At 44.2% G+C, this 72,089-nt stretch overlaps 1 protein-coding gene across 1 annotated transcript; it reads right to left on the reverse strand.

Annotated features, from left to right (window-relative positions):
• Positions 1-19,139: 19,139 nt before the first annotated feature.
• On the reverse strand, positions 19,140-47,826 carry LOC132456602 (uncharacterized). Its single transcript, XM_060051014.1, has 8 exons — positions 47,816-47,826; positions 46,802-46,911; positions 46,041-46,120; positions 21,108-21,158; positions 20,864-20,908; positions 20,711-20,775; positions 20,374-20,485; positions 19,140-19,412 (listed from the first exon to the last, which is right to left on the reverse strand). The coding sequence occupies exons 1-8, from the start codon at positions 47,824-47,826 to the stop codon at positions 19,140-19,142; spliced, it is 747 nt and encodes a 248-aa protein (XP_059906997.1).
• Positions 47,827-72,089: the final 24,263 nt, after the last annotated feature.

Here is a 72,089-nt window from a genome sequence, read left to right on the forward strand (position 1 = left end):
GTCTGGGGGTGGTACACCGAGGTTCGGAGCTGTTTCACCTGGAGGAGGCCAGGCAGTTTTTTTATCACCCGGGACATAAAACAGGACCCCTGGTTGGTTAGGACTTCTCTGGCTATCCCTACCCGACTGAATAGCAGCATAAGCTCCTTAGCTACAGCCTTGGTGGTGGCGGCGTGGAGGTGCAGGGCTTCAGGGTAGCTGGTGGCGTAGTCTACCAAGACTAAAATATATCTATGACCCCGGCTGGTCTTCGGGAGAGGCCCGACAATGTCCAGTGCTATCCGGTCGAACCAGGGCCGGCTCTGACCAATTTGGTGTCCTAGGCAAGATTTTTGCGGAGGAAAGGGAAACTAGGGGGCTCTTTTATTTTGCATGTTATGTTATGTCGTCTAATATTTATTTCGACATAACTACTGGAATTAAGAAATATAAAGTTAAAGTTAGATGAATACAGTATAAAAAAAACAAACAAAAGAACAACAACATATTTTCCCCTTCTCTACCACTCGATATAGCAAACCCCCTTTGGTGCTAGAGTGAGGGTGTGGCAAGCAACTCACCGACTCCATTGCTTGGCCATCATGCGCGAGGACGTGGCTCCAGGCGTGCTTCAGGATGTCGTCCTGTAGTTGGGCGCTGGCGAACTGTCCGGGTCAATCCGTTCCTCCCCCCCAGTCGTGAAGAAATCCGAAAACTCGGTGAGCGGCGAGCTCTCGGATTCTCCCTGTGGGCCGGTCTGCTCAGTGGCCGTCAGGGTATCCGGAGTGTCCAGGGGTGGCCCCGTAGATTCGGCACAGCGGGGTCCTCCCGTTGAGTGGGCTGGGGTACCCGGTGGGGTGGGTCCATCCCCCCCAGTCCCGTCTTCCTCCGCTGACGATTCCGCTGGGGTTGAGGGGGCCAGCCGAGCCCCATAAGCAGGTCTGCCGGTTCGTCTGTGCTGTCGTGGCGGGTCCCACAGTGGTCGGTAACCCGGTTCGAGGTTCCAGAGTCTAGGGAATATGGGGCAGTCTCTCCCGATCAATAGGGGCACGGAGAGGTGGGGCACGATCCCGGCCCGTGCCGTAAACATCCCTCGGGGGTTAGACTATGGCCATAGTATGCCAATATCGCCTGTTTCAATGCCGGGTACTGACTGGCACAATCCGACGCCAGGCCCTGGCTTGCCAGCTGTGCGGGTCCGGTGAGGAAGGGGGACAGGATGTGGGTCCACAGGTCCTCCAGCCAGCTCTCCCGACGTGCTGTCCTCTCAAAGACCTCCAAGTAGGCCTCAACTTCGTCGTCCGGACCGAGTTTGGTGAGGCGGCTGGTCGGCGCGGAGGTCGGGGATTCTCGAACGGCCTGTTGGGTGAGGCGTAGTACCGCCTCCCGGAGAAGGACGAGGCTCTCGGTGTCGTCCCTCTGGGTGGCGGCTGCCAGGGCTTAGTCCCGTTGCTGACGCTGGCCGGCGGCCGTGGCCGCGGCTCCATCCGGGTTCTGCATTGGCGGGTGGTTTGGGTAACCTGAGTAGTCCGTATCGTGGTCAGGTTGCCTGCATTCTCCACCATATGTGGCGACCCGGCCCCAAGAATGTCTCTATCACTCAGGAAATCACCACACGCCAAGGTCCGTTCAAAGCTCAAAAAGGCGTTTATTCATTGGACAACGGAAAAACGCGTGGGTCTGTGCCCAACGCGGGGAAAACGAAAATTATACTAATGACTCTGTGAGCCACGGTAAAGTCCAGGGGATTGTCTCTCCGGCTGGGCCGGTCTCGTCCCTGGAGAGGGAGGTCGCTCCCGTCGGAAGCGCTGTTCCAGCGATGCGTTCTTTGTCGGCGTACATCGTCCAGGTGTGCGGGTTACCTCGGGACTGCTGGGAAAGGTCCACTAAATCCACTCGTCTACCCGTCCGTATCGGGTCCTGGTGGTTCCCTGCTCCGCTCGGGCTCCCAGTTCTCTCCCCTACGAGAACATGAAACATCCTTTTAAAGGGTACCTCGTCTTCCTCGCCCTCCGCCGCAGGTGTTCCCCATTGCGCCGATGAGTGTGACGCACTGGACACTCTTTGGCTCAGACTGGGGGATGTCGGCGGTATACGCCATCCACCACCACTCCCTCGGGCCGCCTTGCCCGAGGGTTTGGGACCGGGTTGCCACAACACACACACACACACACACACACACACACACACACACACACACACACACACAGACACAGTCATCCCCCCACAAACACACAAACTCCAAGCCTGAGTGCAAACAGGCTCGGTGAGTGTGGCGCACCACATCAGATTAGCCCGTTTGTCTGAGAGCCATTGATTGTTGTTTTTTCCTCTTAAGCCATCTGCTCGTTTTTTTTTCTTTCGTATGTGCCCCCTCCCTCTGTTTCCATGACAACCCCTTGTCGATACAAGTGAGACTCTTATTTCAGGAGCCAATCTGTTCGTTATGCTTCATGGTGTTTGCGGCGAAAATCCATCACTGCTGCTCTGGTTTCCTCTGGTTTCCTCCCAGTCAGGACACAACTAGTGTCTTCATTATATTATAATGGGTCCCAACACCACCACATCCCACCACCTCACCTCCACCCGCACCACCACCACCACCACCAACACTACCACCAGCAGCACCACCACAACACCCACCTCCACCACCACCACCCTCACCAACACCACCTCCATCACCACCACCACCACCATCACCACCAACAACTCAACCACCACCACCCCCATCACCAACACCACCATCACCACCACCAACGCCAACACCACCACCTCAACCACCACAAACATCACCACCACCAGCGCCAGCCGAACCACCACCAACACCACCACCAACGCCCCCACCACCACCTCAACCACCACAAACATCACCACCACCAGCCCCAGCCGAACCACCACCAACACCACCACCACCACCATTCCCACCTCCACCTCCACCTGGACCACCACCAACACTACCACCAGCAGCACCACCACAACACGACCTCCACCACCACCAAAACCCCCATCACCACCAGCACCACCACCACCACCTCCATCACCACCACCACCATCACCACCACCAACTCAACCACCACCACCCCCATCCCCAACACCACCAACACCAACATCACCTCCACCACCACAAACATCACCACCACCAGCGCCAGCCGAACCACCACCAGCACCACCAGCAGCACTACCCCCACCACCACCACAACCAACACCAGCACCACCCCCACCCCCAGCCCCACCACCACCACCACCACTCCACCAGCACCAGTACCAGCACCACGATCAGCAGGACCACCACCAGCACCACCTCCACCACAACACCAACAATCACCACATCCACATCCACCTCCACCAACACCATCACTACCACTACTCCCCATCACCACCTACCACCACCACCACCACTAAATCACTAAATACTGGGACGGTAGGATGGAGGCTGCTTCATGTAATGGCTACAGAATCACTTCATCAGATCAGACAAACACGCTCTGTTAGACATGAAACCTGTTTGAAGTTTACGGTCGAATGCCCCGTGTCTTAGACATACACTCTTAGACTATCCTCAGAATAGAAGTAACTAGCTTAAAAGAGATAACTAACTTTGGGTAGCATAATTTAACATCTTTTCTAGTATTAGCTAACACATAAAATGATTCTAAACTTAGACATCCATGTTTGTAAGCTCACGCATAAAAGCTACCATTAGCTTTCATACAAATACTGTGTGTAGATACATGCTACTGTTAGCTCACACAATAACACTGCTGTTTGAATCAACCTCATTAAAGGAGATCGATGAGGAGTCTCCCAGCGTGCGAGCGCGGGACGCTGTGCGGTCGTGTCCATGCACATCCCATCCTACCCATCACCGTGGAGACTGCTCTGTACCTATGCCAACAACTACTTGGTCATTATATGTTGGCGCCATCGCAGACCACACTATTAATAGCTCTGTAGTTAGAGTGCATGGATCTTTTATTAATAATTCTGCTTCTCGGGACCGACTCTTATCTACGGGTTGAGATTAATGGGACATTGTTGTGTTTGCCTTGTTCACAATACGTATATTAACAGATGGTCTCGCTCATTCTCTCTCTTTCTCCCTCTCTCTCTCTCTCTCTCTCTCTCTCTCTCTCTCTCACACACACGCTTTGATCCTTTAAGAATACATTTGCGGAAGAGTATTCGTCTTAATAAAATCCATACAATATCTATAATCTTCAATCTGTAATATTCAACATAATCTCTCATTAGCCTACATGATTTACCTGGACACCTCCGCAAACGTGTGTGTGTGTGTGTGTGTGTGCAACCCAGTCGCCAAGAAAAAACGTCAGTGGTGTACGTTTCCATGAACACTGGATACGTAGCATTTCAACGTAAAAAATAGCGTGTTATACCTACAATATCCACGTGTGCCGCTGTGGAGGCGGGTTTCGGGGTTTGGGTTTCACGGCTTTCGCGGCAAATTGTGGACACGATTGTTTAGGGGGGGGGGGGGGGGGACTGTTGATGACCGGGGAGGGGGGGGGGGGAGAGACACGTTTGTTGAGGGACGACGACGACACACGATTGTAGGGGGGGGGGACACGTTAGTTGAAGGGGGGGGGGGGGGGGGGGGACACGTTTGTTGAGGGGGGGGGGGGAGACACGTTTGTAGGGGGGGGGGGGGCACGCTCGACAACGAGAGTTGGTTTTTATTGAACGCTCGACAACGAGAGTTGGTTTTTATTGAACGAGACTTCAACACGACATTCATACCCAACTACACAAAACCAAGGAACAACGGACCATCTCCTTCAGAAACATCAAACTTATCAACACCACAGACCTCTCCACCATGATCAGCTCCTACCCCAACCCTCCCCCAGCTTCCTCCCTGACTGACCTGGTGTCTCACTACAATAACTGCCTCTCCTCCTCCCTCACCACCCTGGCCCCCCTGAAAACCCGTTCAGTCTCATTCACCCACACTGCTCCCTGGTTCACTCCTCATCTGCGCCAGCTCAAAGCCACTGGTCGTCGACTGGAGCGACTCTACAAAAAGACTCAACTCACTGTACACCGCCAAATGTATTCGGACCACCTCCATCACTACAAGAATGCCCTCACTACTGCCAAAACCTCATACTACTCCAACCTCATCAACACTGGTACAGGCAACAGCAGAGTCCTCTTCTCAACAGTCAGCCACTTACTTCAGCCTCCTAAATCTCTCCCTCCAGACTTTTCCACCACCCAATGCACTGCGTTCCTTGACTTCTTCAGCTCTAAAATCAACACCATTCACCAACAACTGGCCTCATCTCGCACCCCCTCTGATGACCCACCCTGGATGATCACCTCTGGCCACCCTCTCATCAGCTCCCTCTCTGACTTCACCCTAGTAACAGAACAGACCGTTTCAGAACTCATCCGCAAAGCCAAAACCACCACCTGTCAGCTCGATCCTCTTCCCACCTCCCTTGTCAAAGCATGTCTTCCGTCCATCTCCCCCATGATCACCAACATAATTAACTCCTCCCTCACTACTGGTACTGTACCCCCCACTCTCAAGCTGGCAGCCATCACTCCCATCCTGAAAAAACCTGGTGCTGACCCAACTGACCTTAACCATTACCGGCCCATCTCCAATCTCCCTTTCATCTCCAAAACACTTGAAAGGGTGGTTGCCGCACAACTACAGTCCCACCTCGACACTAACAATCTCCACGAACCGTTCCAATCTGGCTTCCGTCCAAAACACAGCACTGAAACAGCCCTAGTCAAAATCACCAACGACCTCCTCCTTGCAGCCATTCTCATCCTCCTCGATCTCAGCGCAGCAGTCGACACCATCTCCCACCCTCTGCTCCTGGACCGCCTAGCTGGTATTGGGATCACTGGTGCTGCACTCTCCTGGTTTACATCCTACCTCACCGGCCGTCAACAATTTGTTCAACTAAGCAACCACAAGTCCGGGTGTTCAGGTGTCTCACTGGGTGTCCCCCAGGGGTCAGTCTTGGGTCCACTCCTCTTCACCACTTACCTCCTCCCGCTGGGCACACTCCTCCGTCACCATGGGGTCCATTTTCACTGCTACGCTGACGACACACAGGTCTACATCTCCACCAAACCCACCGCTGCCATCCCCCCCACTTCCCTCATCACGTGCCTGGAAGAGATCCGGAGCTGGTTGAGCAGGAACTTCCTGAAACTCAATGGAAACAAGACCGAGGCCCTGCTCATCGGATCCAAATCCACCCTCACTAAATCACAACACACCCCAGCTCCACTCATAATTATCGATGGATTCCCAGTACCCTTCTCCTCCAAAGTCAAGAGCCTCGGCGTCATCCTGGACAACACCCTCTCATTCGCACCCCATATTCACAACATCACCCGGACTGCATTCTTCCACCTCCGCAACATCGCCAGACTCCGCCCATCACTGACCCAATCCAGCACTGAAATCCTAGTTCACTCATTTGTCACATCACGCATAGACTACTGCAACGCCCTCCTCACCGGACTCCCCACCAAACTCATCAACAGACTGCAGATCATTCAGAACTCAGCCGCCCGGATCATCACCCGCACCAAATCATCTGACCACATCACCCCTGTCCGCACCCCTGGCTCCCAGTACACTACCGCATCCAATACAAAACCCTACTCCTCACCTACAAAGCTCTCCACAACCTAGCCCCCAGTTATCTCTGCGACCTCCTCCAAGAATACACTTCCTCCCGCTCCCTCCGCTCAACCTCTGCTGGACTACTATGTATCCCCACATCACGAATCACTTCAATGGGTGCCCGGTCATTCAGCTGTTCAGCACCCAGGCTCTGGAACTCCCTCCCCCCACACATAAAACAGTCAGACACCATTACAACCTTCAAGTCACAACTCAAAACTCACCTGTTCAAACTCGCACACAACGTCTAACTGATCACTGTTTTGATTGTTTTTTTTGTTTTGTCCTGTTGTTGTTTTATTTATTTCTTATTGCTTATGTTTATTTATTTATTTATTTATCTTTTTCCACAATGTCTTGTTTTTTAAAAAATTGTATGATGACTATATGCTCTGTAAGGTGACCTTGGGTGTTTTGAAAGGCGCCTCTAAATTAAATGTATTATTATTATTATTAACACGGAACAGCTGCGCGAAACGATGGTCACGTCACTCTCGGTGACGGTGTCGACAATAATGAACACACGAACAATGTTAATAGAACAACACACAACCACATAACATCCCGAACCCATTAACCCCACTTAATCCTAACAACAAAACAAGTTAACAAAAGCCCCATTTGTCAACTGAGAACCCCAATTCCCAGAATCCCCCGCGGCTCCGGAACACGGCGTAGCTTATATTAATCTTTATTATCTGAATGGGAAATGCAATATTTTAGGACAGATACACCATTAAACGCGTTTCTAATGACATTTCTAGCGAGAAATGTACATTTTCCTTACATAATCTTCAGTCAGTGAATGTGTATGATCTTTATTAATCTTTATTATCTGAATGGGAAATGCAATATTTTAGGACCGATTCACCGTTAAACGTGTTTCTAATAACATTTCTAGCGAGAAATATACTTTTTAATTGCATAATCTTCAGTCAGTGATTGTGTCTGATCTTTAGTTTTATAGTTATTAGGAGTTGATCGGCTCGCTCGCATGTTTCAACGACGTCAGGTTGCTTTCGCTAAACTAGCAGCTCACGTGCTTCCTGCGTTTGTGTTATTAAACTGTTACTTTATGTAACTTTTAATGATATCATCTTGTTAGAAACACGTATATCTGAGAGCCAACCCAGTCGCCAAAATCATACCTACGTTGACAGTGTACGTTTCGTGAACACTGGATTACGTCGCATTTCAACATAAAATAGCGTGTTATACACACACACACACGCACGCACATGCACAGACACACACACACACACACACACACACAAGCACACACAAGCACACACATGCACGCACGCACAGACACACAGACACAGACACAGACACACACACACACACACACACACACACACACACACACACACACACACACACACACACACGCACACACGCACACGGTGCATTTCGCTGCTAAAACCACAACAAAAAAATATTCCCTCAAATATTATTACTTTCAAAACGTTGGCCAAAATGGCCAATAATATCATTTTTTTTTGGGATGCTTCTAGGACATTTTGGGTGGATTTTGAACGGTATGTGGGGGGCACGTTTTTTGCAGGACCTGGCAACCCTGCGCTGTTGCCCGAGATCTGGATCCACCCCGGCGTGGTGCCGTCTCCTTTTGACCTTTTGACCCCAGACTTCTGGGGGAATAGCTGAATCAATTCATTAGTCAATCAGAAGCATGTAAATATCTTTCCGGTGGCGTAAGAGGACAAACAAGGTATCCTTCAACATCTACGCTTCCAGGCGATTGCAACGGTGCCACACATGAGCATATTCGAACATGTTTAATGGTAGTAATTAGCTGTCGAAATTGGAGGCCTTAATCAATACTGAGCAGCTATTGATTTGCTTCCCGATAAAGATTTGTCACAAATGACATGTTATTTAGCATCTACACGTTGAGCTGAGTCCAATGACACCAAGAACGACACTCTAGCTAATGGTAACATGTATTTTACATGGTACACCTAGGTCTAGGACATGATCTCGGTGTAGCAAGAGGCCGAGCTTGATCTCATTGGACTCAGCTTAACGTGTAGATGCTAATTAACATGTAATTTGTCAAAAATCTCCATCGGGAAGCAAATCTATAGCAGGTCATTATTGATAAAGGCCTCCAAAATCGACAGCTAATTACTACCCCGAAACATATTCAAATATGATCATGTGTGGCACTGTTGCAATCGTCTCGAAACGTAGATGTCAAAGGACACCTTGTTTGCTCTGCTGCACCACCGGGAAGATATTTTCATACTTCTAATGGATTGATTCATATTTTAAGGTTCTCGGAGTGAGACTTTAAGTGGCTGCAGCAGAAGTGTTGAGACGAAAGATGATATCAAGATATTTATAGAATATTCCCATTCACATTATGATTCTTCGTCGTAACATCCGACCAAACATCCTTTACATTCACAGAGCGAAGATTATGAAAGTCCAGGCTCAGCAAGTGCTCCATCTCGTTGCACCTGCACCCAGCGGCTCGCTTGCAAGATTTTGGCCTGAAGTTCTTCCCAGACCTATACCCTAACAGTCCAATATGCATATCTGAGAATCAGGCCTCTCTTCAATAATGACAAAATGTAATGAGAGAAATACAGATTCACTTTTTGTTATCTCATAAGCGGCGTGGTGCCGGCTCCTTTTGACCTTTTGACCCCAGACTTCAAAGACGTGGCCACAGGCCAGCGGTGTCTACACACATTAAGCCACAAATGTACACCTCCATCCCGCAAAAAATGGGGCCTAGAAACTAACCTCTGTCTTATGTACATTGACTGTACTGTTGGAGGTCACGCCCCTTTTCCAGCCTTTTCGAGATAGCTAGGGATGCTAAAATGTTGACACACATTTCCCGGGGCCCCGAGAACGACATATGCAAGATTTGTAGTTCTAGCCCATAGAGAAAAAAAGTTTTCCCAAATGGACTGTCATTTGGACAAAGCCCCTTCAGAAGTGTTGCCTGCGAGACCTAATGGTTCAGAATGTGGTGGAAAAAAAGTTTTTGAGATAGGAAGGTCCTACCGCCCTGAAATTTGAATACCATATTCTAGGGCCTAACAGGGACCCCCGCACCGAAACTTGGCCCGGTCGGACCCCGAGGGCAGGAAGGGGGGGCCTGCCCTTGGGGTCTGACCGCGCCAAGTTTCGGTGCGGAGGTCCCAGTTAGGCCCTAGAATAAGGTGTTAAAATTTCAGGGCGGTAGGACCTTCCTATCTCAAAAACTGTTTTTCCACCACATTCTGAACCATTAGGTCTTGCAGGCTACACTTCTGAGGGGCTTTGTCCAAATGACACTCCATTTGGGAAAACTTTTTATCTCTAAGGGTTAGAACTCCAAATCTCGGATATGTCGTACACGGGGCCCCGGGAAATGTGTGTAAACATTTTAGCATCCCTAGCTATCTTGAAAAGGTCGGCAAAGGGGCGTGACCTCCAACAGTACAGTAAATGTACATAAGACAGAGGTTAGTTTCTAGTCCCCATTTTTTGTGGGATGGAGGTGTACATTTGTGGCTAAAGGTGTGTAGACACAGCTGGCCTGTGGCCAAGTTTTTGAAGTCGGGGGTCAAAAGGTCAAAAGGAGCCGGCACCACGCCGCTTATGAGATAACAAAAAGTTAATGTGTATTTCTCTCATAACTTTTTGTCATTATTAAAGAGAGGCCTGATTCTCAGATATGCATGTTGGATGGCTAGGGTGTTGGTCTGGGAAGAACTTCAGGCCAAAATCTTGCAAGCGAGCCGCTGGGTGCAGGTGCAACGAGATGGAGCACTTGCTGAGCCTGGACTTTCATAATCTTCGCTCTGTGAATGTAAAGGATGTTTGGTCGGATGTTACGACGAAGAATCATAATGTGAATGGGAATATTCTATAAATCTCTTGATATCATCTTTCGTCTCAACACTTCTGCTGCAGCCACTTAAAGTCTCACTCCGAGAACCTTAAAATATGAATCAATCCATTAGAAGTATGAAAATATCTTCCCGGTGGTGCAACAGAGCAAACAAGGTGTCCTTTGACATCAACGTTTCGAGACGATTGCAACAGTGCCACACATGATCATATTTGAATATGTTTCGGGGTAGTAATTAGCTGTCGATTTTGGAGGCCTTTATCAATAATGACCAGCTATAGATTTGCTTCCCGATGGAGATTTTTGACAAATTACATGTTAATTAGCATCTACACGTTAAGCTGAGTCCAATGAGATCAAGCTCGGCCTCTTGCTACACCGAGATCATGTCCTAGACCTAGGTGTACCATGTAAAATACATGTTACCATTAGCTAGAGTGTCGTTCTTGGTGTCATTGGACTCAGCTCAACGTGTAGATGCTAAATAACATGTCATTTGTGACAAATCTTTATCGGGAAGCAAATCAATAGCTGCTCAGTATTGATTAAGGCCTCCAATTTCGACAGCTAATTACTACCATTAAACATGTTCGAATATGCTCATGTGTGGCACCGTTGCAATCGCCTGGAAGCGTAGATGTTGAAGGACACCTTGTTCGTCCTCTTACGCCACCGGAAAGATATTTACATGCTTCTGATTGACTAATGAATTGATTCAGCTATTCCCCCAGAAGTCTGGGGTCAAAAGGTCAAAAGGAGACGGCACCACGCCGGGGTGGATCCAGATCTCGGGCAACAGCGCAGGGTTGCCAGGTCCTGCAAAAAACGTGCCCCCCACATACCGTTCAAAATCCACCCAAAATGTCCTAGAAGCATCCCAAAAAAAAATGATATTATTGGCCATTTTGGCCAACGTTTTGAAAGTAATAATATTTGAGGGAATATTTTTTTGTTGTTGTTTTAGCAGCGAAATGCACCGTGTGCGTGTGTGCGTGTGTGTGTGTGTGTGTGTGTGTGTGTGTGTGTGTGTGTGTGTGTGTGTGTGTGTGTGTGTGTGTCTGTGTCTGTGTCTGTGTCTGTGTGTCTGTGCGTGCGTGTGTGTGCTTGTGTGTGTGTGTCTGTGCATGTGCGTGCGTGTGTGTGTGTGTGTATAACACGCTATTTTATGTTGAAATGCGACGTAATCCAGAGTTCACGAAACGTACACTGTCAACGTAGGTATGATTTTGGCGACTGGGTTGGCTCTCAGATATACGTGTTTCTAACAAGATGATATCATTAAAAGTTACATAAAGTAACAGTTTAATAACACAAACGCAGGAAGCACGTGAGCTGCTAGTTTAGCGAAAGCAACCTGACGTCGTTGAAACATGCGAGCGAGCCGATCAACTCCTAATAACTATAAAACTAAAGATCAGACACAATCACTGACTGAAGATTATGCAATTAAAAAGTATATTTCTCGCTAGAAATGTTATTAGAAACACGTTTAACGGTGAATCGGTCCTAAAATATTGCATTTCCCATTCAGATAATAAAGATTAATAAAGATCATACACATTCACTGACTGAAGATTATGTAAGGAAAATGTACATTTCTCGCTAGAAATGTCATTAGAAACGCGTTTAATGGTGTATCTGTCCTAAAATATTGCATTTCCCATTCAGATAATAAAGATTAATATAAGCTACGCCGTGTTCCGGAGCCGCGGGGGATTCTGGGAATTGGGGTTCTCAGTTGACAAATGGGGCAAATGGGTTCGGGATGTTATGTGGTTGTGTGTTGTTCTATTAACATTGTTCGTGTGTTCATTATTGTCGACACCGTCACCGAGAGTGACGTGACCATCGTTTCGCGCAGCTGTTCCGTGTTGAAGTCTCGTTCAATAAAAACCAACTCTCGTTGTCGAGCGTTCAATAAAAACCAACTCTCGTTGTCGAGCGTGCCCCCCCCCCCTACAAACGTGTCTCCCCCCCCCCTCAACAAACGTGTCCGTCCCCCCCCCCCCCCCCCCTTCAACTAACGTGTCCCCCCCCCCTACAATCGTGTGTCGTCGTCCCCCCTCAACAAACGTGTCTCTCCCCCCCCCCCCCTCCCCGGTCATCAACAGTCTCCCCCCCCCCCCCTAAACAATCGTGTCCACAATTTGCCGCGAAAGCCGTGAAACCCAAACCCCGAAACCCACCTCCACAGCGGCACACGTGGATATTGTAGGTATAACACGCTATTTTTTACGTTGAAATGCTACGTATCCAGTGTTCATGGAAACGTACACCACTGACGTTTTTTCTTGGCGACTGGGTTGGTGTGTGTGTGTGTGTGTGTGTGTGTGTGTGTGTGTGTGTGTGTGTGTGTGTGTGTGTGTGTGTGTGTGTGTCTGTGTGTGTGTGTGTCTGTGTGTGTGTGTGTGTGTGTGTGTGTGTGTGTGTGTTTCTAACCGTATTCTACTGCGCAGGTAGGAAATATTACCGTAGTGTTAGTAGTACATGGTACAATGGTATTAATATAATTTGTGTGTTGTTTTTAATGTGGTTCCTGTTATGTGTATTTGGTATTCTCTTTCATGTGTTCATTGGTGTTTGTGTTGTGGTAGCATTTAATGCTAAACACATTTCTGTGCAATTGGACAAAAGTTGTAGCTTATCTAATGAACAAATATGGTAATACGATACACAAAAGAGTAAAATAAAATAAAAATACCTGTAAAGGTTTCAAAAGAACACCATGAATAAAATACACGTAATACACGTACTAAAGTCCCCTTATAAAGGCTTAATTCTCTCAAATCAGTGTTCTTTTGCAGAATCCCTCCCTGAAGGAACAGGTACCCAGGCGTTGGTCCGCCTCTTACTTTCCTGGTGTCGGCCCAGGCTCTGAGCTGACCCCCCCTGATGTTTTACCACAACAAAACTGATAAATCTGTATGCACCCCCTCTTTAACAGCGTGTTGCTGCTCTCCCCGTATGGTTAAACTCACACTTTGACAATAAGTTTGTCAAAGTGTGAGTTTAACCGTACTATCTTGAGACTCAACTAACAAAAACAACGTTACCATGTCAAGTCAACAGAGTCAAAATGTTTTCCCAGTTCTAAAGAAAGAGAGAAAGACAGAACCGGTGGTTCTTAAAGATCTTCTTTCTTCTGATTTCTTCTGATTCTATTTTCACACTTCATGGTCTGTAGGGGCTTCCATACCCCCCTTCCGCCTCCCAAGGCGGTTTCCAAGCGGAAATGTTTCCTCCAGCAGGCCTCCAGGTGGGGAACTTGATCTCACAGCAAGTGTCCCCGCTAGGCCCGCTAGCGCTAAACACTGTTGGTTAATTCATGCTTTAGAAAGTAAAAGTCATTAGCTACACCTCCAGGGTGGTGTTGTTTATGCAACAGGTGGGGTTAATTAAGACAGGCGTAGGAGGATGACTCATTCCCTCACTCATGTCCATGGAAATGCGTGAAAGCGATTGAAAAGGTCAGACCAGAAGGGAGCGATGCAGAAGATCATCTTCTTCTTCAAACGGCGTACGGCGACCCTAAGTGTACGTCCACACCAGGAGCGACCAAAGCGTCAAAGACGCTTTGGTCGCTCACAAAGTTTCGCTGCAAATTTTTCTGTTCGCTTTGGTCTCTCAAGTCGCTCATGACGTACAATTCAATTATGCAGACGCATTTAAAGGAGCCGTATGCTTTTAGTAGGCCCTACAGACAGCCATATCAAAGAGTGAACTCTCCCATACACCTTGGCCATATTGCCGAGACGGTTTTCATTGTTGCTTCGACAACCAGTAGGACAGTGATTCCCCCCAATATGAAAAAAATTCTAAAATGTAGGCTAATTACAACCGAGAACAAAAAACCCTGCGTGCTGTAGTAGGCTAGTTAAAATATGTTTCACTGATCTGCAAATCATGATCTGCACTCAAAACAAATAGACATTGGCACACATGGCTAATTTGCATACGTGCACAGGACTGGTTGGCTCCGCAAGGCAAATAATGGAACATATCTATCTATCTAGGCCTATCTGTCTATCTATCTATCAACGCGTGTCTAGTTTTAATGTGATGTATTGTGTGTATGTCCAGTCAGACTTGGTCTGTGTGGTCTTGTAGGCTACTGTCCTGTGTGGGCCGAACCACCTCGGCCCACACAGGACGAGGTGGTCGGGAATCGCCGGATTCCCGACGATTTGTGTCGTTTGGTATTAATAAAGACTTGACTAGGCTATCTATCTATCTAGACTATTTAATTAACAATTATTCACCTCAGGCTCCGTGAATAGTGGGGAATAGAGGGATAAAAGACAAGATATATATCCCTTGTCATTTATCCCTCGTCTTGTCGATTAGTTTGTTTATGTGACGATTTCAAAAACTTTTTTGGTTTTGTTTAAAGCATGCTACACGCGATTGGTTGGTTAGATTGGTGGCATGGAGAGCAAATGAAAATGATTCCCGCTTAAATACGAACGTTCTAGATGTATAAATACTCCCGCTTATCATCACTTGGTATCCAAACCACTATAGCGTTTCGATCTCTGAACTGAAAAAGGATTGGTTCGTACAACACCGGGTGCCCAGTTACAGCCGCGATTAATACTTTAGCCGACATTTTGTTCAGTGAGTGAATAAAGGTAGGTAGGAACCAAAGTGCCTGCCGGTGTTCCCTGGGATCCACGCAAGCGAAGAGCGTCTACATTCCGATTGGCTGTCAGTGTTTGGCCGCTGAAGCGCGTCATAGTCATTTGCATAAAGTTAAAAAGTTTTCAACTTCTTTTTGACGCTCTGGTCGCTCAACTTTGGCCGCTGGTAGCGTTGGTCGCTTTGGTCGCTTTGGTCGCTCTTGCCCATAGAAAGTGAATGACTTCCGGCGATTTGGTCGCTCAATTCGCTTCTGGTGTGGACGTACAGTAAGAAATACCTGCTCAGACGAAAGACAAGCTGGAGGCTCGCACGATACAACTATTCGCATTAGCAAATTAAGGTCATGATGGGGACGGCAGCAGCTCAGGAGGAATAGTATGGAAGAAATTAACCCTACATTTCATGGTAAGCTATGATTATTATTAGGCCTATATCATTTAGATACTTTAATGGTGGAAAGTAGCTGATCACCTCTCCCCTATAAGTTAGGTTTGACATGGCGCCAGCGAGTAGGTTCACTCTGTTCCTATCTTGTGTGCTTTTTGAAAAATATGCTGACATGCACACATGTACACCAACGATCTGTATGCATAGTGGTTAATATAAGTTCAAGGGTAAAGCTTGGTAAAGGAAAAATATGTTATGTAAATCAACATTTTATGTAAGTCTGACTTCATATTATGTAAGGATTGGGTATATAAGGAGCAGGACGAGAATCATTCTGGAGTGTCTTTGCAAACCTCGCTCGGCTTTGTTGTTGCTTGTTTGCGGGTAACAATAATGTCTCTGTCAATACTTGATCCGGACTCCCCAATTCCTCATGTTATTTTAAGTTAGTTGAAGTGATAGAACTCGGTTATAGTTTCTACCACATAATTGGCGTCACGAACAGGATTGAAGAACGAATCATGCAACAGAGCTCATCATAAAAAGGTAAGCAACCAATATATAGGAAGTTGCGTGATCTGTTCTTGCCCCGTGTGAACGCTAACAGCAGTTAAAGTGCAGGGGTTGACACTAACGGTTGCCCGCTTGCCCGGGGCAAGTAAAAAAAATGTTTGGGCAAGTTGAGATTTTTTCTGGTTGCCCGAACGGGCAAGTGGATTTTGGGTGGATGTTAATATAAAAGCTATTTATTCAAATGTTTTTAGAAACTGCAGAACAACCTTTTGTTCCGCAAAACCACACAAAATAGAAGTATTTGCAATTGATCAGCGCGCTGTCTTCTCTTCTCTCGGAAAGCGAGTTAACAGACACGCATCGCTTCAGTGCGAATATAGCCCCGCCTTCTGTCACTCACTCGCAGTGCGGTCTCTGGCAGTGATTCGCTAAAGGTTAGCCAACACAGCATCTCAAGTGCAGCACCTCCGCGAACGGTTTGGTAGAAGTTAAATGGAGTAGTGATGGAGTGCAGTTTGGAAGTACTTTGGATTGAGGCAAATTATCAAGGAAAATCAAGAACACGGTTTTGTGTTTCATAACTGTGCACATGCGCACAGCAATAGCGATCTTTTTCACGAAATTGGACCCTCACAAACTACTGTATATATTACATGAAAGCTGAGCCTCCACTTATTCCAACAGTCCAAACCATATCATTCTGTGACTAAAACTTGCAAATAACAACTTAAGAAGAAACGTCCCCTTTTCTTTTAACAACCAAAAATGAAGTATTACCTTTGTGATTTTGGTCCACAAAGTTGATTCTGATCGAATAAAACCACCATAAACAGATTATCCAGTATCTGGGCCAAATTTAGCAATTTAACATGGTGTTTTCAATCAATGAATAAGAGAAGGTTTCTTAGGAAATAGGTAAATTGCCTTCAATCAGAAAACATATTCTTCAGCGCAATCTAGTGGCCATATATTTATTTGCGAGTGTTTGGCTTGGTGCATTCGATTGCCCTGAACTTTAAATAGAGGTGTCAAGTGTCAAAATTGTAAGACATCTACCTTATTTGTGTCTCATAGTAAGACAGCGCTCCCAACTGATAACGACCAACTGATACTGATAATTATTTCAGGTGGAAATGTTATCTTCCACTTATGCTGTGTTCCGTGGCTTTATTCACTTTAACCAAGTATTATCCCCATTGAATATTTCACTTGCACAACAATCTTTCTTTTGGCCCAAAGATGACATTATCGCCCTTGCAGTTGTGGAGATATAATCTCTTTACTTTGGGTATGTTCTTTCCTGAAAAAAACGTTTCCCCTGATATCGAAAATGGTATAGAATATCGATCTTTTTCTAAGCTAGAAAATCCAGTATCGTGACTGACAACCCTACTAGAAACGCGATTGTGATTATTCAGTTAGAGCTACAAGAAACTTGAAAGTTAAAAAAGACATATCTTTGCTACTACTTCTGTTTAGTTATTTAGTTATGTACATTTGCATCAAATCATGCAGGTCTACATATAACTTGGCGATAGCTTTAATAGGTTGCAACTGTGGACTGAAATCACTTCATGGCACGATGTGACCGCTCGATAAATAAGTAAACAAAGAGAAGTTTGTTATTTTTTAAACACATGTGTGGAAGCTAACATTCAGCTTCAGTCTGAGCTAGGATGATTTTTCTGAGCCCCCCCAAAACCAGGCCGGGTGCCTGGCAAAAAGAGGCCCGTTCACGATTCTGATTATAATTTGGGCAAGTGAACATTACATTCGGGCAAGTTGAACCTGACCTGTACTTGCCCGATGGGCAAGTGCTTTTGAAACCTTAGTGTCAACCCCTGAAGTGTCTCTTCAATTTAACGAACCAAAGTAATAGAAAAAGTGATAGAGGAAAAAAAGGAGGCCGGTGAGAGATTGAGTGCGCACGCACATAGCCATGAATGCTCTGTGGTTTTGGTTAACTAACACGCGGTTTGTGGTTCTAAATTGATACGAGTTGTTGTTGTCGTCTGTGGTATAACAATAAGTAGGCCTACTCAGGGCTGTAGTGGAGGGTAAACGCACGTAAACACCGTTTACGCACTTCTGGAATTTAGGAAATAGCGTTTACGCACCTCTAAATAGCGTTTACGCACCTCTAAATAGCGTTTACGCACCTCAAAGTTCCCTGTGCCTTGTATTCTGCCGTTGGAATAACCGGAAATAAATGTAGTATCATTTTAAAACACCTGAGACAAAGTTTCATATGGTTGAACAAATAAACGCTGTAATCTGAATCATTTTCATCTGCGCTGTAGGCCTATGCTATTATGGTCTGTGGCCCTCCAATCAGTGCCTTGCGGCTGCGGCGGCAACACCAATCAGGATCCAGGAAAATATGTAAACAGGAAGTATGTAAACACATGGCCCTACGCGTTGTGGATTATCATGGCCGTTTCTCAATTCGCGTACTTGTGCGTGCTCGTGTGCTCGTGGACTCGTGAAACGTCATCAGTCGTTGCCCGAGCACTGTTCCAATTCGAAGCACGCATCAAGCGAGTACTGTCGTAAAACCTGGAAGTGTTCTTGATGCGTGCTCGGGCTGTTTCCCAAAGTGAACAATAGGGTCCGACTGCGTCCTGCGTCCTGGCAAGACACGCCCCGTGTAGAAATACACGCCCCTCGTGGGAAATACACGCCCCTCGACTGACCAATCTCAGCGTGATGACGTAATACGTAGGATTGTGATTTCCTCTCAGCGTGATGACGTAATACGTAGGATTGTGATTTCCTACTGAGATCGGGGAGTAACGTAGGATTGTGATTTCCTACTGAGATCGGGGAGTAATTTTCCAACGTCATCGTTAACTCTTCTGTTACGAAGCTGTTCCACTCTAACCATGTCAGAGTGGCTGGCAGTGAAATGTGCACAGAATGTGGTGTAGACTATCAAATTGGTAATAAACAACTGATAATACCGTGACATCATTTTATTTATAAAGACAAATGAAAATGGTTTTAGAACTGGTTATATAAATGATAACATAAAGAATCGGCCCCCGGTCCCCCAGTTCAATTAAAACAATGGGTAAAATGTCGCTATTCCCAAGAAGCAAACACTTTCAGTTTTCTCCGGTCAAACATCTCCACACAGAACATTTCGTAGTCCTTTCGTAAGAACTGGAACGGTTCAATCCTGTTTAGGCTTTCTTCCGGGCAACTGCGGTCAACGGATTTCAGCTCTGCTAATAATGCCTGCTGCTCTGCACCTTCCACCCCAATGACCATCGGGAGAGAAACGTGGTCGGTGAAGGTCTGCAACTGGCACCATGCTGCTGCCTCAATTGTGTCCTTCAGGAAAACATCATCTGCCTTGAAGAAAGAAAAATAATTTGTGTCTGTACTTGGCAAAAAAAACAATAATTGACATCCTACTCTCGCAAAACCACACAATGGTATGCTAACGAAGGCTACTACTGATGAGTTTTCAATGATGAACAAAACTATTCAACTATAGTCATCTGACCTATTGTATCTGGCTATATATACAGTACTAACAGTGGAGTTAAAAAGTTAGTGTAATATTTTGCTCATGGGCGGTGTCATTTAAATTCTGGCTCTTAATATTCACAAAAATATTTATTGGAATTTACTCTGAAAATGTCAGGCTGACCAAAGAGTAATGAAGGGAAACCGAATTAGCATTTACTGATAACTGTGATGTCAAATGCATATACTTGGCTTTACAGAGGTACAAAGTAAAGTTACTTAAAGGATACAAGCCTTAGAATTGTACATTTTCGCCCCTATTCCACTTGTATTGTTTACAGACAATACTTATGCATACGATAGGGAATTCTTAGTAAGGGAAACATGACTCAGGCCATAAGGGTAGGCTACATTTTTTTATTATAGAGAAAGGGAAGGTCATTACACAAAGCATTTAAAGTAAATAAAAAAGTAAATACAAAATATGTGCAATAACATTAAGGGATACAATTATTATTAAAAATGGGAAACACAAGAGGCATTGGCAGGTATAAGTTAACACAAAAAAAAGTACAAAATTAAGGGGACGGAGAAGAGGGCCCCCAGAATTGGGACCCAGAGGCAGAGCAGATGTGTGCGTGTGTGTGTGTGTGTGTGTGTGTGTGTGTGTGTGTGTGTGTGTGTGTGTGTGTGTGTGTGTGTGTGTGTGTGTGTGTGTGTGTGTGTGTGTGTGTGTGTGTGTGTGTGGGGGGCGCAGCCAAACATCTCGCAGGGGCCCCTTCTACAATATTTCGGGTTAGGGTTATTACAGCAATAGGTGTATATAAGAAACATAACTTCTTACCTTGGTCAAAACCTTCCGCTTCCGCTTCCGTGTTACCCGGAACACCGGTGCCAGGAGTCCATTCACCATCTGGTGTCCTTCTTGGGTGAAATGACAGAATCTTTTGCCACATCTGCAGTAGAAAGAAAGGGAAAGAAAGACAGAAAGAAAGTCAAAGAAAAAAAAACACGCACCGCGCACACACACACACACACACACACACACACACACACACACACACACACACACACACACACACACACACACACACACACACACACACACACACACACACACAGGGTTGCCAAGCCAACATGAAAAATGTATTTATTTTGCATTTGTCGGTTAAGATCCATACCCTTCAATCCCGTAGTTGTCCAAAAGGAGCTTGCACCACCACCTCCTGAGATGAGGCATATCCAACTGAAGAGGAACATTAAAATGAAGTTTACCACATAACCATTATGATGCTGCTTCTAAATACTGACGCTAGCACACAGATAGTACTTACAACGTTGAAATCGAAGTGCGCGTCCATGGTAATGTACCAGGAGTACTGTAGAACATAGAATGTAATAATGTTGGGTTGTGATCATAGGCAGGGTGTGATTTTACCAGCAATTGGCATGCTTAGGCAGTTAAGACTAGTTTATAGTCATCTTAGAATTTTTTTTGGCCATTATAACATTAGAAAATAAAATGCTGTGTGTTAAAAAAGGTATGATAAAGCAAATGAATGGAGCATGGTAACTCACCATGACCATAAAGACTCCACAGTCGATTCCATATAGTTGTTGTGGAACACCCTGTGCCATAAAACAGGTTGTAAGATGAACAGTCATAGCCCTACACACATTTTCCTGATGTGCTTGTTATCTCAGCAATTATTACCTCAATGTCCAAGCCAGTCTCCTCGGTCCAGGTGCCAGGCATCAATTGTTGCGCAACAACCCTAATACAAATTTGGTGACACAACCCGGTATCACGCAATTGCGTGCTCCTGCGCACAAACGTTAATCTATTGAAGCGTGTTCCCGAGCACGATAGTCCGACTTTTTGCGTGTTACACAAAACGAAATGTAAACCAATGCATTCTGAATGGGAGTGTTCTAAGACAATTAACGTGCTCCACAAAACGGTACGAGAGAGAGAGAAAGAGAGAGCGGGAGGGACAGAGAGAGAGAGAGAGAGAGAGAGCGAGAGAGAGGCTTCAGAAAGGGTGTGCGCAGATAGTACAGTGCACCCTAGTTATGTTTATGCCAAAACCTATATATATAATTAGGCTGTGGAAATTGCAATAAGTTAAGAACACAACTTCGCACGTTGAGCACACAGCCGTGTGACTCGTTTATTTTGTAAAAAAGAAAACCGGAAAACAAAGCGTGCTGAAGGTAAACAAATCCAGCATTGTCTGTGACGTCATGAGACGCACGTAATCCTTAGGGACCGCGATCCCTGAACCACCAAGAACGTAAATGACATGCAGTAAACAACAACACAATTGAAAGAACAACACATAACGAAATACTGTAGGTGAATTATGTTACGGTCACTACAAGGCTATAATTATATTATTTAGCGTGTAATGAGACAATCTATAGCCAAATTGTCGAAGATGCCCGAGAATCTTCGGGGATATCAGCATGGGAAATCGGCGAATCAGACCCATGAAGGGGGGGGGGGGGACACGTTAGTTGAAGGGGGGGGGGGGGGGGGGGGGACACGTTTGTTGAGGGGGGGGGGAGACACGTTTGTAGGGGGGGGGCACGCTCGACAACGAGAGTTGGTTTTTATTGAACGCTCGACAACGAGAGTTGTTTTTTATTGAACGAGACTTCAACACGGAACAGCTGCAAGAAACGATGGTCACGTCACTCTCGGTGACGGTGTCGACAAAAATGAACACACGAACAATGTTAATAGAACAACACACAACCACATAACATCCCGGACCAATTAACCCCACTTAATCCTAACAACAAAACAAGTTAACAAAAGCCCCATTTGTCAACTGAGAACCCCAATTCTCAGAATCCCCCGCGGCTCCGGAACACGGCGTAGCTTATATTAATCTTTATTATCTGAATGGGAAATGCAATATTTTAGGACAGATACACCATTAAACGCGTTTCTAATGAAATTTCTAGCGAGAAATGTACATTTTCCTTACATCATCTTCAGTCAGTGAATGTGTATGATCTTTATTAATCTTTATTATCTGAATGGGAAATGCAATATTTTAGGACAGATACACCATTAAACGCGTTTCTAATGACTTTTCTAGCGAGAAATGTACATTTTCCTTACATAATCTTCAGTCAGTGAATGTGTATGATCTTTATTAATCTTTATTATCTGAATGGGAAATGCAATATTTAAGGACCGATTCACCGTTAAACGTGTTTCTAATAACATTTCTAGCGAGAAATATACTTTTTACTTGCATAATCTTCAGTCAGTGATTGTGTCTGATCTTTAGTTTTATAGTTATTAGGATTTGATCGGCTCGCTCGCATGTTTCAACGACGTCAGGTTGCTTTCGCTAAACTAGCAGCTCACGTGCTTCCTGCGTTTGTGTTATTAAACTGTTACTTTATGTAACTTTTAATGATATAATCTTGTTAGAAACACGTATATCTGAGAGCCAACCCAGTCGCCAAAAGCATACGTTGACAGTGTACTTTTCGTGAACACTGGATTACGTCGCATTTCAACATAAAATAGCGTGTTATACACACACACACACGCACGCACACGCACAGACACACGCACACAAGCACACACAAGCACACACACGCATGCACAGACACACAGACACAGACACACACACACGCACACACGCACACGGTGCATTTCGCTGCTAAAACAACAACAAAAAAATATTCCCTCAAATATTATTACTTTCAAAACGTTGGCCGAAATGGCCAATAATATCATTTTTTATTTGGGATGCTTCTAGGACATTTTGGGTGGATTTTGAACGGTATGTGGGGGGCACGTTTTTTGCAGGACCTGGCAACCCTGCGCTGTTGCCCGAGATCTGGATCCACCCCGGCGTGGTGCCGTGTCCTTTTGACCTTTTGACCCCAGACTTCTGGGGGAATAGCTGAATCAATTCATTAGTCAATCAGAAGCATGTAAATATCGTCCCCGTGGCGTAAGAGGACGAACAAGGTGTCCTTCAACATCTACGCTTCCAGGAGACTGCAACGGTGCCACACATGAGCATATTCGAACATGTTTAATGGTAGTAATTAGCTGTCGAAATTGGAGGCCTTAATCAATACTGAGCAGCTATTGATTTGCTTCCCGATAAAGATTTGTCACAAATGACATGTTATTTAGCATCTACACGTTGAGCTGAGTCCAATGACACCAAGAACGACACTCTAGCTAATGGTAACATGTGTTTTACATGGTACACCTAGGTCTAGGACATGATCTCGGTGTAGCAAGAGGCCGAGCTTGATCTCATTGGACTCAGCTTAACGTGTAGATGCTAATTAACATGTAATTTGTCAAAAATCTCCATCGGGTAGCAAATCTATAGCTGGTCATTATTGATAAAGGCCTCCAAAATCGACAACTAATTACTACCCCGAAACATATTCAAATATGATCATGTGTGGCACTGTTGCAATCGTCTCGAAACGTAGATGTCAAAGGACACCTTGTTTGCTCTGTTGCACCACCGGGAAGATATTTTCATACTTCTAATGGATTGATTCATATTTTAAGGTTCTCGGAGTGAGACTTTAAGTGGCTGCAGCAGAAGTGTTGAGACGAAAGATGATATCAAGAGATTTATAGAATATTCCCATTCACATTATGATTCTTCGTCGTAACATCCGACCAAACATCCTTTACATTCACAGAGCGAAGATTATGAAAGTCCAGGCTCAGCAAGTGCTCCATCTCGTTGCACCTGCACCCAGCGGCTCGCTTGCAAGATTTTGGCCTAAAGTTCTTCCCAGACCAACACCCTAGCCATCCAACATGCATATCTGAGAATCAGGCCTCTCTTTAATAATGACAAAAAGTTATGAGAGAAACACACATTAACTTTTTGTTATCTCATAAGCGGCGTGGTGCCGGCTCCTTTTCACCTTTTGAGCCCCGACTCCAAAAACGTGGCCACAGGCCAGCTGTGTCTACAAACCTTTAGCCACAAATGTACACCTCCATCCCACAAAAAATGGGGACTAGAAACTAACCTCTGTCTTATGTACATTTACTGTACTGTTGGAGGTCACGCCCCTTTGCCGACCTTTTCGAGATAGCTAGGGATGCTAAAATGTTTACACACATTTCCCGGGGCCCCGTGTACGACATATCCGAGATTTGGAGTTCTAGCCCTTAGAGAAAAAAAGTTTTCCCAAATGGAGTGTCATTTGGACAAAGCCCCTCAGAAGTGTAGCCTGCAAGACCTAATGGTTCAGAATGTGGTGGAAAAACAGTTTTTGAGATAGGAAGGTCCTACCGCCCTGAAATTTTAATACCTTATTCTAGGGCCTAACTGGGACCTCCGCACCGAAACTTGGCCCGGTCGGACCCCGAGGGCAGGAAGGGGGGGCCTGCCCTCGGGGTCTGACCGGGCCAAGTCTCGGGCAGGAAGGGCCCCCCCTTCCTTGACAAATTACCTGTTAATTAGCATCTACACGTTAAGCTGAGTCCAATGAGATCAAGCTCGGCCTCTTGCTACACCGAGATCATGTCCTAGACCTAGGTGTACCATGTTAAACACATGTTACCATTAGCTAGAGTGTCGTTCTTGGTGTCATTGGACTCAGCCCAACGTGTAGATGCTAAATAACATGTCATTTGTGACAAATCTTTATCGGGAAGCAAATCAATAGCTGCTCAGTATTGATTAAGGCCTCCAATTTCGACAGCTATTTACTACCATTAAACATGTTCGAATATGCTCATGTGTGGCACCGTTGCAATCCCCTGGAAGCGTAGATGTTGAAGGATACCTTGTTCGTCCTCTTACGCCACCGGGACGATATTAACATGCTTCTGATTGACTAATGAATTGATTCAGCTATTCCCCCAGAAGTCTGGGGTCAAAAAGGTCAAAAGGAGACGGCACCACGCCGGGGTGGATCCAGATCTCGGGCAACAGCGCAGGGTTGCCAGGTCCTGCAAAAAACGTGCCCCCCACATACCGTTCAAAATCCACCCAAAATGTCCTAGAAGCATCCCAAATAAAAAATGATATTATTGGCCATTTCGGCCAACGTTTTGAAAGTAATAATATTTGAGGGAATATTTTTTTGTTGTTGTTTTAGCAGCGAAATGCACCGTGTGCGTGTGTGCGTGTGTGTGTCTGTGTCTGTGTGTCTGTGCGTGCGTGTGTGCTTGTGTGTGTGTGTCTGTGCGTGTGCGTGCGTGTGTGTGTATAGCACGCTATTTTATGTTGAAATGCGACGTAATCCAGTGTTCACGAAAAGTACACTGTCAACGTATGCTTTTGGCGACTGGGTTGGCTCTCAGATATACGTGTTTCTAACAAGATGATATCATTAAAAGTTACATAAAGTAACAGTTTAATAACACAAACGCAGGAAGCACGTGAGCTGCTAGTTTAGCGAAAGCAACCTGACGTCGTTGAAACATGCGAGCGAGCCGATCAAATCCTAATAACTATAAAACTAAAGATCAGACACAATCACTGACTGGAGATTATGCAAGTAAAAAGTATATTTCTCGCTAGAAATGTTATTAGAAACACGTTTAACGGTGAATCGGTCCTAAAATATTGCATTTCCCATTCAGATAATAAAGATTAATAAAGATCATACACATTCACTGACTGAAGATTATGTAAGGAAAATGTACATTTCTCGCTAGAAAAGTCATTAGAAACGCGTTTAATGGTGTATCTGTCCTAAAATATTGCATTTCCCATTCAGATAATAAAGATTAATAAAGATCAAACACATTCACTGACTGAAGATTATGTAAGGAAAATGTACATTTCTCGCTAGAAATTTCATTAGAAACGCGTTTAATGGTGTATCTGTCCTAAAATATTGCATTTCCCATTCAGATAATAAAGATTAATATAAGCTACGCCGTGTTCCGGAGCCGCGGGGGATTCTGGGAATTGGGGTTCTCAGTTGACAAATGGGGCTTTTGTTAACTTGTTTTGTTGTTAGGATTAAGTAGGGTTAATGGGTTCGGGATGTTATGTGGTTGTGTGTTGTTCTATTAACATTGTTCGTGTGTTAATTATTGTCGACACCGTCACCGAGAGTGACGTGACCATCGTTTCGTGCAGCTGTTCCGTGTTGAAGTCTCGTTCAATAAAAACCAACTCTCGTTGTCGAGCGTTCAATAAAAACCAACTCTCGTTGTCGAGCGTGCCCCCCCCCTACAAACGTGCCCCCCCCCCCCCCCTTCAACTAACGTGTCCCCCCCCCACACCCTTCATGGGTCTGATTCGCCGATTTCCCATGCTGATATCCCCGAAGATTCTCGGGCATCTTCGACAATTTGGCTATAGATTGTCTCATTACACGCTAAATAATATAATTATAGCCTTGTAGTGACCGTAACATAATTCACCTACAGTATTTCGTTATGTGTTGTTCTTTCAATTGTGTTGTTGTTTACTGCATGTCATTTACGTTCTTGGTGGTTCAGGGATCGCGGTCCCTAAGGATTACGTGCGTCTCATGACGTCACAGACCATGCTGGATTTGTTTACCTCCAGCACACTTTGTTTTCCGGTTTTCTTTTTTTACAAAATAAACGAGTCACACCTGTGTGCTCAACGTGCGAAGTTGTGTTCTTAACTTATTGCAATTTCCACAGCCTAATTATATATATAGGTTTTGGCATAAACCAACACAGTCTCACTCCGAGAACGTCAAATACCGACTGTTGGCAAAGGCCCTTTAGCGTCGGTGACTGACGGGAAAGGTACCCTTTTTATTCGGTCGGTGACGGTAAAGGTACCCTTCGGCGTCTTCTGCATACGGAATGGGGGGTGCCTCACTACGTCTCTAATAGACGATGTGAGCATCTTTCCTATTGGATAGTTTTTTAGGATATTCTTCTGTGAAAATGGCGGACATACTTTTTATCCTGGGTGGAAAATATGATATTTTAGAATAGTTACACCATTAAAAGTGTTTTTAGCGAGAAATGTGCATTTTACTTTCATAATCGTCGTTCGGCGAATGTGAAGGATGTTTGGTTTGATAGATATGACGAAGAATATTTCATCGGGCGATAATGGCCGGCGTACAGGCATCCCGGGCTCACGAAAATAGGTGACACTGTCACGTTATTTAATCTATTGAAACGTGATCAGGTACACGTATTTTCTAAATGTTCGTGTCAAAAAGCAAAATTTTCAAACTCATGCATATCAATTGGAAGTATTTGTCGTGATTTGTCACTTAGCACGACTTCCATCTAAGGTTCTGTCCGGGAGCTTTCTCCCTATTGTCCCTTAAGGAGCTCCGTACAGAACATTTATTGTTAAAAATTGTCTGTGATAACTAAGAATATGACAGCTTTTCCAGTCTCACCAATATGCGCACAGATCGCACGGTTTGACACTTTCAAGATGCGTGCAGTAGCCTACATACGCCAAATGACCATTTCGTGTGCATACGATACGCAAAACCCAGCATTAACTACTGTGGAGGGCGGATACGTCCATTTCGCGTGCATATGTGCATATGATACGAAAAACCCAGCATTAACTGAATGGGAGATGCAATATTTTAGGACGGATTCACCATTTAACGTGTTTCTAATGACATTTCTAGCGAGAAATGTACTTTTCCCTTGAATAATCCTCAGTCAGTGAATGTGTATGATCTTTATTAATCTTTATTATCTGAATGGGAAATGCAGCTCACGTGTTTCCTGCTTTTGTGTTATTAAACCGTTACTTTATGTAACTTTTAATGATATCATCTTGTTAGAAACACGTACGTTTTCGTGAACACTGGATTACGTCGCATTTCAACATAAAATAGCGTGTTATACACACACACACACACACACACACACACACACACACACACACACACACACACACACACACACACACACACACACACACACACACACTGCATTTCGCTGCCAAATAAATAAATACTAGGGCAGAATAAAGAATAAATTAATTCATTATCATTCAACTTCAACATGCGTTATTACAGTATAGTGGTGGAGGGATGACGTGTGTTGGCCAACCCGGAAGTGAGCGTCGCCCTGGGTTCCCTTGACAAAAAGCCAACGGGTTTTTCCATTTGATTTTGGATTATTGCAGAAAAATTAGCATCTTTGAAGCACCTCCTCAAAAACTGAAAATAAATAAAAATAACTGTGCTCCAAAGAAAGAAATGTAAACCAATGCATTCCGAATGGGAGTGTTTCTCAGATTTTTCCATGCTACACAGAACGAAATGTAAACCCATGCAAATAAAGACTTCATGGTCATAATCATTTAAATATCATTAATCTCCTGAGGGTGGTATTCTATTTTTTTCAACGGGGCTGAATCCAGTCACTTGACCGTCATGGTTGCTATGGTGGTTGCTATCCACCAGCCCCTCTAATCCTTACATGGCTCTAAAAACCACGCGGCAAATGAGCTGCCGTAATTTGTGTTGTTTTTGTCGTAAACTAGTGTCCGATGGTTAAAAAATAGACGGATATTCCAAGGTATCCTTAAAAGGCAGCTTGGATGTTTTTATTTTCTGCAGTTTAGACTTCTTCTATAACTTATTTTTGAAAGCAAAACACCAAGCTCATTGATTTAACGAGGCAGGGTTATTTGTTTTATTTATTAAATAAATATTTAGAGAGGTCATTCCTTCTCCTGAGTTTTCTTCCTATTTATGTCTAGTGTACAACCCTACTGTCCACAAGCATCACCCCCCCCCTCCCCATATGGATTTGGAGAATTGTTGCCACGTCCCAGTGGTGGAGGTATCATATATATGAAAGAGGGCATTCAATTATACTACAATGATCAATTAGGAGGCCGAAGCCCTAAAGGAAGTGATGCAATAGGTGACTGGGTCGACGACATTTAAGTAAGCTTTACTTTGAGGTCTCTTATATATCAAAGGGGGTCTCAAAGGACGCATACGCTTCAACCTGTGGCTCCGGTCCTACAGGAAATGACTCAGCAAGTGCTCCATCTCGTTGCACCTGCACCCAGCGGCTCGCTTGCAAGATTTTGGCCTGAAGTTATTCCCAGACCTACACCGTAGCCATCCAACCTGCATATCTGAGAATCAGGCCTCTCTTTAATAATGACAAAATGTATGAGAGAAATACACATTAACTTTTCACTCATAAGCGGCGTGGTGCCGGCTCCTTTTGACCTTTTGACCCCAGACTTCTGGGGGAATAGCTGAATCAATTCATTAGTCAATCAAAAGCATGTAAATATCTTCCCGGTGACGTAAGAGGGAAAACAAGGTGTCCTTCAACATCTACGCTTCCAGGCGATTGCAACGGTGCCACACATGAGCATATTCGAACATGTTTAATGGTAGTAATTAGCTGTCGAAATTGGAGGCCTTAATCAATAATGAGCAGCTATTGATTTGCTTCCCGATAGAAATTTGTGACAAATGACATGTTATTTAGCCTCTACACGTTGAGTTGAGTCCAATGACACCAAGCATTACACTCTAGAAAATGGTAACATGTATTTTACATGGTACACCTAGGTCTAGGACATGATCTCGGTGTAGCAAGAGGGCGAGCTTGATCTCATTGGACTCAGCTTAACGTGTAGATGCTAAATAATATGTAATTTGTCAAAAATCTCCATCGGGAAGCAAATCTATAGCTGGTCATTATTGATAAAGGCCTCCAAAATCGACAGCTAATTACTACCCCGAAACATATTCAAATATGATCATGTGTGGCACTGTTGCAATCGCCTCGAAACGTAGATGTCAAAGGACACCTTGTTTGCCCCGTTACGTAACCGGGTAGATATTTTCATACTTCTAATGAATTGATTCATATTTTAAGGTTCTCGGAGTGAGACTTTAAGCGGCTGCAGCAGAAGTGTTGAGACGAAAGATGATATCAAGACATTTATAGAATATTCACATTCACATTATGATTCTTCGTCATAACATCCGACCAAACATCCTTTACAGTCACCAAGCGAGGATTATGAAAGTCCAGGCCCCCCCTTCCGGCACTCAAGGTCCGACTGGGCCAAGTTTAGGGCAGGAAGGGCCCCCCATTCCGGCCCTCGGGGTCAGACCGGGCCAAGTTTCGGTGCGGGGGTCCCAGTTAGGCCTTAGAATAAGGTATTCAAATTTCAGGGCGGTAGGACCTTCCTATCTCAAAAACTGTTTTTCCACCACATTCTGAACCATTAGGTCTTGCAGGTAACACATCTGAGGGGCTTTGTCCTTTAGGCCGAAGCCCTAAAGGAAGTGATGCAATAGGTGACTGGGTCGACAACATTTAAGTATGCTTTACTTTGAGGTCTCTTATATATATTAAAGGGGGTCTCAAAGGACGCATACGCTTCAACCTGTGGCTCCAGCCCTACAGGAAATGACTCAGCAAGTGCTCCATCTCGTTGCACCTGCACCCAGCGGCTCACTTGCAAGATTTTGGCCTGAAGTTCTTCCCAGACCTACACCCTAGCCATCCAACACGCATATCTTAGAATCAGGCTTCTCTTTAATAATGACAAAAAGCTATTAGAGAAATACACATTCACTTTTTGTTATCTCATAAGCGGCGTGGTGCCGGCTCCTTTTGACCTTTTGACCCCAGACTTCAAAAACGTGGCCACAGGCCAGCTGTGACTACACACCTTAAGCCACAAATGTACACCTCCATCCCACAAAAAATGGGGACTAGAAACGAACCTCTGTCTTATGTACATTTACCGTACTGTGGGAGGTCACGCCCCTTTTCCGGCCTTTTCGAGATAGCTAGGGATGCTAAAATGTTTACACACATTTCCCGGGGCCCCGAGAACGACATATCCGAGATTTGGAGTTCTAGCCCTTAGAGAAAAAAAGTTTTCCCAAATGGACTGTCATTTGGACAAAGCCCCTCAGAAGTGTTACCTGCAAGACCTAATGGTTCAGAATGTGGTGGAAAAACAGTTTTTGAGATAGGAAGGTCCTACCGCCCTGAAATTTGAATACCTTATTCTAAGGCCTAACTGGGACCCCCGCACCGAAACTTGGCCCGGTCGGACCCCGAGGGCCGGAATGGGGGGCCCTTCCTGCCCTAAACTTGGTCCAGTCGGACCTTGAGTGCCGGAAGGGGGGGCCTGGACTTTCATAATCCTCGCTCGGTGACTGTAAAGGATGTTTGGTCGGATGTTATGACGAAGAATCATAATGTGAATGTGAATATTCTATAAATGTCTTGATATCATCTTTCGTCTCAACACTTCTGCTGCAGCCGCTTAAAGTCTCACTCCGAGAACCTTAAAATATGAATCAATTCATTAGAAGTATGAAAATATCTTCCCGGTTACGTAACGGGGCAAACAAGGTGTCCTTTGACATCTACGTTTCGAGGCGATTGCAACAGTGCCACACATGATCATATTTGAATATGTTTCGGGGTAGTAATTAGCTGTCGATTTTGGAGGCCTTTATCAATAATGACCAGCTATAGATTTGCTTCCCGATGGAGATTTTTGAGCTGCTCATTATTGATTAAGGCCTCCAATTTCGACAGCTAATTACTACCATTAAACATGTTCGAATATGCTCATGTGTGGCACCGTTGCAATCGCCTGGAAGCGTAGATGTTGAAGGACACCTTGTTCTCCCTCTTACGTCACCGGGAAGATATTTACATGCTTTTGATTGACTAATGAATTGATTCAGCTATTCCCCCAGAAGTCTGGGGTCAAAAGGTCAAAAGGAGCCGGCACCACGCCGCTTATGAGTGAAAAGTTAATGTGTATTTCTCTCATACATTTTGTCATTATTAAAGAGAGGCCTGATTCTCAGATATGCAGGTTGGATGGCTACGGTGTAGGTCTGGGAATAACTTCAGGCCAAAATCTTGCAAGCGAGCCGCTGGGTGCAGGTGCAACGAGATGGAGCACTTGCTGAGTCATTTCCTGTAGGACCGGAGCCACAGGTTGAAGCGTATGCGTCCTTTGAGACCCCCTTTGATATATAAGAGACCTCAAAGTAAAGCTTACTTAAATGTCGTCGACCCAGTCACCTATTGCATCACTTCCTTTAGGGCTTCGGCCTCCTAATTGATCATTGTAGTATAATTGAATGCCCTCTTTCATATATATGATACCTCCACCACTGGGACGTGGCAACAATTCTCCAAATCCATATGGGGAGGGGGGGGTGATGCTTGTGGACAGTAGGGTTGTACACTAGACATAAATAGGAAGAAAACTCAGGAGAAGGAATGACCTCTCATAAATATTTATTTAATAAATAAAACAAATAACCCTGCCTCGTTAAATCAATGAGCTTGGTGTTTTGCTTTCAAAAATAGGTTATAGAAGAAGTCTAAACTGCAGAAAATAAAAACATCCAAGCTGCCTTTTAAGGATACCTTGGAATATCCGTCTATTTTTTAACCATCGGACACTAGTTTACGACAAAAACAACACAAATTACGGCAGCTCATTTGCCGCGTGGTTTTTAGAGCCATGTAAGGATTAGAGGGGCTGGTGGATAGCAACCACCATAGCAACCATGACGGATTCAGCCCCGTTGAAAAAAATAGAATACCACCCTCAGGAGATTAATGATATTTAAATGATTATGACCATGAAGTCTTTATTTGCATGGGTTTACATTTCGTTCTGTGTAGCATGGAAAAATCGGAGAAACACTCCCATTCGGAATGCATTGGTTTACATTTCTTTCTTTGGAGCACAGTTATTTTTATTTATTTTCAGTTTTTGAGGAGGTGCTTCAAAGATGCTAATTTTTCTGCAATAATCCAAAATCAAATGGAAAAACCCGTTGGCTTTTTGTCAAGGGAACCCAGGGCGACGCTCACTTCCGGGTTGGCCAACACACGTCATCCCTCCACCACTATACTGTAATAACGCATGTTGAAGTTGAATGATAATGAATTAATTTATTCTTTATTCTGCCTTAGTATTTATTTATTTGGCAGCGAAATGCAGTGTGTGTGTGTGTGTGTGTGTGTGTGTGTGTGTGTGTGTGTGTGTGTGTGTGTGTGTGTGTGTGTGTGTGTGTGTGTGTATAACACGCTATTTTATGTTGAAATGCGACGTAATCCAGTGTTCACGAAAACGTACGTGTTTCTAACAAGATGATATCATTAAAAGTTACATAAAGTAACGGTTTAATAACACAAAAGCAGGAAACACGTGAGCTACATTTCCCATTCAGATAATAAAGATTAATAAAGATCATACACATTCACTGACTGAGGATTATTCAAGGGAAAAGTACATTTCTCGCTAGAAATGTCATTAGAAACACGTTAAATGGTGAATCTGTCCTAAAATATTGCATCTCCCATTCAGTTAATGCTGGGTTTTTCGTATCATATGCACATATGCACGCGAAATGGACGTATCCGCCCTCCACAGTAGTTAATGCTGGGTTTTGCGTATCGTATGCACACGAAATGGTCATTTGGCGTATGTAGGCTACTGCACGCATCTTGAAAGTGTCAAACCGTGCGATCTGTGCGCATATTGGTGAGACTGGAAAAGCTGTCATATTCTTAGTTATCACAGACAATTTTTAACAATAAATGTTCTGTACGGAGCTCCTTAAGGGACAATAGGGAGAAAGCTCCCGGACAGAACCTTAGATGGAAGTCGTGCTTAGTGACAAATCACGACAAATACTTCCAATTGATATGCATGAGTTTGAAAATTTTGCTTTTTGACACGAACATTTAGAAAATACGTGTACCTGATCACGTTTCAATAGATTAAATAACGTGACAGTGTCACCTATTTTCGTGAGCCCGGGATGCCTGTACGCCGGCCATTATCGCCCGATGAAATATTCTTCGTCATATCTATCAAACCAAACATCCTTCACATTCGCCGAACGACGATTATGAAAGTAAAATGCACATTTCTCGCTAAAAACACTTTTAATGGTGTAACTATTCTAAAATATCATATTTTCCACCCAGGATAAAAAGTATGTCCGCCATTTTCACAGAAGAATATCCTAAAAAACTATCCAATAGGAAAGATGCTCACATCGTCTATTAGAGACGTAGTGAGGCACCCCCCATTCCGTATGCAGAAGACGCCGAAGGGTACCTTTACCGTCACCGACCGAATAAAAAGGGTACCTTTCCCGTCAGTCACCGACGCTAAAGGGCCTTTGCCAACAGTCGGTATTTGACGTTCTCGGAGTGAGACTGTGTTGCATAAACATAACTAGGGTGCACTGTACTATCTGCGCACACCCTTTCTGAAGCCTCTCTCTCGCTCTCTCTCTCTCTCTCTCTCGTACCGTTTTGTGGAGCACGTTAATTGTCTTAGAACACTCCCATTCAGAATGCATTGGTTTACATTTCGTTTTGTGTAACACGCAAAAAGTCGGACTATCGTGCTCGGGAACACGCTTCAATAGATTAACGTTCGTGCGCAGGAGCACGCAATTGCGTGATACCGGGTTGGATGACAAGCATTGTACAGTTGTCAGGTTAGACAGCAAAGAGAGAAAGATGCAAAACATAAAAGGAAACTAGGAAAATCAGGGGAACGTGATTGCCTAGTAACGACTTTAACTTTGGCAAGTCAGGGGAACGTGACCACCTTCCAAAATGAGCTGTGGGAAACTAGGCAAGTCAGGGGCTAACCATAAAGCCATGGGATGAAAACTTCAAATCGGTAACACGGCGAAATGATGATAATCAAATCAATACAAACCAGTGAGAGTATATTGCGACAAAAACCAACACGGCATCAAACGCGGTACTTAACAATTAAATAGGTAACATGAAAAGCAACAACTGTTAAGCTTAAGCAATATCAACATAAAAGAAAAGTTAGCAGAGACATCCCAAAAACGCAGCCAATTTGTGGTTGGATTGACGACACATTATTACGCTGTGAGTGTACATGAAAATTTAAAGTAGAACTACACCAAGAACAATGACAGTATACGATCTCTGACTGATAATGCAGTCCACTTACCAAATCAATCGAGGCAATCATCTTTCTGCTGTCTGCTGTTGACCAGTTCGTTACATCTCCGGAGTAGGTTCGACAAGAGAAGAGACGCCGTCGTGAATCAGACCAATCAGGGCCGACTACGCCCCCGACCCTACTCTGTATAGGCGTGTATTTCACACGAGGGGCGTGTATTTCCCACGAGGGGCGTGTATTTCCCACGAGGGGCGTGTATTTCCCACGAGGGGCGTGTATTTCTAGGACGCAGGACGCAGTCGGACCCTACTCAAAGTGAAGGCTGCAGCCTTGCTAGGACGCGTCCTTGCTAGTCGCGTCCTATGGAGATGAGACTAGAGTGCTAGCTCGAGTGCTTCCTAGCGTTTGTAACGTCGGACTTTGGGAACGACTTGGTAGTGTGGAAGCGCTTCCGCTTCCGCCTTTTAATACTGCGTGTCCGCTTGTAAACACATGTGCGCTTATGAATAAAACATGGAAGCAATCAAGCTGATCGATATTTATTTGACTTTTGTCTGTTATGAATGCGGTCATGTCTCCTTCGCATGGAGCCTCTTTGGGGAAGTCACAAAAGCTTTGTTGTGGTTGATTGAATTGTCTTTATTAAAAGGAAAATCCATTCAATTTTTATAAAACTAAGTGAAATTGTCTGAGAACTTAATTCATGCATCACATTTACAGTACGGTTGATTACTATTATGCAGGGGCAAAAAGACAAAGAAAGAGATGATAAACGTGTATTTATTTGGATATATTATTTAACTGATCTGATTCATTCATTCATATATGCCTACAATCTACCAGTGCTTTGAACACATAAGTATATCATATAAAATACAATTAAATACGTTCATTCAAAATTACAAACATTGCAAATGATCGGTTGTGCATTAATTTTACAACATTGGATAGTGGCACTATCCCTTCCACCGGTAAACAAATGTTTGTGCGCGACCCTAAGGCGCACAAAAGCCTCCGTTTGCTGGGCTGACCCTAAAAAAAACGATTCAACACAAACATAAATAGGTAGCCTATACATAAATAATTTAATCTTGTGAGCGAGTAAATTGACATAGGTGACAGTGGTGTTTAACACCAGCTACGTCCATGCAAAATATAGCAACGTATCATTAAGTTGCAAAAACGTTTGAAAAGTGGCACAGGTCTTTAGGCTTGATTATTTGCATTAACATGATGAATCTATAAAAAGCAATACGGCACAAAATATTTCTGAAAACTAATATAACTTCACTTCGTTTGAACGTGTAGGCCTACTGCTCTGCCATTTTCAAGAACCCGCCCAGTGAACGCAGAGGATTGTGGGTAGTTTTGGCTCATCTAGGATGCAGCGATGCATCCTTGAAAAATCTCGGAATTCTCAAAAACAAAGGACGCAAAAATGGCGCGGCTTTCGAGTGTCCTCAACATTGGAACAGTGCTTGTCGGCGTTCTATGACGTAGCGTCCTTAAAAGGGCGGCCGTTGAGCATGCTTCCTTGACATTGTAGCTTAAGTTACTCTTAACTTATATATATATTTATATAATATATAATATAATAATAATAATAATAGATAAATATATATATATAAAGTCGTGTGTGTATAGCTTATACACATGACAGGACACGCATATCTTTTAAATTTTTATTCATTCAGAATATTTACATACTATTTGAAAATGAAAGAGGCTGGGATTTTGTTTTATATCATTTGTTTATATTGTTCAGTAGTAGTATATGCCTAAATGAGGCCGTAGCACAGTTAACGGATGAGCAGAGGTGGTGACGTCATCGAGTCCGCTGCTGTTCCAATTGCAGGTACGTACTCGCGTGCTCGCAAGTCTGTGCTTGAAGTACGGACTTGCCAAGTACGTGCTTGCAAGTCATCGAGTCCGTAGTACGCGTGCTAGGAATTGAGAAACGGCCCATGCCTGCCTACCTGTCATTAATTAGCCATGGATATCAGGCGATTTTTGAAGAGACCTTCACGTGCTCCCACTCCAACAGATGCCCGAAAAAGGCCTCAAGTACAAAGTAAGACTGAAGATGATCAATTCACATGAGTTGTTTTTGTGATTTATAAATCAATTTTACTTGACGAACTATTAAATGACTACGAGCATTCAGATTGGCCAATGCGTAGTCATGCTATCCGTGTACTGCCCATGTCAAAATGAGCGAAAAGTCAGTCAGAGTTTTACTATCCATATCAAACTTCGGTTTTGGCGTATCAACTTTGCTATAGCTCGGTCGCTATGTTAAAGCCTCAATTTGGAGATGCGAGGTTGGCGGTTACAGCCGTGGACTCCGCGGCTGAACCGTGGATCGGGCGGATGACGCAACAAAAAAATATATTTTAATTAAATTCGGGCGGTTGGCGGTTAAACCAATAAAAAAAAAAATATTTATAAATATTTTTATTTTATAATTTAAAATAATTTTATTTTATTATTTATTTTCTTTAAAGTTATTTTCCCAGAAAACTGGCCTGTACCCCTAGAGGAACCGTACGGCGAATCCAAGTTGAAACAACTTGCCCAAAGGTTCTGACTTGATTCTTGATTCTTGATTTTAAGGATAACTCAAGCATCATTCCAGAAAACCTTGCACCACTCCTGAATATCGACCATCTCATTCCAGTTAGCACTGCTGAGTGTGAGAGGGGGTTCAGCTTAATGAACATCATAGTGCGCCCCCTGAGATGCAGTCTGCACTTGGTCACAGTGTCGTCCTTGATGTTTATTCAACTGAATGGCCCATCACTCACAAAGTTCAATCCAACACGTATGTGAAGTCCTGGCTGGTGAAGCACAGGTGAGCCATGAACCCCAGAACACGCCCCTGCAAGGCAGGACCTGACGTGGAGGACAAGGAGGCCCTCTGGGCACTACTGTGAAAAGCATGCATACTAATACACACACATACACACATGCCATAGATAGATAGTTCTTAATCTACACATACTTTTCTTTACTGTTGAAATTTGAATAAACTACAGCCCTGGGCCTACTATAAAGTCGAACCTGTTCGATTTCTGAGATCCCAGCTGGAGTTGGGTTAGAATTCATTACTGTAGATGAATTCATATTTATTTGAGAAGAGTTTCCTTGGGATGCCGGCAAGTGAATTTTCAATTCAAATCTTGGACCGGTTGAACTGCAGTTCCTGCACAAATGATGGTGAATTTCTAATTCCGATCTTGGCATTTTGAGAAAACAGGCTTCTCGCACTTTTGAATAGATACGTTTCTTGGTTGGTGTACCGCTTAGGTTGGTATTTTGAGAAGTTTCTTCTTCTTGTTCTGGTCGAGTAGTTATGTGTTCAACCATTATTTTGAAAGAATAGGCTTGTTGTTTAAAGTGCCGTTTGAATGAGTTTAATGCACTAATCGTGGACCAATCGAGCTGCAGTTATTGGATCAACCTTTTATTTGTAATTAAAGACGAGTTATGCCGCTTTTCCACTGCATGGTACCAGCGCGACACGACTCGACTCGACTCGACTCAGCTCGCCTTTTTTGCGTTTCCACCGCGAAAACATGGTATCTGGTACCTGAAGTGGCTGCTTTTTCTAGTACCGCCTCGCTCTAGGTTCCAAGCGGCTGAGCCGATGCTAAAAGGTGACGTCGGCAGACGGCCGGCCACTGATTGGCCAGAGAGTGTGACGAAGTCACGAGAGCGACATGGCAACCATGCTGGTAACAGCCATAGCAGCGCCGCAGCCAACATATTCCACTTCTTCAACATGCCAGCTAATAATACGAACACGAATACCATCGCATCGATGTTCTCCATTGTTGTTATGTGGGTTCTGTCCATGTGTGGGTTACGTAGGTGTTGTTTGCGTCGCGTACAAAAATACGTCACAGCCCTTTCGCGCAGCCGACCCCGCCCACGTCCCGGAGGTACTATTTGCGGTGGAAAAGGACCCGCGCTGCTACCGTGTCGAGTCGTGTCGAGTCGTGTCGTGTCGAGTCGAGCTACATGTGCGGTGGAAAAGCGGCATTAGTGACTAGTTCCACTCAGCATGTTGTACAACAAATTCGGCAATTTTCGATAAGCTATAAAAAGTTGCATCAATTGTTTTCTTTCTGTATTTAAGCTGCGATAGGATTAAGTTACCTCGGAGACTTGTACGGCCCGTTTTCTTTTAGTTTATTCTTTTAGTTAGAGAATAAATAATTTGTCTGAAGCAAGTGAGTAAACCTTATCTTGGGCTGTGTCCTCTCAGCCTGTGGCCAGAAAGGGTGGGGGCCTAGGAGCAAAGCAGGACTTAAAATAGCCAGCCGCATTCCAATTGGCATAAAGTAAAATAAAATGATTAAACTAACGTGTAGAATAAACTCAAAATAAATTGCATTAATAATAGTGTTTTCACACCTAAAGATGAATAAAGCACCAACAGCAGTAGAGATTTTGAGTAGGGACCGTCCATTGCTTAAAGATGAGATAAAAACGTTCTCTGAGAAATGGGAGAAGAGGACCGCAAAATCTGGCACAATATGGCCCGTGGGAGAGACTTTTGATGCAGTGATGTGTAGGGACATAGAGGTAATAATAAATTATGAAGCTAACAAGGCAGTAGAAAAGAATATGAGGGAGAAGTTAGTAGCCTTGTTCCAAAATGAGGGAGAGAGATGGAGGAAAAAAGAGAGAACAGCTGGAGAAATAGTAAATAAAGATGAGAAAAACTGAGCCGTTACCCCCGAAGACTCAGCTACCAGGGTATGACACTGGACTGTATCCACTGATAACAGGCAAGGTAGACATTAAAGGGGAAGTCCCACTAAATGAAGAAGATAAGAATTATAACACACAGGGAAGGAGGGTCCCACCCATACACATGGACTGCTATGAAGGGATTAGGAAAACAAGGGAAAAGTGTAACAATGGTGACATTAGTCCAAGTGAAAGTGAGCACGAGGACGAAGATGGGAAAAATGATGATGAGCAGATTTCCAAAGGACCTTCTCCAGGAAAGAAATAGAGAGGACAGAGGACAGTGAAGAGAACAAAGAACAGAGAATAGAAAGAGAGTTTCTGTGTGGATCCAGTGACAGATACAAGGGGGGCAAAGTCCAGCAGCAGTGAATCATTACAAAGCCCCCTAACACTCGAGTTACATGAGAAGAATAGTAGATCGCATGAGGAGAGAAGAGCACCCGACACGTGTGATGGAAAATCTACATGTTACGTTCAGGGTCGTCTAAAATGTAAATCTTAGTGTTTCGTGTGATGTAATATGGTTTCACATTCCGTTCTTGGAATCTTGCTATTCTGCAGGGTCTTCTAAAATGCAATTCTTAGTAGCCGCGTTTACATGGACACATCTGTTCCGCATAGATTTCTATGCGGAACAGAAAATGATCATGTATACGCCTCATTCGGAATACAATTATCTGTTCGGCATAGATTCTATGCCGAATAGAAGAGGTGGTGTAGTCCGTTTTAATCGCCATGTATCTTCACCGCTGTCAAGGAAAGTGGATTTATTGCCTGATTCACGTCTTTGTTATCACTCCGTAAAAGAAGTCCGGTAAGCGTGTCCGGTTGCTAAGCGACGGGACATGGGTGTTTATTAATGACGTGTTCGCGTATCATAGTGTCCGTGCGCGTCCGAGATAACTGTAAATGAGTAGGCTACTGCTAGTACTTTTGCAGGCTGAACGTTAAAATACTTCTTAACTTAGAGAGATGTCAGCTGCAGTAGTTCGCAAATGGACCTTCGAGGATTCCTGGTCACTAAATTCCCGTAAGACCACTCTCTCCCACCAGTCTTGGCTGCGGACTCGCATCCAAATACCTCTTGTTTGCGGCGGAGCTTAAAGGCACCCAGTGCAACTTTATGTAAACATTCAATGAAAAATAAACATTCAATTTCTAGTCTTTTTTACACATAGTAAGTTTCAATAACTCCATACCATTACATATCGACATTCAAGGAGCAAAGATGAGATGTCGTTGTGTGGTGAGAACTGATAGAAAATCGTAAACAACAACAATCGCCGGTGGGGAGAAGCCATTTTTCCATTGACAGGAAGCCTGCTTTATTTATTGTAGGTTACAAAAAATAAAGAAAATGGCGGCATTGTTGTTGTTATCGATTTTGTATCAGTTCTCACCACACAACGACGTCTCATCTTTGCTGCTTAAATGTCGGTATGTAATGGTATGGAGTTATTGAAACTTACTACGTGTAAAAAAGACTAGAAATTGAATGTTTATTTTTAAGCCTCGAAAGTTGCACTGGGTGCCTTTAAGGTAAATATAAAGATCTGACGAGAAATTGACGTTGCTGCGCTGTCCTCCTCCTTCTTAATTGAAGGAGCAGGCAGAGAAAAGCTCTCTCCTGCTGTGCTTTCATTAAAATCAAATTTAAAATCCCGATAGTGATAAGACATCCATTATGTCACCGCCGGTCCAGAGATGTGTCAGGTGTGCGCGAGAGACAGAACGGACACTTTTGTTACTGCCATGTATACAGTACATTCGGAACACATTTTAGGAACAGATCTATGCCGCATAGAAATCTATGCGGATCAGATGTGCCATGTAAACACAGCTAGTGTTTCATGTGATGTAATCTGGTTTCTGGTTTGTATGTAGTTTGGTTTGGGCCTGTTTTACTTGACCCCCTGGGGAGCATAGAGAAGCAAAGGGTGATAAGGAACAGCCTCAACCACCTTCTTAACCTCTGAAGAAACTTCAATCAATAGATTAACATCTGGTTAACAAAGGCTTTTGGTTTATTGGGGGCCAACTGCCCTCAAGGATCCGATCTAAGTGTATAAAAGCTCCTAACTTTAGCTACTCAGTGGACTTCTCCCGAGCATACCTTTAGAGTATGAAGTTACACGCAACGAGAAGCTCCCATCTGAGGCCTCCGATTATTGTAATGTTTGCCTGTTTTATTGTTTGTTGATGCATGTTGTGATGTATCTTTGTTCGTACTTTTATTACAAATATATATGACCACCAATTGTCTACAGTATTGTGTGCTTTTTGCATCTAAATATCTCATCTGTCTTAGACGCAAACTCTGATAGAGAAATTGCCACGACAATTTGGGGGCTCGTCCGGGATACCTAACCTGAAGATCCCGTGAAAAATCCCTAGGTGTCTGCCAAGTCAGGTCTGAGGATTCGGACTCAGTCCCAAAGCTCTACCTCGCCTCCAGGTGAATGTAACCAGACTAATGGGGTCGAGGATAGGGTGTCTGTGGGGGATGAAGTAGGGGTTCTTCAGTACGGTATCCAAAGGAAAAAGAATTCGAGCAGGTGAGATCACAATCCTGTTTAAAGCTTCAAAATGAAATCCGTTACAGGAACGGTATATAGATGTTTCGGTAAACGTAAACTTATATCTGAACGATAGGCCTCGTTCAAGGAAACTGTGTTATACAAAGCTGCAAACTTGTCGCTTTTCGGCGACAATCGCCGTTTTCTTGGTCTATTTGGTAATTCACGTGATTCGTGTAGAACCGGAGAGTTTTCTTTTGGGGGGGGGGGGTCCAGAATTGCGAAAAATTATTGAATCTTTCTTAGAATTAACATTTCTCAGGGCCTATCGGAATCTTGAAGCACACAGCGCCAACTGAGCTCGCCATTGGATGAGATGGTCGCCTGGCTACCGCGCATGCCGCTAACCAACGCAAGAGAGCTTGCAAAACACTCGTCCAGGGGCCTGTACTACGAAGCTCGATTAGAGGGTTAGCGAGGTATGTTGAGCTGAAAGCCTGGGTTAGCTGTACCACGAAAGTCGATCTCTTCTCGTGATAAGCATCGCTGTATCACCATGGGGACTTATGCTCGCAACCAAACCTGGTCGCAAGCAGCTTTTCATTAGTCTTGCCGGAGATCGGCTACTTAAATCGGCGTGCGCATTTTCCTAGCCCCTCCTCCGACAATGGCGTCACCATTTTTGGGTGTTCCCGTGGACGGTGCACTTATCGTACAGGCGTCTCTCCGGAGACAGAGGGTTTTTCGGGACAGAACCGATCCCTCGGCATTGTCTGACGATATTCTTTATGAGAGATACAGATTCTCATCAGAGGGTATTCGTTATTTGATCGTCCTTGTAGGACCGTATGTAGGCAATGCTACACAAAGAAGCCGTGCACTTACTGTTGCGCAGTGTGTCTGTGTTTCAAGTTGGAAGGTGGCCCCGCACGTTCAATGTACATTAACCTATAGTCAAGTGCCGTGTTGTCCATTATCCCTTACATAACCGCTATGTAGGCCTAGGCATTTTTTATTCTACAAATTCATATTATAGCTGTGAGAATTGTTAAAAAAAAATCCCCTCCATAGTCGCCCTGGAGTCACAGGGCGACAGAGTCTCCTGCAAGAATCAGGGAAACCTAGACATTCTTTGCAGAAATTAAACATTTAGAAGAATACGCGATACTTTGCTTTGATAGTTGTATACCTCTGATTGGAGATTGATTGTCGGCGGCTCCTCCAAAATAATGTTACCTTCAACTAAAAATGACACAATTATTTTACCCTCAATCTTTTCACATTTGATTAGCAAGACAATTATTTATGTCCTTTGCCAATACATGAATACTCATTATAAACGCCTTGGATGTCGAGGCAGTGGGGTCAGAGGATATCCCCCCTTCCACCATCATCGGCCGACCTTCGATATTGGCGAGAGCCAGCTCCTCCGAAGTGGTGAAGGGCGGTGGAGCGGTATTAATTTGGGTTTTCTTTTTATTTGCTACAGGTAATCAACATGAGATTAAAGGTTGGAGCCTAGGCCATTGCAAATCATAGGCTAGATTCACCTGAAATTATTCAAATGGATGCTTACAACTTACCACATTGAATAATATTTTTATATATATTTTTGACTTGGCCCCATGTTCGTAGGAGCGTGCTGGCACCACATACGGGGGTAAAACGCATGATAATACATGATCTTTTTTAGACAATATGCAGAATCATTTCACTTACGAAATAACACGGTCGGCTATTTTTTGCCAGCACGCACCCTAGCCATATTATGGGCAATCGTGTTCCCCTTGGCTGTGATTTGAACTTTGAATTCCTCGTAGGAGTTCATAATAATTCACTGCACGCCTTGGGTGAGATACACCGCTCTCGCTCGATTCATTTAGTGTAAGGGTGAGTCAAATGTCGCGATAAACGGCCCTTTTATGTGAACGCGCATTGAACCTAAAGCGGAAAACCTGGTTCAACTAATTGAATCTAAAGTGAGCGTCGTGGTACCATTTAACTCTGATTGCGAGTTGCGGCTCTGTCGAGCCAGGTTTTCCCAAGAAAGCCTGGGTATGTTCAGCGAGGTTCGTGGTACACCCCCCAGGCTAAGAGACAAAAAATAATAATTGTGACAGTTGTAATAAAATATTTTTTATAAGCCTCAAGGATGTTTTGACATTGATTTTTGATAAAGTATGCTGAGTTTTGTTAAGTCACGCTCAGACTAGTGTCATTTGCATATTACAATTAAAAAAAAATCCCCCGTGACACTGTCACCTTTTTTCCTCTGAGGAGTTTGCAGGTCTGGTTATAGGAACACGTGGTTAAGCTCCGGTTCCGTCAATATATATATGGTTATATATGTAACAGAAAGGGCAGCTAGGGTCTGTCGGGGACGGTAAAGGGAAACCCGTTGAAGCGCGGTTGGGGTCATATATATATATAAATAATAATAATAGGCATTCATTAATAAATATATGTATATATGTGTAGTAACAAGGAGGTTACGGTGATATTAGATAATAGTAACTAATAGTGTGTATGGATCTAAAAATTTATAATAGATCGGGAGAAACATGGTGAGCGGCTCTGGAGAGTTTAAAATATTGGTATAAACTGGGCTTTCCTGATGGGGAGTTTTAGCTTAAAACGGTTGTTGGAGTCAGAGAGGAAAAGAAAAAAATTAATTTATGTTGGTGTGCATTTTATTGTTGGGAAAGAGAGGGCCAGGATAGAGAATAAGAAATCAGCCAGGGACAGAGAGCGTAGAGAGTGTAGGGATTTTTAATCTCAATTTCACCCAAGATGTAGACCCGGACCTGGACTGCACCGGCGGACCACGTGCGAATCCCCCTTCACCTCCACCGTATAACGAAAACGCCCAGACCGGCGCTCCATCATTCAACCTCTATCCAGACCTCACAACAAGGAGGAAGCACCTGCTAACAGCGCAACGGGTTTTATGGCAGTCCGGGATACGTTTTCCGTGCATGGAGACCCAGTGACATTAAGGACATAGCAGAATGTCTCCCGGACCCATCTGCAGTGGGAGGGGAATCCCTCGCTACAGCCATTCTGGAAATGGCCCATCACCCATCGGCGAAGTGCGCCAAGTCAAACTGGGCCTACGGTGGGGTCGCATTCAAGGCGACATTCCCGGGAGAGACCAAGCTGATATAACGTTCGTGGAGGCGCCGGACGGCAAAGACGACCACAGGAAAGGGGAGAAGCACAGAGGCAGGCCTGCTTTCGCTGTGGCGCAATGGATCATTGGTTCAATGATTTTCCCAAAAGAATTGACAAAGGCAATGGAAGGGCCGGCTGGCAGTTCACACCTTCCCGTGAAGTAACTGTGAATCATCCAAGAGGCAGAGGTGGAAGGGGGCATTCGCATTGACGGGACGCAGGAGCAGGCCTGGTCCAAGGAGAAGGTCTGAGCACCATAACACAATCACAACAAACACGCGAAATGGTAGGCTCAGCGTCACAACGCACACAAGCACCACATCCAAATTAATGTTGTATGGTTCTCACCAGCCTTACTCGACCTGATCAGCTAAATGTAATATTATATATGGTTATTATATATGGTTATGTTAAACAACGGGCTATTGCAGACAGTGGATACTCGATTATTACAATCTATCACAACCAGTCTAATGGTCAACCATATCACACAGCCATGACATGACCCCGACTGACCCCGACTAACCCAGACTGACCCCCGACTGACAACGTAACGGGGACAACAGAAGTGTGTTGCCTAATATTGAAAATGCAGATTTTTTATATTATGATATTTTGTTAATGTTTTATGGCCAAAATGGCAAGAAGGTGAATTGACGAACGTATGAGAGAGATTGGAAGATGGAAGGAGAAGAGATAGATGAGAACGTAAGGCAAGACAAGATAAGGAAAGGGGTGGGGAGAAGGATAACCCATCTGCATCTAGTTTTGTTCAAATAGATCCGGACCTGGACAACGCTCCTCCTCCTCCTGCTTTCGGCCCGACCAGTGGCCCAATCCAGTGCAAATACCCCACGTCACGACTCCTCTACATCAGACTGTATAAAGTTACAGACCATGAGAGGCCCACCTGAAGAGCTACGGAACGGTCTGCTGGACGACACAAGGAGACAGTCCAGCAGGACCAACAGCACCAGAGTGGTGGCCTCCATGGTGCCTGTGTAGCCACGAGGAAGTGGCCTGAACAAAGAGACAAAGGAGGGTCTCAGAGACGGGAGAGACGTGGGGACAGGCACTTCAAAGGACAACCCGTGATGCGGATGAGAGGCAGGAAGCAGAGAGAGAGGTGGAGGCGTGTCCAGGCGGATGGAGAGAAGAGCAGTGTACGGAAAGTATCGCACTAGACACAGCATTCACGTATATTACAAGAGACAAGATCTAATTTGTAACTAGGACTGTCTATAGAGTGTGTCATAGTTTCTAAGAAGTATATCTGAAAGGTTTGAAAGTTATTAGGAAAAGTAGTTCGAAGGATCAAAGACAAGTAAAAAAGTAATCCAACAGAATTGACACACGCAACCATTGTGTGTACCACCCTCGGAGTGACGGGACAGTAGAGAGGTAGAATGGTCCCGTAGAGAACAACGTCTACGGGACAACAAGCAAATGCAACTGCAGATACTGCTCAAGGAAGGGCAACTCCACGATACATGGATTACTATCGGAGACGTGCCTGGAATTCACCAAGGTGGTTGGAATCATTCCAAGTCCTGTGGATCACAGCAAGGTAGCTAAGAGTGCTACCCGGACCCACGCCAGCCACTGCAAGCGGGCACCATCACCAACAACAAAGGTTACTTCCGACCCAACCCCCTTGGCCGTCACCCCAACACTGAAACCAGGGTGAAGTGCTAGTAACTCACCCTTACACACACAATCACGTCAGAACCAGGCCCAAAAGACTGTCTCTGGCCTGGGGAGAGATGGGGCCAGAATCGACATCATTCAGAATGGACGCCAGCCCTGGACCACTATCTGACGGGATTGATAGTGTGATAGAAGTTTTATTTTATTTGTTCCAGGTGATGTTAAGTGATTTTGTACTACCTTCTGTAAAAGCGAACGGTGGTATAAAAATCTGTACTTGGAGGCCATGGTCGGACATAGTAGATTGTGAACATATGCGTGTTGTGATCAAGTGATCATTTTAATCCTAAGGGTTGCATGATTTTGTGATTATAATAAATAATCAAAGGGGAGATTGTGATGGAAAATCTACATGTTGTAACGTTTTTTGTATATCTATGAACTTAAGTTTTGTTACTATTTTGTGTGATGCTGCATATATTGCCTGCCTTCTACTCTCCTTGTGGGTCATCTAAAGTGTGAACCTTCGAGGGTCGTGTGATGCATTTTATTGCCTGCCTCTTCCTCACCTTTCGTGTGATGTAATCTGTTTCCATGCAATCCTTTGATGAATGGGCCTGTTCCTCGACCCCCTGGCTAGCGTCGAGTAAGCATAAGGGTTACATGGCACGGCCGCCACCCCCTTGAATGGCATCCAGGAGAGCTTCAATTGTAAAGATTACCATCTGGTAAACAAAGGCTTTTGGTTTATTGGGGGAAACACCCCCTCCAGAACCCAACCCAAGTGAATAAGAACTCACGACTAGGAACAATCGGTGGACTTCTCCCGAGCGTACCTTTAGAGCAGGCATCTCCAAACGGCGGACCGCGGTCCGGGTCCGGACCAAGTGACGTTCCTATCCGGACCCATGACCAATTAAAAAGAATATATATATATATATATATATTTTTTTTTTATGATTTCACTAGCATGATTATGTAAGTAAAATCATTTCTCACAGAAATACAAATTGAAAGGCAGAATAGTCTGTTGTACAGCATAAAAACAGCAAAAAGCAATGATCTTCACAAAGCGAAGATCATGCACTCACCGAACTCCCCCCCTCCCTCCGTCTGTCACGGCATGTGCGTAATAGCGTCACTCAAATAATAGCCAATCAAATTTTTTGTTTACCGGAAGAGCGATTTGGAATGAGAAAATGGCTTGCTCGAAAATAACGAAATTTGACCCCGAAAACAGACATTTTAAAGATGAATGGACTGACCAATACATGTTCTTTCTCCCGCAAGGCAGTACAAAACCTTTGTTGTGTCTTTGATGTGTTGAAACCGTGGCGCTGATAAAAAGTGGGAATATGCGTCATTACGAATCCAAACAAAGATCCTTCGAGGAAAAGTATCCCCAGAAGTCAGAAGTAAGAGCGTGGAAAATATCCGAGCTGAGAGCTCAGTATGAGAGGTCTACGCGTGTCTTCAGATACTCATTTACAGGCCAGCAACGTGCAAATGAATGCTCACTTAAGATTGCATGGATTTTGGGGCAACATAAAAAAACTTTCAGTGACACGACTGTTGTGAAGGAGTGCTTGAACGCCGCTGCCGAGACGTTACTTGAAGGTAAACAAAGGGATGAATTGTGTGAAAAAATAAAGCAAATCCCAATGTGAGCTGCAACGACAACCAGAAAATCCGAAATGTTATCAGATGACGCACTGTCACAGCTTCATGCGGCTGTTCAGAGTGCCCCATCCTTAGCCATTGATGAGTCTTCAGATGTAACGGATAATGCTCAGCTTTTGGTTGTGCGATTGTTTTATCAAGACAAGAAAGAGATCTGTGAGGACCTGTTGGGTCTAACACCACTTGAGACACTGTTTTGCTTACTTGAAATGAAGGCCTAATGCTCTTTTTTTTGTGTTTATTTTAAATGTAGGCCTGGTGTACCTGTTTTGCTTACTTGAAATGTAGGCCTAATGCACTTTGTGTTTATTTGAAGTGTAGGCCTAGTGTTCCTGTTCTGCTTACTTCACATGTAGGCCTTATGCACTTTTTATGTTTACTTGAATTGCAGGCCTAATGTACCTGTTTTGTTTACTTGAAATGTTAATATGCGTTACTTTGTCTTACTAGTCTTTCATGGTTAAAAGTAAGCTATTTGGAAATTGAAAATAAATACACCTGAAATGATAAGGTAATATGCTGTGTTGATTGTATTTGACAAAAGAAGGCTATTATGACGTGGTAGGTTCGGACCTTTCTTGGAAGGAATTTTTAGTAACTGCACCTTGTTCAATTTTAATTTAAGACCCCTGCTTTAGAGTATGAAGTAAGACGCAAGGCGAACTCCCATCTGAGGCCTCAGATTATTATATTGTATGCCTGTTATGTTGTTTGTTGATGCATGTTGTGATGTATCTTTGTTCGTACTTTTATTACAAATATGACCAGCAATTGCCTGCAAGTATTGTGTGCTTTTTGCATCTAAATATCTCATCTGTCTTAGACGCAATATCTGATAGAGAAATTGCCACGACACATGCACACATGTACACCATCGATCTGTATGCATAGTGGTTAATGTATGTTGAAGGGTAAAGCTGTGACCTGGAAAAAGATGTTATGTAAATCAACATTTTATGTAATTCTGACTTCATATTATGTAAGGATTGGGTATATAAGGAGCAGGACGAGAATCATTCTGGAGTGTCTTTGTAAACCTCACTCGGCTTTGTTGTTGCTTGTTTGTGGGTAACAATAAAGTCTCTGTCAATACTTGATCCGGACTCCCCGATTCCTCATGTTATTTTAAGTTAGTTGAAGTGATAGAACTCGGTTATAGTTTCTATCTAACCGAAAAAATATCAGTTTTCACGCGTCCACACGGAAACACAAAACAATTGGTTTTGTAAAAACTCTACTTTGGCTGGTGTTTTCCATGAGCTCGTTTTCAGCAACCCCAGAAACACTGTGTTTATGTAGGAGGCAAAACTGGATTCAAATATGGAGGATGGGGCTTTTATCCACAGTGTCTTTCAATGAACTTTAGCTAGCTAGGGTCTCATGCTCTGGGATGGTTGCAGGTTAGGCTGTGGACCTGGGGGATTCGAACATGGAACCTTTGGTCCCGTGAGTGAAACAGCACATCCACTAGAAGACGGATATGCATGATGTGGACCTGTGGCTTCCTAAGATGAGGACAGCCTATGGAAGGGTTTCACATGATGTCACCCAACCCCCAAGGCACTCTTCCAACATTATTATAATAAGAATGACAACCAGTTGCGTTCTCATTCCAAAATGTTTTGTGGAGCAGAACCAAGTTGGCGGCCTGGGCTTCTTTTATGGAACTGCAGGTCACATGATCGAATCCCTCCAATGGGCCTCAAACACACACACATACACACACACACACACACACACACACACACACACACACACACACACACACACACACACACACACACACACACACACACACACACCACACACACACACACAAACGAAACCTGCATATCAGGCATCATCATAAACTTGCAGCATGGAGCTGTGTGTGTGTGTGTGTGTGTGTGTGTGTGTGTGTGTGTGTGTGTGTGTGTGTGTGTGTGTGTGTGTGTGTGTGTGTGTGTGTGAGGCCATGTTTACTTTGGCATGTCTGTATGTATGCTTGTTTGTGTACAGAATAGATTCAGTATATGTGTGTGCGTGTGTGTGTGTGTGTGTTTGTGTGTGTGTGTGTTTGTGTTATTGTTTGTGTATCTGTGTCTGTGTGTGTGTAATGCGAGTGAGCTGAAGTCAAGATGAGTTAACTCCTGGGATGGGTAATAGTTTCCTGAATGGTAACCATGAGCATCTTTCTCTATGTATGAAGCTCTAGTCCGGAGGTGAACCGTTCTAATATTGCAACCCGGTATCCCGCAATTGTGTGCTCATGCGCACAAACGTTAATCTATTGAAGCCAGAGCACGATAGTCAGACTTTTCTCGTGCTACACAGAACGAAAGGTAAACCAATGCATTCTGAATGGGAGTGTTCTCAGACAATTAACGTGCTCCACAAAACGGTACGAGAGAGAGAGAAAGAGAGAGAGAGGGAGGGAGGGACAGAGAGAGAGAGAGAGAGAGAGAGAGCGAGAGAGAGGCTTCAGAAAGGGTGTGTGCAGATTGTAGTGCACCCTAGTTATATGCCAAAACCACAAATGCTATATATATATATATATATATATATTGCCTAATTATATATATTGCCTATATATATATATATATAGGCTATATATATAATTAGGCTATAATTATATTATTTAGCGTGTAATGAGACAATCTATAGCCAAATTGTCGAAGATGCCCGAGAATCTCCGGAGATATCAGCATGGGAAATCGACGCATCCGACCCATGAACCGATAAAGAAAGACGTAATCTGGGGAGCGGAGAGAAGCGGGAGAGAACGTTTGCGGTGCTGGTTTGTGTCACGTAAGTACAGGGCTCTCATGTCTCATGCATTCGGCGTGAGACACACGCAATTCAACCCATGCACACGCTCAAACCTGGTCTCACGAAAATACGTGACACTGTCTCGTTATTTAATCTATTGAAGGCCTATTTTCTAAATTTTGTATTTCAATTGGAAGTAGGCTATTTGTCGTGTCACTAAGCACGACTTCCAAACTAAGGTTCTGTCCGGGAGCGTTCTCCCTAATGTCCCTTATGGAGCTCCGTACAGATCATTCATTGTTGAAAAATTTCTGTGATAACTAACAAATGACAGCTTTTGGCCACCCGTTTCTACTTAAAATTGTCTGTGATAACTAACAATATGACAGCTTTTGGCCACCCGTTTCTACTTTCACCTTTGATACTGAGAAATTGTGACAATACATGGATATATTAAATGCAGGTGCGCTGCTCTGTAGGCAAACCGCGAAGGAAAAAAGGGTAGCTGCCTCATCTGTTCTTTTTAGAATTGTATGTCTTGATGTTTATTTTATCTAGCCATCTATTCTCTTGTTTTTGGCTATGTGAATGAACGTCCGCGTCGATGCCTCGCAAGTCCAGTGTCGCGAGCGGACGTTGCCATGACATCTAGAAATCATACCGTATTTAATGGGTTGTAGTGAGTGTAACATAATTCACCTACAGTATTTTTTTATGTGTTGTTCTCTCAATTGTGTTAGGCATGTCGTTTACTGTCTTGGTGGTTCAGGGATCGCTGTCCCTTTAAGGATTACGAGCGTCTCATGACGTCAGAGCCCATGCGGGATTTGTTTACTTGCAGCACGTTTTGATTTCCTGTTTCTCTCTTACTAAATAAACGAGTCACACAATTGTGTGCTCAACGTGCGAAATTGTTGCCATTTCTCACTTATTGCAATTTCCACAGGGTTATCATTAATATTGATGTGTAGGGGTCAGAGCATGTGAGCGGAGCGGAGCGCCGCGCAATTCCCGCTCCCCGCTCAGGAGGATGTCCGCTCATTCGCTCTGCCGCTCAACGTTGTGCCAGGGCGCTCCGCTCAAAACCGCTCCGCGCTCATCTTAAATTTCCTGCCGCTCCGGCGAAATCGCTCCACGCTCCGCTCAAATTTTTACTTTTGTACTTCCCAAACTCCATCTTGCTACTCTCGCGGGCACACGAGCCAGTGTTGCGGGGGGGGTGGAAGGGTCTCACGTGACGCGTTTTATCCAATCAGGTTGCTTGGATGCTCCCATTGAAACCCATTCTATTCTACGTGAACCACCTACATGTAAGCCGCTAGAAGCAGTTAAAATCGGAGCGGACTGGAGCGGAGTGAAATCCCCGCTCCGGCCTTTGAATTTAAAACCGCTCTGCGCTCCAACCCGCTCCAACCTATTTCTTCCGCTCCGCTCCACCACCCGCTCCACGCTCCGCTCCGCTCACATGCTCTGGTTGGGGTTGAGTATAACTCGTGAATAATATTGTTTAGACCACGGTCTGGGGGAATACACGTATTCTGATTGGCTGCAGTGCATGCATTAACACCTGATATAGCCCTACAGACACCTGCTAAGTAGTTCCAGTCAGTGTTTAGATTCTCTGCCCGAGCCCGAGCCCGACGTGGGCCGGGTCGGGCCGATATTTCCCACCACTATACTCGGGCCGGGCCTTTGATCAAGCGTTTTTATTTTTATTTTACCATTGGTTTAGTGGCCTAATCTGAGGAGAAAATCTATGCCATGAACAGAAATATTATAGGCCTTTATTACACGGGTCTTCTCAATGCCGTGGAACGCTCCGTTCACTTGCATGGGTAGTAGTCCGGTGACTTGTCTACCCCAGCGTCTTCCGTTGCGAAGCGACGTCCCAGTCTTTGCGGACAAATTATTTCTCTGCTGATCAACACTAAGAATGGCCAAAAGACTTGTATCCCCCCCCCCCCCCCCCCTTAAATAAATACTATGGCAGAATTATTATTATTATTATTATTATTCTCATTCAACTTGAACATGTGTTTTTACAGTAGAGTGGTGGAGGGATGACGTATGTTGGCCAACCCGGAAGTGAGCGTCGCCCTGGATTCCCTCGACAAAAAGCCAACGGGTTTTGCCATTGGATTTTGGATTATTGCAGAAACATTTGCATCTTTGAAGCACCTCCTCAGAAACTGAAAATAAATAAATAAATAAAAATAACCGTGCTCCAAAGAACGAAATGCAAACCAATGCATTCTGAATGGGAGTGTTTCTCCGATTTTTCCATGCTACACAGAACGAAATGTAAACCCATGCAAATAAAGACTTCATGGTCCTAATAATTTAAACATCATTAATCTCCTGAGTGTGTAGGGTGGTATTCTATTTTTTTCAACGGGGCTGCATCCAGTCACTTGACCGTTAAGGTTGCTATGGTGGTTGCTATCGACCGCCCCCTCTAATCCTTACATGGCTCTAAAAAACGTCAATTGTGTTGTTTTTGTCGTAAACTAGGGTCCGATGGTTAGAAAATAGACAGATATTCCAAGGTATCCTTAAAAGGCAGCTTGGATGTTTTTATTTTCTGCAGTTTAGACTTCTACTATAATCTATTTTTGAAAGCAAAACACCAAGCTCATAGATTTAACGAGGCAGGGTTATTTGAAACAATTTATTAAATAAATATTTGTGAGATGTCATCACTTCTCCTGAGTTTGCTTCCTATTTATGTCGAGTATACACCCCTACTGTCCACAAGCATCCCCCCCTCCCCATATGGATTTGGAGAATTGTTGCCACGTCCCAGTGGTGGAGGTATCATATATATGAAAGAGGGCATTCAATTATACTATAATGATCAATTAGGAGGCCGAAGCCCTAAAGGAAGTGATGCAATAGGTGACTGAGTCGACAACATTTAAGTAAGCTGTACCTTGAGGTCTCTTATATATCAAAGGGGGTCTCAAAGGACGCATACGCTTCAACCTGTGGCTCCACCCCTACAGGAAATGACTCAGCAAGTGCTCCATCTCGTTGCACCAGCACCCAGCGGCTCGCTTGCAAGATTTTGGCCTGAAGTTCTTCCCAGACCTACACCCTAGCCATCCAACATGCATATCTGAGAATCAGGCCTCTCTTTAATAATGACAAAAAGTTATGAGAGAAATACACATGAACTTTTTGTTATCTCATAAGCGGCGTGGTGCCGGCTCCTTTTGACCTTTTGACCCCAGACTTCAAAAACGTGGCCACAGGCCAGCTCTGTCTACACACCTTAAGCCACAAATGTACACCTCCATCCCACAAAAAATGGGGACTAGAAACTAACCTCTGTCTTATGTACATTTACTGTACTGTTGGAGGTCACGCCCCTTTTCCGGCCTTTTCGAGATAGCTAGGGATACTAAAATGTTTACACACATTTCCCGGGGCCCCGAGAACGACATATCCGAGATTTGGAGTTGTAGCCCTTAGAGAAAAAAAGTTTTCCCAAATGGACTGTCATTTGGACAAAGCCCCTCAGAAGTGTTGCCTGCAAGACCTAATGGTTCAGAATGTGGTGGAAAAACTGTTTTTGAGATAGGAAGGTCCTACCGCCCTGAAATTTGAATACCTTATTCTAGGGCCTAACTGGGACCCCCGCACCGAAACTTGGCCCGGTCGGACCCCGAGGGCAGGAAGGGGGGGCCCTTCCTGCCCGAAACTTGACCCAGTCGGACCCCGAGTGCAGGAAGGGGGGGCCTGGACTTTCATAATCTTCGCCCGGTGAATGTGAAGGTATTTGGTCAGATGTTATGACGAAGAATCATAATGTGAATGGGAATATTCTATAAATGTCTTGATATCATCTTTCGTCTCAACACTTCTGCTGCAGCCGCTTAAAGGCCCACTATGCAACTTCGGGCATTTCTTCGCTGTTTTCTTGGTTTGGAACGCACATTTCTCTACACAGCGCCCCCTACAGTTTCGTAGTAGATATTTTACAACACTGTCGTAACAACTCGTTGATGACCCTTCCCCATGCACTTCTACGCGAGCCATGTGCATTTGTTTTCAAAGAAGCCGGCGAATGCGTGGAGCCATGTCCGAAGTAGATGTTCATAAAGGGTAGGCAAGGTTATACATTTTTAAAATGGTGTATTTGTATTGCAATAAACATAAATCCATCCTTTTTTTTAGTTGACGGGGAGAATTGATATCCTAGATTATAATTGTTTTATCTTAGGTTGAACAGAACAATCAGAGTAAGAGTGTTGGCCAACATAATAATCCAAATAAACAAGAACCTGGATTCGGGGATTCAGTCTGTATCTGGGGGACGAGACAGACGGACAGCAAAACACCCATGGAAACAAAGGTGATTATATGGTTGCAACCAAGCAAGCTAGAAACATACAGGGCTCACAACAAAATGGTTGAGCAAACACATTTGTACAGAGACTATCAACATCAAGAATACCACAAAGACAAAGTTCACCCAAGGGTACTTTCAATTTCAAAAGCAACACGGCCAAGTCGGCGTCTGATTTGCAGTCTTCTTTTTCTTTCAGTTCACGCTATTCCTGAAAAGCTTGCCCAACGTTTACTTGTGTCTGGCCTCTCTGTCGGTCAGTCTCCCTTTTCTCTTCTTCTGTTCCTCCGACGTTGGGTTTCTCTCAAGGGAGTCAGTTTGTTTTTAGAAGTGGTGGGGACAATAACCATAAGCTTGAGTGTGGTCTGAAAAGTGCTGGGTACCCTTATGTAAGCTATTCATCCAGTCAACGCTGCATTACAATATGCTGTACAGTGTATTGTCAGGTGTTGAAATTATTCGAATATTCGAATACCGGTTCGGAAAATTTGTATTTGAAGCTTAAATCAGTATTTCGGAGCTTCGTTATTTTTATTTTTTTCACGTATGTGACTTTACCAGAGCGAGGGAGGCAAACTATAAGCGTCAGCGACACCAAGCAGAGAAGCGAGAGAGGTGGAGGAAGAATATATATCTTGTTTCCCTTTACTTTATAACACAACATTACCGGGATCTCTGGAGGAAAAGTAATACTGAAAACCTTAGCTTAGTTGTTTGTTTACGTTCGCTGTACAGCGCCGCGCCAATCAACTGTGACTGGCTTGCTGCAGAGCGTGAGCGTCTTGGGAATAGCCTACCCGGTCAATATAATGGATATAATATGGACTGTAACGGTGCGGCGGCCCGTTACTGCAGGCAATGGATAAAAACAGGACTGACACCAGGAGTTACAAGTACCCTTTTATTTAAACACACACAGAACATTCCAACACGTTCATGACGCCACCTGCAACACACAAAAAAAACATGCGTTATGAGGAAGCCGGTCAGGGGGACACGGTACAAACAAGGAAATCGTAAACACTCACGTTACGGTTGCGCTGGCTTCCGGGTGTCGGGGACTGCGGGAGGACCCGACGTGAAGTCCGGAAGAACATTTGTGCGGTGGGGGCGTGACGTCAGACGGGCGAGACCAAGTGTGTGAGAGGAGAGGGGTGTGTTGGGGTACTTGGGGAATATTTAAGGTGTCAGGGAAGTAGAGGTTAAGGTTGGGTTTTAGACTAATAGGTCTGGAGTAAGGTGGGTAACTAGGGGTGGGGATAGGTAAATCGGAAATGTGTAGGGGAGGGTTAATTGAATTAAGAGGGGTATGGGTTAGGCCAGGGAGGATATATTCAGGTCCAAATCATGTAGGTGGGGCAGAAGGGTCTGAGGTGAGCGGGTGAAAACACCTGGCTCTTAGATCAGCCAAGGGCTGTATTAGTGCCGAGGGGAGGACTGTTGTTTTTTGATTATTGATAGTTTGATTAGTGATAGTTATTTAGAATTATTGATTGTTTTTTTTTGTGTATATTCATTATTCATTTTTTTTGCCTCCTGAGGGACATTCTTGTACCGGAATAAAGTCAGGCCAATGGCCTTACCAACAGCTTTCATACTGCCTCCAATCCTTCCACCGCCGCAAGGCTCATCCTGGTAACATGGACACATAAGACAATCAATATTCGGTATTTGTTATGGATTTATTGTACAAATTCCCTGAAAAGATGCACGTGTTCCAGGATGAATTGAAAAGCTCCCGTAAGGGCTGAGATGGCAGAGAACAGCTGATTTGGAACGGAGCAACAGCTGTTCGCTTTCACGGGGAAAAACGAAGGAACTTCAACCTACTTAGGCCTACTAATTAACGGTCAAAAGCTATTAAATCGTCAACAAAATATGCAGATACTGTCAAAATCGGTTCGAGGGAGTATATAAGGATTATTAATGTTGTTTATGATGGTGTTTTTTTCTGGAACGAGTATTCGAATATTCACTCCGAAAAACCGAAGTATTCGAAGCCTGAAAAATGGCATTCGGGCCAGCCCTATGAAGATCCTATTCGAACAATAAAAGTTGAAAACCACAGTTTGTGTTTTGGCTTGTTTTGCAAAACGGCGTTGGAAACACCGTTTCCAACGCTCGGGATATGTAGGCCTAATACTAGTGCACACAGGACAAAGAACAGTGTTGGCAATTTAACACTTATCTTGACATCAACAAAGTTTACCAGACAAACAATGCCAGACTGTAAAGGGGGTACGAAATGAAACGAGGTACTGAGCATCAGCCTTTTGAAGATGAGCAAGGGCTGCTGGTAGCATGTTATGCTGCATTAAAAAAAGAAGAAAAATACAAGCACCCAGAGGAGAATTGCATCTGCCAAATCCTGACCACCAGTAAACACTTGCGAAGGACCAATGTAGACTTCACTCGTTACAACATCATAAGAAAATTGTCCGCAAATAAAATCCCCTTCAGTTTAGGATAATCACACAGGTTATGCGAGAACATATTTATGTCAGGATAGGCCTACCAGGCTCCAAGTCGTCACATATCTCAATCAGACCAAACCAACTATAACCACATTGGCATAGCAATCGCACCGTGTGTAGCTGCTACTAGCTGCAATCTACAATGCATACTAACTGGAGAACCTTTGGCCAGGTCATCACGATTCACGAGCAAACAGAACCAGCAGCAAAGTTTACTAAACCAATTTCTTACCTTATGTGGCCCTCCACATGCAGGCTAGATAACGTATCCATATCGATATCCAGTGTCACAAACATGCTTTTTATAGGAAGCAAAAGGACCAGCTATTTTCTGAATAAAAATGTCAATTTTGGCTGTCTGTCTTGAAACTTCTCCAGTGCGTTCACACGCAACGGGACGACAAGATCCCATACAAAGTGAACGTATAGACGCGTATCGGGCGAATTTTTGTTTTGTCTTTTTGATTAGTCGCGCCACACTTTCGCCGTGCACAGGCGAGCGCGTTCATGAGGATTTGTGGCGCGACAAATTTCAACTTTGACACGAATTTCACGTGCTAACAGCCAATCAGCGTTCAACAGCGTGGCCACTGAGTGACATGTGTAACGTAACAGCCAATCAGCGTTCAACCGTCAAACTCAGCGCAGTGCAGTCCGGGGTGTACTGCAGCATGGAGGAGAAAGTGATTGTTGCCGTTTGCGACTCTCGGAGCTCTATATATAATAGTATATAATATCATATAATTGTATACATAATATCACGGCCAAAAGCTCTGTGTGCCTCCGGATGGCCGTAGCGCGGGGAGCTCATAGGGATTGGGCTTCTCGGGAGTCGGGGTTTGTTTACCGGCGTTGCTATGGGTTCCGGTCTTCTGTGTTCCAACGGTTTATTAGGTAGGCCTATCTAATAAATGATGTCTTCGAGCGCGCCTATCGCATGATTTTAGACTCGACGATTTCGGTTGAGTATGTGGGGATTTTTTCAGTCGCAATTGGTTTGCACATTTTTAAAACTGGTGGGGACAAAATTCGTATTTCAAATAGTGGGGGGGACATGTCCCCCCCGTCCCCCCCGTAATCGACGCCTAACTTTCTCTGTCTCTTTTTAGTCGGCTGATCTATGATGAATGTAACTTAGTTACTTGTGTTGATATCGAGCCGGTTCCGTGTTTGGGGGTCTGTGCCGTAAAGCAATTCGTTACATCGCGTACCCGAGACTCCCGCGAGAATGGGCGGCGGGTCGCCGGCAGAAACAAATTCCTTTTCTCCGCCAAGATGCGCAAGGGGGAGTCAAAACAACGAACAATCGAACAAAAATGTATAATAGAACCATCGCAATGACTCTTAGCCTGTTATATTAAGGTAAATCAAGCAAAAAAAGTTGCATAGTTCCCCTTTCACTCGTGTCTGATCTCTTTTCTGGTCCATTCTTCTTTTGTTCCACCGACAGTCGCCTCTTGGGTCCCTTATTAGTCGATTGATCCATGAATGCAACAATTGCCTCGCAACTGGCTGTTTATATCTAGCCGGTGCCATGTTTGGCTGTGTGTCTGTGCCGTAAAGCATTTTCGAAACTACAATCTTACTACATTTTCGAGGCACGATTGGATACTTCCGCTGCATCACATCCGGATTGTGTCGGTCCGAACAGAGCAAGTTGCATATGCGCTTTTGCCTTGGAGAGGCGACATGGGGCAATGACGCACCCACCAAACAAATGGTTGCAGAACCATCAGAATAACTCTCAACCAGCATAATTAATGTAATTTTGGCTAAAAAAGTTGCATAGTGGGCCTTTAAAGTCTCACTCCGAGAACCTTAAAAATATGAATCAAGCCATTAGAAGTATGAAAATATCTTCCCGGTGGTGTAACGGGGCAAACAAGGTGTCCTTTGACATCTACGTTTCGAGGCGATTGCAACAGTGCCACACATGATCATATTTGAATATGTTTCGGGGTAGTAATTAGCTGTCGATTTTGGAGGCCTTTATCAATAATGACCAGCTTTATAGATTTGCTTCCCGATGGAGATTTTTGACAAATTACATGTTATTTAGCATCTACATGTTAAGCTGAGTCCAATGAGATCAAGCTCGCCCTCTTGCTACACCGAGATCATGTCCTAGACCATAGATGGGCATGTAAAATACATGTTACCATTTTCTAGAGTGTCATTGGACTCAGCTCAACGTGTAGATGCTAAATAACATGTCATTTGTCACAAATTTCTATCGGGAAGCAAATCAATAGCTGCTCATTAGGGCTGTAACGATACACAAATTCACGATTCGGTTTGTATCACGATTTTTGACCCACGGTTCGATACATCCCACGATTCTTTTAAATTTAAAAAGCATTTTATTTAAACAACACTGAAATACCAATTATCTTAATGTAACATTTAATAACAAATAATTTGGAACACTGAACAGATTTGAACCGAAAGAATACTATTAAAGTATAGCTAAATTAATAAAGAAATAACCAAAGATTGCAGTTGGAGGATGCTTTTTGCTGGTAGGCATAATAGGGCCCCTTTAACTGTTTGGTTGGTTGATTCAAATATCCTTATTAGCGCTTCTTATTAGGCTATGTAGCTTAAATAATGACATAATCAGGCCGTATAGAATGCAACATGTTTAATAGCCTAACTTTCAATAGATGAGGAAAAACATGAACGTCGCAATAACGAGGCATAGTGTTACGAGTAGCATATGTGTGTGCGGGAGAATGGCAGTGTGCGTATGCGTGCGTATGCGTGTGTGAGTGGCGTCAGCGAGTGAGTGGACGACCGAGGACAGCGAGCGGGAGCGCGTGTGTCTAGTGAAGAAGCGAACGAGTCCGGTAGAATAAAGTACCCATCCTGTCAATAATCGGTGGCCGCTTCATTCCGACCTATAAGCAGACAAACTGCCAGTCAAATCACACAAAACAATAGAGACAGGATCACACAGGCAATTTTTTTCGCGCTTGGCCCACTCTGGATAAATGTCGTTCATATCGCATATGAGGACTTCGACGGCTGTGGAGAAATGCAATCCTCCGTAGCCACGGAGAGCTGTGATCACAGAGAGGGCATCTCGTCACATATTTACGGCATCGATAGGAGGGGGCGCTGTCAGCAGACTATTATTTAGACAAATTATTAGCAAATTTCAATCGGACAATTTGACCGAAGAGTTAGAAAGGGCATATCGCGCTTCTGCCTTCTCACACCGCGACAGGTTCGTGGCTTTGAGTATCGCGATTTTCGGTTTGATACGCGTATCGTTACAGCCCTACTGCTCATTATTGATTAAGGCCTCCAATTTCGACAGCTAATTGCTACCATTAAACATGTTCGAATATGCTCATGTGTGGCACCGTTGCAGTCGCCTGGAAGCGTAGATGTTGAAGGACACCTTGTTCTCCCTCTTACGCCACCGGGAAGATATTTACATAGCCTACTTCTGATTGACTAATGAATTGATTCAGCTATTCCCCCAGAAGTCTGGGGTCAAAAGGTAAAAAGGAGCCGGCACCACGCCGCTTATGAGACAGCAAAAGTTAATGTGTATTTCTCTCATAACTTTTTGTTATTATTAAAGAGAGGCCTGATTCTCAGATATGCAGGTTGGATGGCTAAATGACGTAATCTGACGTAACGAACGAATCAAAACGAACGAATCAAACAAACGAATCGTTATAGTGAACTGAACTGAAAGAACTAGTTCCCGGAAAAGAATCATTTTGCCCATCCCTAATAGACACACACAGACACACACACACACATAGACACGCACTTACTCACACACACACACACACACACACACACACACACACACGCACGCACGCACGCACGCACGCACGCACGCACGCACGCACGCACGCACGCACACACACACACACACACACACACACACACACACAAAAACATAGACAAAAAACACACACACGAGTAATGACACGGAGACCGCAAAACACTTTTGAGAACAGCGCATGACGTGTGAAAAAGACGAGACGTGCCAAACGGAAGACACAGCAGTGCTGCTGCTTACACACTCACGGCACATTCCCCAACCTAACCCCCGGAGAGAGAGAGAGAGAGAGAGAGAGAGAGAGAGAGAGAGAGAGAGAGAGAGAGAGAGAGTTTGTTATGGAAAGAGAATGTGTAGGCGGGGCACAAAGGGGAGGAGAGGAGAGGTTTTTCTGGGAAGAAATCCTTGATTTGACCTTTCTGGATGTGGGCGGGGAGAAGGTTTGGGGGCTGGGAGGAACTTTGTAGGAATAGATAGAATTGTTGCATCCGCCCTCTTTTTTAACATTTCAGCACACGTACGCCTCTCTCTCTCTTTCTCTCTCTCTCTCTCTCTCTCTCTCTCTCTCTCTCTCTCTCTCTCTCTCTCTCTGTCTCTCTCTCTCTCTCTCTCTCTCTCTCTCCCCTCTCTCTCTCTCTCTCTGCTCCACTAATGCCTCAACAGTAGTAGGGTATATATCTAGTGGTAGAGTCTGCTGCCTGCTGTCTTTAATTCTGTATTTGTGTGCAGACCCAAATGCAGAATAATAGACAGGCAAGATCGCAAGACATTAAAAGTAACCCAAAAAACTTTATTGGAAAATCTACAAGAAAAAAACAAAACAAGAAAAATGTACTTGAACCGAATAGAAGACACAGAATCACAGAAAGAAACGTGTGTCCTCAGAGCAGGAGCAGGGCAAGAGAAAAAAACTCAGAAACAGCCTCCCGAGAAGGTAGCTATTCAGAGTGAACACTAAGGTCTGAGGCCTCACGCCAGCTCATATTCAGGACCAGTTCAAAGTCCAGCCCCATCGGTCACAGAAGGACCCTGTAGTGACCAAAACGACGCAGAACTCCGAATAGTGGCCCAACGTGGACGCCAGTCAGAGCAGGTCTGCCTGAAGCCTTTTATTTTAAACTACCATAACAAAAATATACAAAGAAGAAGCGTTTCACAGCAAAGGGAAATGACGCATGGTGGACGCATTGGACCGGACCACAAAGGAAAAGCTCCCTGTCTGAGTGTCCCCACAGTGTGCGCCACATGTCAGGTGAACTGTGTCTGATAAGGACGAGGCCCAGGTGAGCACCGTCACGGACCAGGGTCCATCAGCGTTGAGGTTCTGGAGGACCCCCCCCCCCGCCCCCACAGGGGCTCAACAGGAGAATGAAAACAGAAGGAGGCCTTAGGGTTTCACGGTGCTCCTCACCCTCTCGGCGTGTACAGATATGAAGACATGAAATGTTTGTCCTCTGTACATCCCCCCCCAACCTCACCAGGTCCGGTCAGGATCAGCCCAGGCGTCTGGACTGCTGACATTTTCCTCCCCCCAGCTGAGACCCCCACCCCAGGGGACGACTCAACATGAACAGAGGGGAGGAGGAGGAGGAGGAGGAGGAGGAGGAGGAGGAGGAAGGGAAGGGGAGTAGGAGGAGGAAGAGGTGGAAATGCTGGTCTTGTTTGAGGGGCTGTGTTCAAAAACATTGATCTCAGGCTCCACAATGCCTTGAGGGGGATATCTGTAGGAATATCTGAATATCTGTAGGTTTTAATCTTAAATATATATGCATTTATAGATAATATCCTAAAGTAATGGAAGTGTTTTTGGTTTAGGCAGAATATGCAAGCTGCTCTGTGTCATCCTGTGGACCTCCAGGTGGTCACACTGAGCTTCCACGCGGCCTTTCAGGGGAAACACCCAAACACACAACCAAACTCCAACAGCTTGGCGGCCGTTTTTTCCGGCGGCGGCAGGTGCCAGGGTGGTGGTGGTGGTGGTGGGGCCGGTGGTGGTGGTGGAAACAGAGGGAGACTTGGTACCCCAGACTGGGATCAGATCCAGGCCACCAGGGTAGGGGGGGGGGGGGGGGGTGACCATAGACTATTCTGTAATGTGGGGGCTTGCGTCAAACTGCTCCCAACCGCCATCCCATGGCATCTGGGGTCCCATTCAACCCCCGGCAGCAGTTGCCGTCTGATTCAGGCCGTGCCAGTGAGCCTTGTCGGAGTGCAAACCGTTTGTTACTTCTTTGGTGGAGAAAAGTTCTCCAACCTCTTTGGAGGCCTCAAAGAGAACCGACCAACAAACCCGTCACTAACACAAAGTGGAGAGGTAACCTCTGTCTGAGTTCACTACGCTTCTCTGGATAAGAGTTTTGACTACATCACTCAATAGTCTGAACTCACCACGTTTCTCTGGATCTGTGTTGCCTGATTGGGCCAGATGGGCGGGAAATCTGGCAACACTGCTCTGGATAAAGCATCTGTAACGTCTCCCAATAGTCTGAACTCACCATGTTTCTCTGGATAAGAGGTTCTTCTACGTCACTCAACAGCCAGGTGGAAGCAGAAGCAGATAGTGTGTTCAACGTGTCTCATTGGTGGTTGGCTGGTGTTTCCATGAGGGGAGGTGTTGACGTTTTTTAAGTGTTTTTCTCCTCCAGACGTTCGAAGCGACAACTCACAGATGAAAACCATTTTAGGTTTAAGAAAAAACAAGACGCCCAACATGTGTCTCTTACTTTTGATAAAAACGGTTATTAGATGGAATAAACTCCCTGAGGATTTAAAGGGACACTATGTAATATTTTGAGTAATTTATTACCTCAAATCAACATATTCATTCATAAATAAGTCCTCATTGGTGTAAAATTATCTCTGCCAAAAATCTCACTTATCCTCCTGAGCGAAGAATAATTAATATTAATATCAATATGGTTACATAGGACGGGTAAGCTTCATGGAGGCTTCCATTTTCTTCCGGTCTATGAGCTGCCGAGAGGGTCAAAAAGCACTACGTCGTACAGGAATTGCAAACGCGTTTTCACTCTGAGCCAGCGTGACGGTGGAACAGAGCTTAGTTTAGCGAGACGAGTTTTACCGGCAAATTTGAACATGCACCGCATTTTTTTCAAAGACCATAGTTATGCCACGCCACAGGAGAAGGAATCATCGTCGCCAAAAAAACGACGATGTGTAAGCAAAGCATGTATAACATGGTTTTTCATGCCAACGAGATGGGGGGCGCTATGTTTGAGCGACTCGTCATTGAAAGGCTACTATTACATATTTAATTTACTTTTTCACATTTTTGTCGAGTTTAAATCGTGACAATATTCTTATGACTTATGGATACTGTCAAATGCGTTGGAGGAATTCAAAAGCCATTCTTCATCAAGTTATGGAGGTTTATTCTCTGCTGTGGTCACCACGTATCCAAATCCACCGAGACGCACTTATAGGCTAGAGCGGACCTTCTGGAGCTTCAACTCGCTTGCGAGACAGTTGATTTATCACCCGAACAACTGGATTTCATACCAACAACTCTGATAAAGAAGACAATACGGAGGAAAAGAAGATCGAGAGGAGGAATTAGGAACAGGATAGGAGACGAGGAAGTAAACTAGTTGCCGGGCGACTAACTGGCGGCGCGCACAGTCGCAGCGGCCCCTCTTGAGATCTGTGAGATTGAGATTGAATGTTTGAGTGTGAGACGTCCCACGACGAACGTAGTTTATGACAGGGAAACAATATTAAACATTAGGACATTGAGAGCGAGTAACATCACTGGCATTCGCTAGCATCTGGACATACTACGCAAACACAGGATACTAACGGACACTGTGACACCGTGCCCGCAACTGCCCGGAGGAGGAAGCAGCAGAGACGGGGTGGACGTAAACAAACTGAACAGCTTCTTTCAGCTCCTACCCTCCAAGAAACGCTATCGCAGCTTAAGATGCTCCACCACCAGGCTGCGGAACAGCTTCCTACCTCAAGCTGTCAGGATGCTCAATGCACCAGCGTCCCAGATCTTCTCACTGGACTTTATTTATTATTTATTTATTTATTCATCATTGGGACGTTTGTTTGTTTGTTTGTTTGAAATGTATGTTGATCTTGATCCGTGAGAAATGCCTTCTCGTTTTGTTGTTCAATCAACAAAATGACAATAAATTTGATTTGATTTGATTTGATTTTGATTTGATTCCGTTAGTTACAATGTAAATTGTTGGTATTTAGAATACTGTTACATTGTTGAAATCAACGGGTTACAATGCGTTGATTAGGATGCGTGCTCAGCCGCACGCATTATGGGAATTATTGTTTTGATTATCGGTAACTCCAAGACTACCAAAGGCTATGTGAACTTTTATGTTATGACATTTTATGTAATCTGACATTAAATGACCTACTGTTATTTATCATCTGTATAGTTATTTGTCATGTTGGAAAGTCCACAACTGCTGGAGTCAAGTTCGTTGTCTGTAAGAATGCTTGGTCAATAAACCTGATCTGATTTGTCCATCTAATTTGTCCAGTTGTCCACGAACCTCATCATCACTCGAATGACTCGATGAGGTAGCCTAGTAGGTGTCATGTCACAGCTTCTTGGCACATACTGCCCACCGTAGTTTTTGGACAAGCGAGCACTATTAGTTTGAATGCAATATACAATTGTACCACTAGATGGGAGTAATTTTTACACAGTGTCCCTTTAAGACTTGCCCCAACTCTGACCACTTTTAAAGCAAGATTGAAGAATTTCATGTAGACTTTAGCTTTCTGCTAAATCATAAATACATTGCACTTTTTACTTTTGCAGTTTTTCTACATGCATTTTTCCCTTTGCCTTTAATTTATTTTATCTATTTTCTTTTATAATTTCATTTTTATTGTATTACAATGTTTTTATGTGAAGCACTTTGAGTCTGCCTCTTGTATGAAAAGTGCTATGTAAAATAAAGTTGCCTTGCCTTATTTTTGTGCTCAAAAGTTAAATGCGCTTTACCCGGGTTTGACGCGTGTACCGGTATCGCCCCTCCCACACCTCAGTATATTTCCCCCAGAACACAACAGAATGGACCTCTCAAGCGCTGGAGTTCACCTTCTGATATTCAGCCCATGGAAAGTTTGCTGAAGGGTGCATTGTGCGGCCGGGACAAACATTCTCCACTGTGCCAGAAAAAAACAGGAAGAGGAAAAGCAGCTTATTCACTTCCTCATGCAGAGCGGTACACAGGAGCCGCGATAGACCTAAGCCAGCGACAAACAATCATAACTGTTGTAGCAGGGAAACATGTTTTCATAGTGCTAGTACTGCTGCTTTAGTATAGAAAATACCCATCCTACTTACTGTATGTTGCACTTCCTGGCACTTAATGTAAGAACTTATAATATGTCATACTTAGTTATAGTACTAAGTTGTGTAGCATCTTATCCTAGCTATCTTTGCTGTATACAGGGAATGGTTTAACCTAGTGATTGTTGGTGCTTGCCACTTGGTTCTATGAACATCCTTACTGTACCGACAGCGGTATATTCTTCTTCTGACCAATGTACTTATTGTATGTCCCTTAGGATAGATGCCCTGCATGTAAATGTAAAACATTGGACCTGGTTCTCAAGATTCACATATAAGACACACTCAAAGTATACACTAAACTAGACATCGCTGACCCCTCCTCATCTATGGTATTGAATAGGTAAAGTCCAAACCAACACACTGCAGATAAAAATGTCTACACAAGTTAATACACACAGACAGACAAAAACACACACACATAAAGAAACCCTTGAGGCACACTGATTTGCTCTTAATTTCTCGGATAACTTAGTTTTGCTATTGATGAGTCATGTATGCTATCGCTATCGGCAATGACATCACAGAAAAACAGACACCTGATCTACATACAGTACACGTAGACACACACACACACACACACACACACACACACACACACACACACACACACACACACACACACATACACACACACACACACACAGATACACACACACACACACACACACACACACACACACACACACACACACACACACACACACACACACACACACACACACACACACACACACACACACACACACACACCACCCTAAATGTTGGCTGCTGATGTTGTTATCAGGGCAGATATGCGTAGTAGTGCCAGAGTCTCAAGGTCAGATGATTAGATTAACCTGAGAAAAGAGAAATAGTTTGGCCATAAACCCAACACAACCAACAGAGGAAACCACAAACACATCGATAAACAAGACAAACAGGACACAGCTCTTCACATCATACCCCACAAGTCAGTCTAATGTGCCTGTGTGCCTGTGTGTCTGTGTGTGTCCGTGTGTGTCTGTGTGTGTCTGTGTGTGTGTGTGTGTGTGTGTGTGTTTGCACGTTGTAGTTGTGTGTGTGTGCGTGTGTGTGTGTATGTATGGGGTCAGAACAGTCTCATTACAGTAATAATGAATGCACGGAGGATTCACAAATGTATTTTGTGATTTATATATAAATTACACTCCTCTCACAAATACATTTCAATGCACACACAAATGGATATCGGTATGTATAAATGGAAAATGTATTCATAAACAAAAATAAGTTTCACAAACACATTTCGGATCCACACACAAATGTACCTTGTTTTATATAAATGTAATATAAATCCATAAATATATTAATTAAGAAAATATTTGCAATTTTCATCAAAATGTATTTGGATGTTGTTACATTTATATACAAACTGTTAAACTTGAATTTACAAGACGCTTTTCATTTGTGAACTTCATCTGGGCATTTGCGTGTGAACTGGTCTGTGTTTATATGTGGATTTTTGAGACTCTCCTGACGTGGCTGGATTCACAAATGCATTTTTTTCAACAAGGAACTCTCTGTAGCCAATCAGAGCCTCCCTCGTTTTCAGCCAATCACATGACTGCAGTGACTGGGTTTTTACATTGTCGGTGCCGTTTACTACTTTAACGGCACCGACAATCCCAAAACCAAGTCGAAACTAAATGGAAAAAGTGTGTGGCTAAACGTGACGCAGCTTTTACTTTTTCGCCACCTAGAGATTGTTATGTACGATCGTTCAAAAAACCCATGTTATTTCCCATAGACATTTGACAGAGGGAACCGGGAGGCTCAGAGGCTGGACTCAGAGGTCGGAACTGCAGTCATGTGATTGGCTGAAAACGAGGGAGGCATCTGATTGGCTACAGAGAGTTCCTTGTTGAAAAAAATGCATTTGTGAATCTAGCGACGTCAGGAGAGTCTCAAAAATCCACATATAAATAAATTTACTTTTTTTTTTTTTTTTTTTTTTTTTCAGTCACACACAAATGCAAACAAGTTCACAAATGAAAAGCGTCTTGTTAATTCTAGTTTAACAGTTTGTATAAAAATGTAACAACATCCAAATACTTTTTTCATGAAAAATTGCAAATATTTTTTAATTAATATATTTATGGATTTATATTACATTTATTTAAAACAAGGCACATTTGTGTGTGGATCAGAAATGTGTTTGTGAAACTTATTTTTGTTTATGGATTTATTTTACATTTATACATACCGATTTCCATTTGTGTGTGCATTGAAATGTATATGTGAGAAGAGAGTAATTTATGTATAAATCACAAAATACATTTGTGAATCCTTCTCCATTCATTATTAATGAGACTGTTCTGACCCCATATATATGTACGTTGTCGTTGTATTTTGTGTGTATGTGTGTGCTTGTATGTGTGTATGTGTGCATGTGTGTGTGTGTGTGTGTGTGTGTATGCACAACGTGTGTGTGTGTGTGTGTGTGTGTGTGTGTGTGTGTGTGTGTGTGTGTGTGTGTGTGTGTGTGTGTGTGTGTGTGTGTGTGTGTGTGTGTGTGTGTGAGAGTCTGTGTGTGTTTGTGTGTGTGTGTGTATGTGAGTGTTGTGTGTGTGCGTGTGTGTCTGTATGTGAGTGTTGAGCGTGCATGTGTTTCCACTTCCTTAAAGGCCCATATAGCCTACTATATCAACTGTTTCTTGGTCAGTGGAAGTTCACAGCACACTTTGACCCTGTGGATTGGGTCAGACGCTTACAATAGAAGCTTTGATTTCCTCTAACATAGTCACACACACACACACACACACACACACACACACACACACACACACACACACACACACACACACACACACACACACACACACACACAAACTAGAAAAATCGCGCAGTCAAATTGTCTAGGGATGCAAAATAAACAGATTTAGAGTTACACATAACATAACTTTTAACTTCCCTGTTTACTAAGTTGTCCCTTGACACTTTTCTAAATGATAAAGAAACAAGTGTTTTAATAACTGTTTGCTGGGAGTCGACCACACAACCCACTAGATGACCCATGGCCTCTTGTTGAAGATATACACTCCCTTCAGATAGTATTAATAACACATCTTAGATATAGACCGTTTCAGCTCTTACATGGAATATGTATATTCTAATCCATTCGAGTCTTAAAACACAATATGTTTCAGTGAGACTGTATATGGGGAATGGGTTAACCTAGCGATTGTTAGTGCTTTGCACTTGGTTCTATGAACAACCTTACTGTACGGACAGCGGTATATTGTTGTTTCTCTTCTTCTGACAAATGTACTTATTGTAAGTTGCTTTGGATAAAAGCGTCTGCTGAATGCCCTGAATGTAAATTTCCTACACAGCAAGCGGCGGCTCTGTAGCCATGAAAGCACAAGAGAAGCCCAAACTTCCCACTTCTGCATTTTTCACGGAGACGAGAGAACATGAAACACAAAAGATCTCCATCATCTCACATTGCCCGCCGCTTGGCCACGCCCCCTCCCGCAGCAGGAAGAGCGTGCTGGAACGGTCACGTCTCCCCAGGCCTCCAGGAAGTACAGCCCAGCGCTGGCTCCGTCCAGAGTACGTCCCGACCTTGTTGACCCCCGACCTCTGAGCTGGAATGAGGTTGATGGTTCAAGTCTGGTCTGGTCGGGTCAAAATGATTAGTGTTTTTCTAAATCACAAAGCGTTTCTACACTGCCAAATATGCCCGTCTCATTTGAAACTTTTTCCTGGAAGGGTCCGCATTCTTTTATTACCGAGGTAATAAACCATCTTGATTTCGCACCCCAATTTACCCCCTCGAACCCTACACATATTTGGGCTTTCATTTTCATGTAAATTTGATTAGGCGGCATTGTGGTCTAATCACAGAGGTCCTGAGCCAACCCCAAACCCTGATCCCGCCCCCTAACCCTGATCTGCCCCCCCCCCCCAACCCTGACCACCCTCTAACCCTGAGCCCACCCTCTAACCCTGAGGCCCCCCTAACCCTGAGCCCACCCACTAACCCTGAGCCCCCCCAACCCCTAACCCTGAGCCACCCCACAAACCCTGAGCCCACTCCCTTACCCTGAGCCCCCCCCTAACCCTGAGCCCCCTCCCACATAACCCTGAGCCCCCCCCCCCAACCCTAAGCCCCCCCCTGCCCTGATCCTCCCCCAC

Source organism: Gadus macrocephalus, chromosome 4 (assembly GCF_031168955.1).
Source record: "Gadus macrocephalus chromosome 4, ASM3116895v1".
NCBI lineage: Eukaryota > Metazoa > Chordata > Actinopteri > Gadiformes > Gadidae > Gadus > Gadus macrocephalus.

Excerpts from the sequence above, each read along its gene's own strand:
- LOC132456602 (XM_060051014.1), bottom strand. Across the intron at positions 46,121-46,801 it reads ACCGTTCCGTAGCTCTTCAG|GCCTGCTCCTGCGTCCCGTC; the intron begins GTGGGCCTCTCA and ends TCCTTGGACCAG. Across the intron at positions 21,159-46,040 it reads CACAGTTACTTCACGGGAAG|GGTGTTCCACAACAACTATA; the intron begins GTGTGAACTGCC and ends TTTATGGCACAG.